At 48.1% G+C, this 52,486-nt stretch overlaps 1 protein-coding gene and 2 pseudogenes across 5 annotated transcripts; all 3 read left to right on the top strand.

Annotated features, from left to right (window-relative positions):
* The first annotated feature begins 12,622 nt into the window (after positions 1 to 12,622).
* LOC134417229 (lactosylceramide 4-alpha-galactosyltransferase-like) lies at positions 12,623 to 31,647 on the top strand. 5 transcript variants are annotated; one of them, XM_063154217.1, is made up of 3 exons: positions 12,623 to 12,704; positions 22,746 to 22,862; positions 28,574 to 31,647. In XM_063154217.1, exon 3 carries the CDS (start codon positions 28,610 to 28,612, stop codon positions 29,699 to 29,701), a length of 1,092 nt encoding a protein of 363 aa, XP_063010287.1. In that variant the 5' UTR covers positions 12,623 to 12,704; positions 22,746 to 22,862; positions 28,574 to 28,609; the 3' UTR covers positions 29,702 to 31,647. The 5 variants fall into 5 exon arrangements, with proteins under 5 accessions (XP_063010287.1, XP_063010286.1, XP_063010285.1 ...); XM_063154216.1 differs by lacking the exon at positions 12,623 to 12,704 and adding an exon at positions 12,708 to 12,785; XM_063154215.1 differs by lacking the exon at positions 12,623 to 12,704 and adding an exon at positions 12,908 to 13,033.
* A 3,430-nt stretch (positions 31,648 to 35,077) lies between these two features.
* LOC134417991 (lactosylceramide 4-alpha-galactosyltransferase-like) lies at positions 35,078 to 38,361 on the top strand (annotated as a pseudogene).
* Positions 38,362 to 51,721: 13,360 nt separating this feature from the next.
* LOC134417990 (lactosylceramide 4-alpha-galactosyltransferase-like) overlaps positions 51,722 to 52,486 on the top strand; it is a 2,327-nt pseudogene continuing 1,562 nt past the window's right edge.

The following is a 52,486-nucleotide window of genomic DNA, read 5'->3' as shown; positions in this document are numbered from 1 at the left end:
ATAAACTTTAGGTTTGCTGATAAATGAAATAAGACATTGAAAGATGAAAGAAACAATGAGGAAGAAAAACCCCTAAATTTCATATCAATTAAAAATTAAAAGGGAGGGTTATACCTTAGGGGGAAATCTTCAGTATCAGGTATCTGTATCAGGGAGTCTGTACCTCTCAAGTACCTCAGCCAATGGGGAAAGAGAGAAGGGAAATGCAGCCAGGAAATTAGGATAAAAAGGAGGCTGTGACCTCCAAAAGTTTGAGAGATCCCAGGGGAATGCCCCATGGCTGCTCTCTTTATTCAAATAAAGCCAAAAAAGGACTCCTCTGTCTCCTTTTTGGACATAAACCTCTGGTGTTTGTGGATTAATTTTCCTAACAAGGGAGTAAAAAGGAACACAAGAAGGACAAATAAAAAGACAGAGTGGTAAACACACAGGAAGGACAGAGGGATACAGAGACAAAGAGGGAAGCAAGGACAGAGAGAGAAAATGACCACAGCAGGTGAGTGTGGGGGGAAGGTGCAGCAGAGGGATGGAGAAAGAGAGGGATGGGCAGCAGGACAGAGGCTTATAAAGAGAAGAGTACAGTGAGGGAAAAGGACTGAGCAGCAGATGCAGACGGGTACAGGCAAAAGGACAGTGAGATGGACAAAGAAATACCATCACAGTGCAGGACAAAGGAAAAGAGAGGAGAAGGAAGAAGGAAAGATAAAGATGCGAGCCTCTCTCTGCTCCAGCTGTGAAACACAGCCTGGTGATTCCTGTGTATTATCCCAGGCCATCCTGGGAACTGCAGCCTGGTGTGTCAGCCTGGGCTAACCCAGCTTCACAGGACAGCATTTAATTTTTTTAGAGGGATTCAGAAAGAAAATCTACTCAGCACCATTCAAGTAAATCCATGTGATCTTGAGGTAAAAGCTGCATCTTTTCTTCTGTAGAAACTGACACACTCCTACAACTCTGATAACATGGATGCATTCTATATGTGCCCTACATGTGCAAGGAAATGCAGTTTTGCATGCTTTTTGTTTGTTTAAAAGGAAAAATTACCTGGAATTAAAGACTAAAATGCAGTATGATTCAAGAAGGTGGAAAAAATGACAGTGAAAAAGAGTTGTTTATTGACTGAGATGGTACCTATATGCTGAACAAATTAAGCATGCTAAATCCCAGTGGTAGAAGTTTACATTTCATAGAAACCAGCTGTTAAAAGCTAGGACTGAGAAGAACATTCCAATGACTGAAGTTCCAAAGAGCACTCCTGTCTAATAAAGTATATTTTGATACCATGCAGCCTGAAACACTGAAGTTCTGCAATAGGATTTTAAAAATCAGAGTAAACCTGATTGAACAGAACTAAACCATTTTTGTTACCTGGTTTGAAGAACTTGTAGGGGAAAAAACAGGCTAGATAAGGCAGAATACACTATTTTTAATTTTTAATGTATCTACCACACAGAAGACCTGTTTTGAAATGCACATGCTTTCAGATGGATAGGATTGCTGGAAACAAAGGCTAAAGTTTTTTACAAATGATAAGTATCAAAATTATTTACATAGTATCAGAAAGCCGTGTTTAATCATCATCAACATACATGAGTTTTTGCTTTTCCATCGATTTGGGGAATATGGGAAGAGCCTCCAGGGCCCAAAAGTTGGCAAGGCTGTGAGACCACAGCACACAAATGCCATGACCATACCCTGGTTCCCTAGGAGAAAGATGACTGGAGCTACAGGTGTGTTCCATGCTGGTTGTAGGGAAGGTGCTCCATTCTGGGACTGCAAGACTCAGAGAGAGAAGAGAAAAAGCTGGCATTCTGAGCAGACATTAAAATGCTTGAATTTGTGCCAAGCACATCCTGGAAGTGGTGGGATCTGATTTGAGGCTCTCTTTTGAAGGAGACAACAGCAGGACAAGCACTGAACACAATGGGTGACAGCTCTTCCCTGCTCCCCTGCATCTTCCTGCATCCATACATTGAGCCTGGACCAAGTTCATTTGCAGAGAAGCAGAAGATGGAACTTCATAGAAGATCCTGCTGAAAGAATCTTCTGTCATTTAGTCACCCAGCAGAAATACAAGGTGTTGGATGTTCCTATGGAAAGTCCAATGTTTTGCCAAACAGAACAAAGACTCCAGCTCCTTGAATCTGACACCTAACTACAGCAGAATGGAATGTGGATCCCAGGGAGATGGACTGGCTTTGTGCACTGGTCAGGCACTGGAATTGCTCATAATTACTTCTCCTCTCCCTAGCTGCAGACAACTGAACCCCAAGGAGTAAATCCTTTCTTCTCAGTTCCAACATCCTCCTTCTTTCAGTCCACAAGCTGCTGCACCTGAACAGTCAGCCCAAAGCACATGAAAGATGCAGGCCTGGTTTTAGAAGAGGAGGTAATAACAGCTATTTTGTTATTCTCCAGTTGGAGGTACTGCCCTGTATTGTAAAGGCAGGCAACCCCAGCAAGGGGAGAGAATGATGCATTTGACTTTATCTTATCAGAAGGCTAATTTATTACTTTATTATACTATATTATATTTAAGAATACCATACTATACTATACTATACTAAAGAATACAGAAAAGATACTTACTGAATGCTAAAAAGATAATAATGAAAACTCGTGACTCTTTCCAGAGTTCTGACACAGCTTGGCCCCAACTGGCCAATGAGTCAAAACTCACACCAGAGTCTAATCAGGCTATCACTTTGGGGTAAACAATCTCTAAACACATTTCACATGAGCACAGCACAGGAGAAGCAAATGAGATAAGAATTGTTTTTATTTTTTCTGGGGCTTCTCACTGCCTTTCAGCTTCCCAGGAGAAAAATCCTTGGCTAAGGATACATGTTCAGGGAATGTGAATGCCACAGCCCTACTCTGGAAGAGCAGTACAAAATACAGGGCATAAAAAAACCCAAACCAAAACACAAACATGAGGTCATCCATATTACAGAACTCTGATGCTTGCTTAAACTTCAAAACTGTCAGGGAACATTTCTCCCACCTCTCCTCTCTGCTACCTGCTTTATGTCCCCCAGCATGGGGGTCATCACTGTTTCTCTGTCATTTGCAAAGGGCCGCATCCCAAGGGCCCCAAACCCAATACCTCCCTCCCTCAACTGGACTTGATGATCCATATGGGTCCCTTCCAGCTGGGAATATTCTGTTCTGTGATTCCAGCACAGGTCCAGTGGACAAGAAGAGGCTGTGTTGAAACAGGATTTCCTTCACTTCTGGGAATGGTGAGATAAACCTCCAATGGAAAGGAAACACAGGCTAAACCAGGTGCTTGGTATTCTACACACTTCCTTTGGGAAGACAGAACTGAGCTGGGAAAGGTCAGCCACATGCTCTTCATTTCGTTTCCTTGACCATAATAACATGGAGCCACACTAGGTAGTGCTGCAAAGGGAATTTTATCCATTAGTTTACAAACTGAGAGCCTGAAACCACTTTGGAGACATACATATGTACCTATCTGCCTACCTAAAGAAAATATTTAATTTTCCATGAATAAATTTAGGAAGCCTGTAATGAGAGCTGGCCTGAACTTGCTCAATGGATTTTCCTTTCTAAAGGCAAAGGCAGTGTTTTGTTCAGTGGGTTGGATCCAAACAGTGGATAATAACCTGAACTGCTCAGCTGAGGGGAAGGGTTTCACTTCTTGTGAGAAACTCCTTTGAAATTACCCTATTTTGTGTCAAAAATATACAGCCTTTTGAGCATTACATGGTTTTATGGAGTAGATTTGGGCAAGGGACTTAGAGGGAGCTGGTCCTGTGAGGGCCTGGTTCAATTGCTCCCACCTGCTCTCCAAAACTGGCTGAATTTGGAAGGATCATGGAATCATAGAATGATTTGGGTTGGAAGGGACTTAAAAGATCCCAGCTGGGCCCTCCTTGGGCAAAGCCAAGCACAGAGATGGGGGAGGAAACACTCCACTGCCTTGCAGCCTCCCTTATTTGTTTGGATTGTGACAACATTATTTACTTTATCTATAAATATCCCTCTGGCACAGGGAATAAATAATGCACTGGATGATATTTTCCAGACGGTCTCATAGTCCTGGGTGAGGTGATCCCCTGGCATCATTTGGAGAGGGAAGAAAATGGGATCTGCAGGCCCACACATAATTGTGACCATAAAATAATTCTCTGTCTCTCTGCTCTCAGGACAAAGCAGGAAGAGTCCATTCCCTGCATTCTGTTGTGATTCTCAGGTTGAGACACAGCACCCCTCAAAATCCACATCCTGCAAAAAAACTCTCAGGCACACAGGTATCAGTGGCTTCTCTTTTCTGCTTTTTTGCCCCTCAGCCTTTCCTTAATTTTTCTTCACAAAAAATGTTTTTTCTTTTAAGTGGGGGAGGGATTTGAGGATTAAGAAATTGAAAACTTTGCTTCTGTTCCTTATTATGTTAGGGTTCTTTTTGGTTTTTTTTAATTTCTCACACCTGTTTCACCACGAAGAGCTGTGCAAGGCAGGCATTTGAAGTCACCACTGCTGTTCCAAACACCTGGGGTTTTTCCAAGGCCTTTGGAAGGGGCGGCCTGACCAGGTAGCCAGTGGACCATGCCATGATTAGCTGCCATTAAGTTGTGCAGGTGAAGTGATCTGCCTGCTGTGGCAGGACAGGCAGGATCACCTGGGCTGTTCCATGGAACTCCTTGGCTGTGTTCCCCAGGAGCCCCGTGACATTCCTGCAGGGTGGGACAGAGGGGACAGCCGGAGCTGCACAGCTGGGAGCTCTAGGAAGGGCTGAGGGGCAGTGTCCTGTGCAGGACCAAGATGTGTGCAATCCTGTCCCTGCACCTGGGATACCCTCTGGACACACAGGGACGCTGAGGAGGTGCTCTTGCAGGGGTCAGCAGGTACAGAGCAACCGGATCCACTCCCTAGGCAGACTCCTGTGGGTGATGTTACCCCACAGAATCGTGTTGGAGCAGGGAGGACAGCTGGGTTCTGGAGTGGAAAAGAACAAGCAGAATTAGTCAGGTGCACTGTGCATGTGTGCAGTAGCTCTGTTTTCACCACAGGAACTCAGGGCACACTGGCCAAACCCTGGCCAGATTATTCAAATACATTGTGCAAATCCAAACATATATTCTTTCGTACTGTAATAATCCTATTGATTGATTCATTCATTGTGGGGAAAAACAGAAGGTGAGTCAATAGAGGGAAACAAATAAATGCCTCTGGGTGGCTCAGATCACACCTCTTGACCTCCAGCTGGAACAAAAGCCTGCATCCAGTACTGAGCCATCGGTGCCTGAGAGAAATCCTTAATGTCCAAAATTTGAAGCTAACAGCTGGGAACTGAAGATGCCCCTGTGCCTGAAATGTCTCAGGTGTCCTCAGGGCCCCAGGAGGGCAGGAGGGGTCTCCACTGTTAGTTTTACAGATTAGTGGAGCATGTAAGGGCACTTCTGGGCTCAGTGACCATGACAGCTGAGAGCACCGGCTCCTGCTCCTGACATGCTGGCAGCCACTCCAGGGAGAGCACTGGGAAGCCCCTTTGGAGCTGTCATGGTTCACAGTCTGGCATGTTGAGAGGCTGCCCCAGGTCAGCTCCTGTTTGCTTTAATTCCCTGCTCTTTTGGGAGCAGGTCCCTGCAGGGCAAACAGAAGTGGCTGGCAGCAGGTAAGCTGTGTGTGAGGGCAGCTGCTGGGGGCAGCTCCCAGACCCTGCACCCTGCCCTCAGCAAAGCCTCGCTCCCCTGCAGGTCTCTGTGCCATTTTTTATCCCAGTGCTCCCGTGGTTACCTGTGCAGCAGCAGCACCGTGGTTTTTGGATGGTTCTCCCTCCCCAGGGGTGCTGGCAGGGCCATTTCCAGCTGTGGGAGCAGTGGGGTGGCTGTGCCCTGGGCAGGAGCACCAGCCCTGAGCAGCAAGCAGTGCCTGGCCACAGCACTGGGCCTGGAGCTGAACAAAGAAGGGCTGTAAAACACAGGGGGGGCTTTGCCCATGCCAGTGGTGTTCGTGGTTGGAGAAGAGCTGCCCTGGAAGTGTTTAGGGAGCAGGGAGGACAGGGAGAGGATGCACTGAGAGAGACCAGCCTGGCCATGCTGCAGCTGCCTGCTATCCACACCAGGAGTATTCCCAGCTCAGCCACACTTGGAAGGAGCTGGAGCTCCTTTTGTAGGTGCCTTTCATCACAGAGTACAAGGGCTGGAAAGAGGCTGGCTCAGGGGCTCTGCCCTCAGCAGGGATAGCTCCAGGCAGGAGATCTGGGCTGTCAGTGCTGATGCACTGCAGGGAAGTCCCCACTGTCGCTGCTCCCAGCGCCAGGTGCTGCATCAGAGACAAAATTGGAGCTGTGGCCCCTGCTCATCCTGGCATTTGCCACCTTAGAGTCATTTGATGGAAACCTGGGGAGGGCGTGAGTTTCTGTGCTTCCCTTGGAAATGGAAACCGCAGCTTGGGGATGATCCTCTGGACTTCACTTGTGCACAACACTCACGGGAGTGGCCTGTCCCGCTGACCACCCCCAAAACACCACTACCACTGTGCACACCTCTGCTGCCTTTAGCTTCACTTAGTTTTAGCTTCATTTTATTTTGGTTCACCTACTCCAGATTGGCTGTTGGTTCCAGATTTTCTCTCTGGAACCAGAGAAAGCAAAGCTGCAGCGCTGATGGAGGCTCCCGACTGCCGCAGCTCTCGGAGGAGCCACCTGCAGTGGCCGAGCCCTGAGCAGCTTCAGGGAGAACACGGTCACTGCAGTGTCACAGGGCAGGGCACAGCCACGGGTCCCCTCAGCAGGAGCCTCCTGACCAGCCCGAAGGCTGCACCTGCTCCGGGCTCTTCAGCCGGGAAAACGAAGTGCCTGTCTTCACTGTTTGCACTTCCCAGTAACGGCAATGGGATTAATCCTTAATCCTACCCTGCTGCTGTAGGCAAAGGTGTTTTCCCTCCTCCTGTGGGCTTAAGGCAGCCCTGCCTGCTGGCAGGTGAACACAGCAGTGCCTTACACACTGGCCAGGGCTGAGAGCCCCGCCGTGTTTATCGACTCCATGGCTACTACGGAAAACCGCTCCGGTTTCCCTGCCCGCTCCTCCTTCCTTATCAGTCCAGGGGTGGCTAAGGATGAATGATTAGAGGTAACGGCAAATATTACACCCCTGGTACTAATTCTGCTTTTCAAATGGAAATCAAACAACATTTAACCTGACACCATGCCCGGGAAGGACGTTAGGGTTGTTGAAAGACCATTAAGCTTTAGGGGGAGGATGAGCTGCAGAAAATGTTCCGTAACTAACTCAGCCACCCACAGCCTGGTGGAAACCCGGAAAACCTCAGTAAACATCGGCAGTTCTGAGTATGAACAAAAGAACTATTTCACATTTAAATACTCACTCTAAACTCGGTAAGTGCTGTGTGCTGGCATTGGTTGTCTCAGGGGGAGTGAAAATCTTCCGTGGACCTGTTTTTCCCTGGTGTTTTGGTGGGTTTGTTGATCCTGCTCTCATGCCCCATCCCAGAGCAGAATAAATTTCCCTGGGGATGAGTAGTTTCTGCTTTGCATAAGTGTTGTGGGATTTTTGGCTCATAAAGCACCTCTAGCACCAGGCAAGGTCAGTGCTTAAGCATCTGCTAATCCTTGAGATTTGGGCTCTGGCCTCTGGCTCCGCAGTCTGGAGCTCTGCCCAGCCAGACCAGTGCAGACCTAAGCAGGACTAAGGAGGGATGCCACCAGCAGGAAAACCAGACAGGTCTGGAATTCAGGCAGACAAACACAAAACCTCTTGCAACACACAAAGTAAGAAAAAACCTCTGTTAAATGATTGCTGTGATGCGGCTGACGAGCACACAATGTACCCAGGCCTATTCCTCTACCTGAGGATTTCTGCCTGTTTCACAAACTAGTTTTGGTGGCTCAGAAATCTCAGACAGACACACTGTCTTGGTTTGAAAAGACAGGTGAATGCTAGGGAAGGCAGGAGCCTCCCCTGAACTGGAAAATGCAAACCCCTTCCTCTGAATTGTTATAAATTTGAAATTAAAGGGGCTCTCAGGTAAAGATATGGGAGCAGGGATAACAGTTCTTTATTAGGGAAGAACATAAAAATAAAATAAATAATGCAGCAATACAAAACAACACTAACAGAGTCAGAATAAAACCTGGCACCCTGTGGGTCAGGGTGATGGTAGCAGTCCCATTAAATGGTGGCTCCTGCAGTGACAGGTGTGGTTCTGTTGGAGCAGGGATCCTGTAGAAGTGTGTCATTTTCCTCTGAAGATCCAGTGGTGGTGTAGATGGGCCTGGTTTTCCTCTGAGAATCCAGTAGCAAAGGTTGTCCTCATGTGGATGTCCTGATGCCCCAAAAATCTCAGACTATATCCAGTTAGGAATGCTTGGCTCTTCTCTTTGGGCAGAGCATCTCCCAATGGGATGCTGTAATTTTATCAGTCATGCAGTAACAATCAATGGCCCATTAACAGAAGATATCTCCCTGGAGGAAGGATTGGTTTGTGGAAGAGATAAGGAAAACCACCCAGTTAACAGAAGATAACTGCCACATCTCTAACAGATTGCAATAGATAACACACATTGCCTTGCAATCTCGGGGACACACACTGCTTTCAGACTGGTACAGGTTTCATACCAAAACGGCTCACCCCTTCAAGAGGAAACTTTTAAACATAACATGTCCAACTCCACAAAGCTCCAGCGCTCAGACTAGACCATCTTCTATCTTGCATTAGTACCATGGAAGAGCAACCCTGCATCAATAATGAGCCAGGCATGTTTTCTGAAAATGGACTTTTACATCTGTTTATACTCCTAAAAGTATTTTACTTCCAAATGGCCTCTGACTAAAGAGTGATTCACATCTGAAGAGTCATGAAGTGCTGTAATAGAGCAAATATCCTTAAGGACCAAGGGAAGAAAGAAAGGCTTAAAATTACCTTTATTTACATAGAATACAGCGTCCAGGTGGGTTTGGGGTGTCCTTGCTGCCTTATTTACCTCCACACCCCACAGTGGGTTTAAGTGTGGAGCACAGAGGATTTTGTCTCATGCTGCAGCAGATCTGGGAAATGCTGCAGTTGCTTCCCTTTCTTCAGGGAAACTTCACTTTATAGCCGTGAATGGTAACATCAGGCTGACAAGAAACAAATGTTTGCGAGTGAATGTAAGCAGAGGGGTGGGGGGCAGTCAAACGCTGGGTGTTTGTAACTTGATCTCAGTACCGGCATCAGAACCGCCTGAGTGATGGGAACTGGCAGCTCTGGCTGAGCACAGCGTTACAGGTCTGGGTTCTTATTAGTAGCTATAAAATTTGTCCATTGCTGTAATTGGTGGAGTTACTTTGGGGTTTTTCCAGTGATTCGGGGCTTTCGGGTATTTCTTTCAAACTGGGGTTCTGGCAGGAAGAAGTGACTTTTAATTAGTATTGAAACTAAAAGGAAATATGGTGAGGTGAATTAAAAATACACAAAAAATTTACAAAATTGACATTTTCTATGCAAACATTTCCCCTCCGACTCAAAAACAAATACTCATTTTGAAATGGCATTTGAATTCTGAATATGGCTAAATCTATTTAAATGTGATAGAAATTAAAATTATTTTGTACAATCAGCATGACACATTACAATATGATCCAACCAATTTGGCAGTGATGATTAATTCAGTACTCTCTAACTTTGGGCTTGGGCCAGGGAAAGCTTTTGCAATCTCAGGTTCCTACAGAAAGGGACAAACAAGTACTTCATTTCCATGTACTCAAATGTTTCCAGGTCTCCCTGCTGCCGGCTGTAGTTACAGGGGAGCTGCCCTTAGGGATTCTTGGAATGGGGAGAAAGCTGAAGCAGAGACCTGCTATGCCATTATTGTGCAGAGCAGGGGGCTGCTGGCCTTTTGTCTGTGGTAGAACACCTCACTTTGGGTTTAAATTATGTAACAGTCATCCTGCCTTCTCTCCAAAGGTTCCATGCCATTCCAATTTCTCTCAGTGCTCCATTGACTCTCACATCACATCTCCATTATTAATCCACTTGCTGGACATGATGTTTATTATCATTCTTGACTCAACTGGCAAAATGTATCAGAGTGCATAAACCAGGGTTGGTGCACACTGATCAATAAATATTATAATGTCCTAATGCCTCTAAAAGGATTTCTCTGTTTCTGCCAGCTTCATTAAAAAAAAAAAAAAAAAAAAAAAAAAAAGACAAAAAACTCTTATTAGAGGCTCAGGAACTTCATTCCAAGCTGTGAGTGTCTGTGAGCAAAGCCACTCAGTAGTTTTATTCTTCTTTCCTCTCACAGAAACTTGATCAAAAAAACCTGGGAATGGGAACACACTCCAGTGTCAATCCCATTGAGGCTGATTGGGAATACCATGGCACAAAAAATGCAGGTGTTTTAAGGGTCTCAGTCTGCAATCTGGCTCCTGGCCAGACAAGGGCTGCTCGCAGCATCACAAGAGGGTTTGATCTGCTTTTCCAAAGGAAAAATTTCTGTTTGGCTAAAAGCAAAGTCACAAGAGACCGCAAGACAGCTGAGGCTGAAGAGCATGAGGGAGGAGAGGAGGTGTGAGTGTCCTTCAGCCCAGCCACAGTCACCACCTGCAGCACCCCAGGATGAGCTGCTGGATGGAAAGGCAGGAGCAGGGCTGCACCAGACCCGCTGTGCCTGCAGGAGACTACTGCCCTCAGGCAGGAACAAACAGCCCCAAGGGCAAGATCGTGCCCTTGCTTATCCCCATTTACCACACTGGCAAATGCGCAGCTCTGTGACCCTCTGGGCTCAACCTGTCCTCCAAGGAAATGGTATGTAAAACATCTGGGAGACTGATCCTGCGAGGGCTGAGCACGTGTAACATCTGGGAGACCCTGCTGGCTGCCTGCCTGCCTTCCATCCCCTGGGCGGTGTGCCGGCAGCCCGTGGCATGTCCCCCCTGCCCTGCCCTGCCGTGTCCCTCTCTCCCGTGGCAGGATCGCTGGGTGCCAGCCACGCCGCGCCCTTCCCCTTCCCCCTCCCGCCTTCCCGAGCCCTCCCTCGTGCCGGCCTGGGGGAGCCGAGCCGTGCCTTCGCTGCTTTCACAGCCCTGAATCCTGTGGGAGCTCTTTCCAGCCGCGGGCTCAGCCCTGGCCAGCAGCTCGCTGGCTGACTTGAGGCAGGGACGAGGACGAGCCGCCTGTATTGTCACAGCAACCCCTCCGCAGCGGCTGTCCCCTCCCGGGTCACACGGGAGTCGCCTCAGCGGCTGAGAGATGACATAGGAACTGCTCATCAAACCAAAACCGGACCCAAAGCTTGGAAACTATTTCATGCCGGCGATTTGCAGCTGTCGAGCTAGCTCCGAGGTGATGATGCTACTGCTCTGCTTTGGGAGAGTGATTTACACCTTGTTATGCTCTCCACGGAGACTTGGGGTAGATTATTTGCTTCCCACGCCCCGACTTGGTTCCCTGAGACCCCGCATACTCCAGCCCAGACCTGTGAGTGGTGTGGATGGCATCCTTGGAGTACTGCCCTGCTTCAAGCTTCAGGAACTGCTGGTGAAACAGCCCTGAGGCACACGGGTGGTCTGAATTCTGCTGGTTGGGTACATCGCCATGTCCAGAAACTTTTACCATCCCTGCTGTAGTAACCCTAGGGGACACAAATGCTGGCTCTGGAACTCTTATGGAGAGAGATCTAGCCTCCAGACCCTCCTTCCCTCCTTTGTCACCTTCCCTCGGGGTGTCTGTGTGTGGCAGCCCCCTCGATCCATCTGCCGGCTCCTGAACGCTCCCATGGGCTTCACAAATCCCATCCTGCCTCCCTCTGCATCCGAGGGCTGCTCCCACCCAGGGACCAGGCAAGGAATGGCATCCAAGCAGGATGCTCCAAGAAGGATGAGCACTGACACCTTCAGGAGCAGCAACTCTCTCATTAATTTAAATTCTGCTCAGCCACCCAGACGAAAGTATCTTGAAATCTCTTTTAACTTAAATTTTGATTAAGACCTGTTCTGATAAAAGTAATAACGCATTATTGGTGGGGATATGCAATTTCAGATTACTTGTTTGCGGCGAAAGCGTTTCTGTTTGCAGCAATGTGATTATTTATGTGGTGGAAAGGTTTGTCACAGGTACAACATTTGTAACACCTTAGTAACACATAAATATCGTGGAAATTAGAACACGGGGCTGGAAAGCATCTCTAAAGAGCTCGTGTTCAACTCTTGCTACAGGTAGAATATCTGTCTAAACCATTCTCGATTTTATCACCTAACCTGCTTCGCAAAATCTCTGGTGACCGTCCAATGCAATTTACTCCACCCTACAGCAGCCTAGCACTCAACAGCACTCTTCTAAATGAAAGCCCAAATTTCCCTTCTTTGTTCATGCTCATTAAGAACTTGTTAAGCAATCATTGCCAGGAATTTAATAGAAAAGTTCCTCCTGCTTGAGGGCATGTTTGAAACTTGCTTAGCAACAGGTCAGTAGCTCAGGTACGGGCTGCTTGCTTTTTTTTTTTTTTTTTTTTTTTTTTTTTTTTTTTTTTTTTTTTTTTTTTTTTAACTACAATTTTCAGTTTCCCATTTTTAGTGACTGTATAAGATCTCTTTCGGCGCCCACAGGTGTGAGAAGTTTCCGCCTTCCCCTGCTCCTCCTCCAGTCCGTAATTAGCGGCTCCCGATGGCGGAATGTCTCTGGCCAGGGTGGGTCACCCTGTCACGCACCGCCACTCGAGCGAGACAGCGCAGGTACAACTGCGCTGGGACGGCTCGGGTTCCGTGCCTGCGGGGTACAGCGCAAACTCCTGCAAGTGAGAAAGAGAGAGCGAGGTGGGGGAAAAAGTCCTTAGGACAATTTTAAGTGGTACAGTGGGAATTAAAAGTCCCAGAGCGCCCGGCCGAAAGCGGCAGCGCCGGGGGTGGAGCCCTTCCGCGGGGCGCTGCCGCCGCTCCGGGGCTCGGGTCCATGCCGAGGGGTCTCCCTGACCCGAGCTGAGCCGAGCTGAGCTGAGGGGCGGCCCCGGAGGGACATCTCGGTCCCGTCCGGCGCTGCGGGACGGAGCCGCGCTCTCGGCGAGGTGAGCCCGGGGCTGCGGGGCTGGGCTGGACCGGGCCGGGCGGCTCGGCCCTCGGGGAAAGGGGAGGTTTTGCTCGGGGGCGGCGCGGGTCGGAGCGGCAGCGGGACCCCGCAGCGCCGGGCCGGCTCCGTGCGGGGCTCTGGGGCAGCCCCCAGCGCTCCCTGCGGGGCCGGGCGGTGCGGGCAGCGCCTCTCGGGCTCCCCGCGCCGCTGTGAGGGGCGTGTGGCCAAGGGGAGGGCGAGGGCGGCAGCTCGCCCGCCGTGCCCGCCCGCGCCGCAGGCTGCGAGGGCTCCATCCCGCCCCAGCCCCGCTGGTGGGACGCTGGAAAGTCTGGGAGGATGAAGAGGAGGGGGTCAGCTGGGAGGAAGAAAAGCGGAGTTCCGCTCTGCCAGCGGTGACTAAGAGGTCGGGCTTGGCTGAGAGGGTGGAAAGACATCAGAACTGGTGAGCGGGGAGGGTGCAGCTGGCTGCCGTGCTCCCGGGCAGACGTGCTCTGGAAAACGTCGGAGTCTGGACAGGGGTAAGGTCTGAGGAAGAAAGATGGAGATTCTCAATAGTACTGTAGGAGGGGGAGAAGAGAGCACCTCCACCTTTTTGTGCACTAAAGAGCCATTAAAAAAAATAGAGAACTTTTGTAACTGTAGTAACCTAAAACTATTAATGCTGCTGAAAGAAGACGAGTTTAGAAGCTTTGGCTAAAAATGAACCATCCTGGTAAAGTGAACATGTTGCCTTCTAATGCATGAGAGGTTTCTCAGAATAGACTGGATGTTTCTTAACTCTGAAGAAACTGGTGGTTTTGCACTGTTATCCACGGGGTTTGTTGCAATGGAAACCAGAGAAGGAACTCTCAAGAAACTCAAATACCCCTGTGTCTGGGTTTTGTAGCAATCCCAGCAGCATCTCGAGACAGTGGCTCTGTAGGAAGAAACACTGGCTGGTGAGGCACATGTGAATGCCCTTCTCTTGTTCGTGTGCCCTGTTTGGCAACACACAAACGGTCATTACCGTTGAGGGCAGGAGTGTGTGGAGTTGAGTGAGAAGCTGTCTGCCTCCAGGTTTAGCTTTGGGTTTGGGTGTGCAGTTCAGGGAGCAGCTCTCCCTGTGCCTCAAGGTTTCCTTCCTATGGGATTTCTACTGACCCTCGAGGCATTTGCTCTCTCCATCCAAGCTCTATGGCTCTAATGAAGTTTTTTTTTTTAATGTGGGTCTAATGAAGTTTTTCCTGTTTAGAGGCATCATTGTGCCAAGTTACCATGCGCTGAAGTTCAGTGACACCAGAGGGATGCAGCCTCCTGGATGCCTGCCATAGAATCTTTTTGTACCAATATTTGTCTGTGCCACAAGAAAGAACATTCAAACCTGCAGCAGAAGCAACCTTTTGCTGATTTAGCTTTAGCAAGGCTGGTCACAGCAGATTCAGAGGAGCACCGAGGGAGGGAGTGGGGCCACTTCCTTTAGCAGCAATCAGCCCTCACCTTGGCTTTGTCATCAGCAGATATTTTGGCACAAGGTGCTTATGAGTAATTCTTCAATCTTGCTTTCATTTCATTTGGTCTCTAGTATGGAGAGAAGCCTTTGTGCCAGTCACAGTCCCCACAAGCAGCCACGCAGGCGTGCCTGTTCCCTGTGTAGAGGGGAGACCAGAGGAGCAGGGCACCCATGTGCTGGATGTGCCTTGCTGTCAGTGCCCTGGGGGTTTGGCCCAAGCTACAGTATGTGATGGCAGGAGAGACTGGCTCACCCCTCTTGTCTCCACTGGCAGCCTCCCAGTCAATCACTGTGGCAGTGCTATTATTCAGCTCCCTAAGTGTTGTGCTTCCCAGGTTTGTTAAAAATTTGGACCATGTCTTCTGGATTGCTGGTTCCTTTCTCTGCTCTTATCAGGAGGGTGTGTTTTACTCCTGATCAAATTAACACTAAAACACCTAAAGTTGCTGAGTTGTTCAGGTTCCAGAACAGATTCACAGATCTTCTTTTGGGTGGTGTTTTCACTGGGAAACAGGTGATACGCTACCAACTCACTTCTTGTAACTCACTTTTTCCTGTCTTCACTGACTTTAATTATTAATCTTAAATTGGGGCTGAGAACTCCACCCAACAGTTTAAATGAGGTCTAGTGGAATTGAGATTATGGCATTGTGAACCAACCACTCCCCTGTCAGCGAATGATTAAGTCATATTTATTTAGATTTTTCTTATAGAAACATTTACTCTTTTTTGTACAATTGCATAACACCTCTTGTCTATGCAAGGTTAATTGTCTCCCAATATTAAATAAGTTCAGCCTTGCAGTTGTGGTGTCACATAAGAAAGTACTTCCTCAATACTCATAGGAGGGAAGTTGTGAGACAAAAAACAACCCCTGAGATCCTTGAAGAAATGTAGACATTTACTTCTGTATAATTTCAAATCAGAGGTGATACTTCCTGCTTCGGTTCTAAGTGATCTGCTCCTTGATCTGTAAGAAACCTGTTCCAGAGCACCAAAATAAACAGAGGTACCCTAAATCCATGTGTAGTCTGCTGTTAGACCATCTTTCCTTGTAGTTAACAGTGATTCTGTGAATTAACAGAGTTTTCTCACTTCCTGATCAGGTGGAGTTCTGGCTTCTGTGCTCTTATGGTCTCCTCAGATGTGCCACCAAAGGGCAGCTCCTTTTCCAGCCATGTGCCAGTATTCTCTTGAGCTGTGAGGGTTAAGACAGTGTTTAGTCTTAAATTTTATGCCCCAGCACACAAGAGCCTGCATGACTTCCTACAGAAGCACAGTAACAGGAAACTACTGTTTGGAAGCCGTTGGTGGCATGGAGCTGTATCAGTTTCCCAGCTCGCCCACTGCTCGCATCTGTCCTTTTGTCTCTTTGCCCTTTCCAGCAGCTTTACACAGCCAAATTCTGCCATCCCTTTCATTTTAAGTATTGATGAGGGGCTTATGTAGCTGCTTTCTGAAAACTAAAAGCTGTGAGGTACAAAGCTGCTCCTTTCAGTTAAAGAAGACCCAAAAAATGGTCTACAAAAAAAGGTGTTGGGAAACTTTTCTTGACAGGGTGCTGAGAATTATTGTCCTGTGTTCTTTGGGTGGAAAGTGAAATACCAGAGCTTTCTCTCCTGTTGTGCAATTCCATATTTCCAGCCTCCCAGCTCAGGGTCTGTGGGTTGGTGGCCACCTCTGATTCCTGAAGCCATCCCACGACAGCTGCTGTTCCCCATTGTCCTGTGCTGGGCTCAAGGGCTCTGGCAGCGTGGGGAGGAAGGTGTTGAGCAGAACAGCGTTGGGGAACTGTGCAACTGCCATGAGGAAGTGAGGAGGCCGCAGCCCATCCTGAAGGGGGTGGATGAAGGTTCAGAAAAAAGAAAATGGGGGGTGGGCTCCAGGTTGCTGCAGGCCTTTTTGGGCTGGGAGGCAGGTTACATCTCCCACATCACTGGCATGCTGTGTTCTGCAGCAGGGAGGCCTGGCTGGCTGGGCAGCACCTGCTGCTGGGGCTTTGCTGCTCTGCTCTTGTGTCTGTCTGGTACAAGTAAATCTTACCTCTCCACTTATGAAATAGGCACACAAGTCTGAGGAAGACATCAAGCCATGGTGTTTTGATTGTGTTTATGAACCTTCACTTAAGAAACAATCAAGATTATATAAAATCCTTGCAAGGACATGCAGAATCTTGTATTTCAATAAGTGGTCTTAAGACTAGCAACAGCATTTTGTAAAGTTAAGAAAATTAATCTTCCTGGGGCTTTTTGGGTAATCCCAAGTATCCCTCAATAGTGAGAAGCAGATGTCACCAGAGGGTCCTACTGCCCCACACCTTGGTGGTCTGGCCCCAGAGGGGGCAGCTCATACCTGCACAGCTCTCTGGAGAGATTTGGGAAAGCTGCAGGGCAGAAATGACATTTTCCTGCCAGCCCTCTGTTTGAGTAGAATCACAGAATAAGCTGAGTTGGAAGGAGCACAAAAGGATCACTGAGTCCAACCCCTGGGCCTGGACAAGACACCCCAACAATCCTGCCCTGGGCTGAGAGCGTTGTCCAAATGCTCCTTGAACTCTCTCAGGCTTGTGCTGTGACCAGATTCCTGGGCAGACTGTTCAGTGCCCCAGCACTCTCTGGGTGAAAAACCTTTTCCCAAAATCCACCCTAACCCTGCCGTGGTATGTGGGATCTCAGCACCTCAGGACTGTGGTGCAGAGAGACCGAGACCACCCTTGGGGGGCTCGGGAGTCCTGGAATGTTGCCAGAAGTGTCTGGTGGCAGGACTTTGATCCTACACAGGAGATGACACCTGTATGAGGACTGGGAGGATTTTACTGGGGTGAATGGTGAAGGGATAAGTTAATTAAGGTGTAGAACACAGGGTTTAGGATTTCTGTACAGGGGGGTCTAGAGAAGTAAGATGGAGGAATTGGGGCGTGTCCTGTCCTTCTTCTTCTTCTTCTTGGCCTCCATCTTCTGTGGTGATGGTGGCACTTTGGGATTGGTCTTTACTAGAAGTGCACCGGTTAATAAGAGTAGAAGGTATTGGAGAAAAATCATAAATATTGTACACGTAACTTTGGGTATAAAGATAAGTGACCGCCCCAGGGGTTGCGGAGTGTGCCCATGGCTGACTTGCTGTGCAGACCTCTGTCGGGCTGAAAGAAAATCTTTTAGATAAACAATTAATAAACACTGAGACCGAAACAAGATCAGAAGTTTCTCCTCGTCCTTTGAAGCGTGGGCTGTCCAAGGCCACTCTGGGCCTTTCCAGGTCTTTGAAACAGCCGAGAAACTGAGCAAGTGGCATCCCTGAGCTATCTCCGAACATAAAACAGCCGGGAGAAACAGAAAACCGACAAACATAAATCAGCCTAAATCAGCAAAAAGCAACAAAGAAATCTACAGTGGTACAGCTCCAGCTGTTCCCTCCAATAGTTTAGCCCTGTGTTCATTTGAGCAGGCAGTCACAATTTCAGTGTTAGAAATCTCTGCTCTTGATCAGCAGGTGAATTCTCTGTGTAAGTGCCACATGGAGCACAAACAGTATGGAATTTTCAAAGGATGCATTCAGGGACGTCACCAGTGATCCTGATATGCCCTGTTTGAGCTAAGTGCAAATGGGATATTCTTCTGGAGTGTGCAGAAGTGAACAGAACCAATTGCATTAGCTCTTGATCTTCCTTATGTATTGGCATCAGGCTATCAGTATCGGTATTCCATGTTCCACAGGTTTGGGTATTCCTCAATGAGCAGGAGACTATAACTTAGGTGCAGGCTGTGTAAAAATCAAGGCATTTGAAATGTGGCAAGGACAGTGTGTGGTGCAGCCTTGGGAAAGGCCCGGTGATTCCCCCTTAGGCTGTGATTGTGGCAATGGTTTCACACAGCCTGACGTGCAGCCTCTCCCAGGCAGTCTGCAACACTGGGACAGGAGCAGAGGAGCACAGATCCAAACGTGGGTCCTGAGCCATCTCTCTGCTGCACACTGCCTCATTCCAAGTATTCCTAGAGAACAGCCTGGGCCACAGCTCTCCACAGCCTGAGGTAGCAATTCAGAGTTTCTGCTTGTGGCAAACATGCTGTACTGGAAAGAGCAAAGGGGTAGAAGCAGAAGGCGCAGCGCAGGGCACTTTTGTCTGTGTCCTTTGGAAGGAAAGAACCCAGAAGTTTGCTTTGATAATCTGTGCAGTCTGCAGTTCTAGGAGGGTTTTTTTCTAATTTGTTTTTGATGAAAACTTTGCAGTCTTGAATTTTCCATTGTGCTCAAAAGGAAGAAACTGCCGGTCTCTAGCTACTCTGAAACACAGTAACTGGGAGCTGATTTATGTAAACTTTTAGCAGCCTTTTTATTTTTTTTTTAAATTTCACTTAAGGGTGCCTTAACACCAAATGTATTTGTTAGGGATTACACCCACTGGTTATTTCTAAATTGCCTTAGCTCTAGATCCAAGATTAGTATGTTTAATTTTGGTGTACCAAATGTTATTTAAAAGTCTGCCTTGACAATTATGCTTTGAATCTAGTTTGAGCTTTTAAGATTTTGTTTGTTTTCTTGTGATTTAATGTTTCCATTGGCCTTTAAAGGAAAAGCTTAAAAAAGAAAAAATCTTGGCCTTCTGGGAAAAACAAAAGCAAGGGCGAAACCTGTTGGCAGGTAGGAATGGAATCATGGATTTGACCTTCTCCATGAAGCAGCAGCAAAAATACTCTGGATCTTTTCTAATGGTCATCTGAGAAAATATCCTGGACTCAATATCATGGACCGTATTTAACAAAGCATTTAAACCCAGTGTTCCTCCTGACCTGTGTGGAAATGCTCTAAACTTGTCTTATATCACCTGGGGTGGGTTGCAGCCCTGTCTGCCCCTGGAAACTCTGGGATGGGTGTTCTGTGCCTTGCTCAGCCAACCGCACATTGCTGCAGCCGTGGGTGACCAGCCACTGGGGCTGGAGCGGGATGGGGCTCTGGCAGTGCGGGAGCTGCGTTGTGCCTGTTGGGATTGCTGCTGCCATGTGGCACACGGTCCTGCACAGCAACTGCCACACGAAAGGGACTGCGAAAAACCAAACAGGTTTATTCCTTGCTCTGGGTGCCACAGGAAAAGCACTCAACAGGTCAGTCCCTGGCCCTGTGGGAAGCGCAGCCTGGTTTCAGTGAGGGAGGACCTGGCTCTTGTCTTCGGCTGCTGTGATACCTCTTTGTTCCCAAGTCCTCTCTGTGTTGTCCCAGCTAAGTCCTAAAGTGCCTCTTTCTGACAGGACCGGGAGATTTATTAATGTTTGCTTTGCTTTTTAGGCAGTCACAAAGCACCGCTAAGGTAAAAACAGGAGTGAATTTCAGGCAAACACAGCTGCGTGTTTGCATTGGTGTGGCAGTCATTCCTGGGGTTGTGGTCTTTCCTCTTGCTTTATTTTCTCCACTGAAACTGCTAGGTGGTACCTCAGGGGTGCATCACCATCAGCTGTTGTGTAGCTTCTGATGAGACTTCATCAGATGTGATGGGAAGAAATGGAGCTTTTCCTCTGGCTTCAGGGGTGTTTGCAGTGCCACCGAGGACTCTGTGGTTTCTCTGCTGCTTTCACAGCTGTTGCTGAAACAGCTGTTGGAATCTGCTGCACCTCTTTACTGCCTGACGTATTTTTGTCTTTCTCTTCTGTTAAGCTGTAGAGAGTCTTTTATAAAAACCAAACCAGATCATCGCTATTTCCTTGCTGTTTATGAGGGAGAAGTGCTGAAGGAAAGCTAGTGCTCTTAACTTCTCCCTCTCACAGCTGTGCTTCACTCAAGCTGTTCTGTGGAAAGAAATGCTCAGGAAAGCTTCGTATTTATTCTGTAGGCAAAGTTTTCTGCCTCAGATTACTGAGGTGATCTCCCCTTTGTTGGCAACTTCTCCTTAAGCTGGTTCAGTTGTGACACAAAGCTTTGCTTTCTGGGAAGTCTTCACAGGTGTGTGGCAGTGCTGGGATGTCTCTATCTTCCTGTTTAACTGGTAGAGAACCCTTTGGTACATGCTTAAGAGCTGCTTGGGATAAGCTCTTGATGGGTTTAAGCAAATAATAAAATAGGGAATGGGAAGCTATCAATAAATAAATTGTTGGCAAGTCCTTTGCATTCAAGTTGGTAAATGATGACATGGCACTTGGGATCATTCATCTTCCTTCTTTAAAGAATTTCTAAAGAACTGGACAGGTAATTTTTGGAAATCGATGTTACCACAAAGGGAAGGGAAATAAATATATGAGTAGCTCAGGAAGTCAGTAACCCTCACCATCTAATTTCTTTTTTAAGCAGTTTTGTTTGCACTAGGTAATGAAGAGCAGCTCACCAGCTGGTAATCCAACATTGAAATCCAAGTTTCATCCTTACAGGAAATAAAAAAAACCCTAGGGACTTCTCTGTATTTGAACACTGCAAAGTACTCTGTATGAGGCAGAACTGGCAGGGGTTGGGGAGCCAGGGCTGCAGGGCTCACCTGTGTGGAACGGGGCTGTGATTCCAGCTGGTTCCAACAAGCTCCAAACTAGACAAACCCAGCCCATTGCACACCAAAACCACAGCTGGTCAGAGCAGCACACTGCCTCTGCTTGAACGTTTCTAAGAAAGGCTGGAAGCTGATTAGGGACAGGATGGTGGGGTCTTGCTGTTTCCTGCAGCTGTATGACAGAAAATGTGTGTTACCCTTTCAGGGTCCCAAGGAAAGCAGAGGGTCTGGAGGGAAGGGCAGCTGACTGGGAGGTGGCTGCTCCCTGGGCTGCTGGCCAGGTGATGTGTCAGGTAGTGTAGAAACATTCCAAAGTGGCCAGTCTGAGAAGCTGAAGGTGTCTTGGGAAATTCATAGAACAATAAGGCTTTTGTTCAATAGAGGAGGAAAGAAAATGAGAGAGAAAAAAATTTAATCAGGGAGTTTTTGTCTTGTTTTCAACTGAAGAGCGATTAATCTGAAATGGAAAATTCTGTTATCAAGCTGACCAATAGCTTTCTTTAGGAGGCATTATATAGTTCTCCATTACATTATGCACATTTCTGGTTTGTCTGAGAACATCTGTTTTTACTGTTGAATTGTATTGATTTTATTTCTTTTAAATTATGGAAGCCTTTACCAAAAGACAAACAGGGATTAAAGCAGAGGAGACACTGAAATGTTCTGCATCTTTCAGACAACTTTTTTATCTCTTTCTTCAAAGAGTATATTCCTTGTGAAATTTTTCTCGGTTTTTAACTTTATTAAGAGCCAGGCACTTCTGAGAAAAGCATTGCCACACTGATGATGGTGCCCTTCAAGAAACTGTGTGTTTATACAGCTTAATTAATGCCATGACTGCTGTCCTTGGGCTCATGGAGGTTAGCTGGGACATGGGTGCTGTACCTCAAGGGGGAAACTAAGGGTGGGGCTGGAGATGCAGAACTGGCCAGTACAGCAGAAGAGGAGCATGGAAGGATCAGGAAGGTAATTCTGGACCCAGTTTCCTGGGCAGTGACTGAAGGATGACTATTTTCTCTGCTGCCTGAGAGCTCTCCTGTGCCAGGAGCTCTTGTGTTGGGGGCATCCAGGACACACAGTAAGGAGTAATGCTCTGTAGGGCTCTTTCCCCCCTTTTTATTCTCCTCTTTGTTTTATCTCCTTCCTCCCAAAATGTGCAGTCTTGGAAGGCCATAGTGCAAAGTAGATTCTTGTGAGAAAGTGCCGTTACCTGTCTTAATGTGATACATGCTGGGGACTGAGCTCTGCCTAGGGCTGGTGTGTCCTCAGCAGGAGAGAAGAGGGGAATCAAAGCTCTCCCCATGCTCTCTTTGGATATGCCATTTATGAACATCACCCCTTTATTCTTTCATAGATACTGCAGGATTATCTCTCTCAAGTGATTGTAACCATTCCCTTGTTCACTTGGCTCTTGGTCTCTGTTTTTGCTTTATAACCATTCCTGGAAATCAGATGAACAGGCAGAAGAAGAGAGAACTGCAGAAGGAAGTCACTCAGCTGCACCCTGCCATTACAGCCCAAGCTGAGGTCTTGACATTTAAATTTGTGTATAATGATGAAACCAAACAGCATCCTGTAATATGCTGGCAGAGGTACAAGAAGTATAAAGCACTCTTCAAAATGGCACCTATCACCAGAGGGAAAATTAAGTCTGGCAAGTTAAATATGGCAACACCATGAGACTATAGAAAACACTGCTTGAAAACAATTTCCAAAAGATAGTAAAGCTACCACTATTATTAATATTTTTTCCAGTTGCAGAAGGAATGTGAAGTCTGCTAGAGGGACAGAAGGTCGGTAGGGAAGGAGCTGGAAGGGAGTTCAGAGATCACTTTGAGACAACCCAGAATTAATTTCTGCATCTGGCTACAGGTAAGAGGAACCTTGGGGGTGCTGGGCCCTGCTATTTGTGAACAGAGAAAGGCTGGTGGGAGATGTGGTGGTTGGAGTCTGTCTTGGGCACAGTGGTCTTGAAATGAGTTTTCAATTCTTGAAGAAGTATGGAATGGAGTCACAAAACTTCTACCTTGGATTTCCAGACTTTGGCCTGCTCAGGGCTGAGGTAGTTCCTTGGGAGGCAGTCCCAAGGGACACTGGACATTCTCCAAGAAGAACCTCTGAAAGGCACAGGAACAGACCAGCCCAATGTGCCATAAGACAAGCCAGCGGTGAAGAAAACTGGCCTGGATGAACAGGGAGCTTTTGATTGAACTCAAGGGGAAAAAATATATTTACAGCTTAGAAGAAGGAACAAGTGATTCAGGAAGATTACAAGGGTGTCATTAGGTTATGCAGGGAGAAAATCAGAAAGGCCAAAGGCCCAGCTAGAACTTAATTTGGCATATGCCACAAGAGATAGCACTTTTTTTTTCCAAATGCATTAATAACAGAGAGCCAAGGAGACTCTCCATCCTTTGTTACTTGTGAGGGCATTACATGTGACTCTCCAGCCTTTATTACATTGCCACCAAGGATGAGGAAAAGGCTGAGGTACTTGATGCTTTCTTTGCTTCCGTCTTTAACTGAAAGACCAGTTATTATCAAGGTGTCAAGCCCCCTGAGCTGGGAGATAGGGACAGGATAACACCTCTGTAATCCAGGAGGAAACAGTGACCTGCTCTTCCACTTAAAATTGCACAATCTGTGGGGCCAGGTGGGATCCACTCAAGGGAACTGAGGGAGCTGATGGACAAGCTCATGGAGCTGCTCTCCATCATTTACTGGCAGCCCAGGTCAACTGGGGAAGTCCCAGAAGACTGAGGGCTAGCCAGTGTGACACTCATCTACAAGAAGGCTGAAAGGAGGATCTTTAGAGCCACAAGCCCATGAGCCTGCCCTCGATGCCAAGGAAGGCTTTGGAACAGATCGTACTGAGCGTGACCAGCCAGGGGGCCAGGCCCAGCCAGCACACATCCATCAGAGGCAGGTCCTGCTTAACAAACCTGATCCTGCAAATTTCTGACTCTCTAAATGTACTGACCATTTCCCTTCATCTTGGGCTACTGCTTCTTGTATTCAGGGAGGCTGATTGAAATGTGATGATGTTGCCATGTCTGGCTATCTGATATTCTGTTTGTGGCCTTTGCCTATAAACAGCATCATTGATACTCTCTGTTGCAAATAACAGACTCTGTAGACACTTTTTCTGGACAGCTTCAGTGAGATACCATCATATCTGTGGCTGCTTTGTGTGCAGTGATCTGGGAACCAGCAGCTATCAAAACTGCCATATCATTTCTTCCCACAATCTGGTTGTTTGGGGTTTTTTTTGGTAGAAAGTTGCTAATCTCATCCTCTGACTCTTTGCTCTGACTTGCTTCTTAATGCATCTTATCCCACAGAGTGTCTATCCAGCATTTCATTACAGCTATACAAGAGGGTGTGTACACTTCTTTCTTTTATTTCAGGAGAAAACATAGTTGTAAACCCACTCTAAGAGAATTGGAGATTGCAGGATTCATTCTGGAAAGGTGAAGTCATGATAAATACAGAAGATGTAGTTAAGAGACAGGTGCCTTAAATATTCTCTGCCTTCAGCTATAGTATTTTATTGGTCTAATATACTACATTTACAAGAATTGCTCTGCTCTTACCTCAAACATTCACACGTGCTTAGTCTGCCATCCTCTCTGGGTTCAGGAGGAGGGACTCTAAAGCTGTTGGTAAAATGCTAAAAACTACTTCCCCTAAATACTAGGGGAATTTGCTGATGGATGCATCCCTGTTGGGCATCACTCTGTGTTTCCATGCCTAGCAGCCTGATTAGTTACCTACTGAATGCTGTTATTGTCCAATCTCACCTCTTCTACCCTCATTAGTAATGTAAATCTGGAGAAAATTGAGATCTTCAGCTGTTTTCTGGTGGGTCCCCAAAATACTTCTATCAGGCTCCTTGTGATGGCTGGTATTTATTGTTCCAGACTCTTAGCAGCTATCTAGGTATGCAAAGGTTTGCTGGACCTTTTTCCTCTCCTCTCAGTTTTTTCCAAGGCTAACGAAGCTGTGTTGCTCTGTTTGTGCTGGAGGTACATTTAAATATAGCTTTTATAGTTTAATCCCATAAAGTAGTTGACAAAAATACACAAGAACAAGCAGTAATAAAACAAAGAAAGAAGTGAAGCTATACCACAGTGTACTTTCATTTAGCCCATGAAGACTGGATGTTCATGACAAATTCTGGCTGATCTCTACCAGATCCTCCAGCCAGCCTCAGGCTAGACTCCTCCAGTGCTGGGTCCCTTGCTGCAAGAGCTGCCACTCTCTGCTTTGCTAACCCAGCAGTACTTTCCCAAAGTCCAGAAGATATTTTTAGTGCCCAGAACTGCAGGAATGACAGTTGACATGGCTACAAGAGGGCCCAGCTATTGCTTGAAATGTTGGGATCAACATAAGCATCTTGCCCAAGATGCAAAACCATCTCTAACCAGTTTCTCTGCATGTTCTGAGGTACAACAAAGAATTACACTGCAAATCCATTTTAGTTAATAGTATATTATGTAACTATAGATACACATATATTTGCTACTAGTTAAATCATCTCTTTACACCCTCTTTCCTGTAATTTTCTGTTAATTTGCAGGCCTATACAGCTTCATAGGCTAAATCTCCTAATTATCTAGGTATAAGCTGTATCAATTAAATCCTAGATGAGAAACAATAGCAAAGTCCTTATTAAAATCCTCCATTTATACTCTGTTCTTGAAACAACACTTGCACTTCTGCAATATGGACAACTCTAGTTTTCCTGTAATCAGCTGATCACCTCTGGCTAAAACACTTGGTTTTACTTGGTATAGTAAGATTGAGGCCTGGAGGTTTTGAGAACTTTTGCAGAACTCATACTCTGAGAATTACACAGTTCTAATGTAATCATATAAAAACAATCCTAATTGCTTTCAGTGCAAAGTGAGAATGTAACATTTTGTTCTCTGACATCACAAATGCATGCCCTTTAACCATTTTTACAGGTAATTTCTTTCATTTGTTATGGAAGAATTTGTCTACTTCAACTGTTATATGGATCATATGACTTTTTATAAGACTATCACTGAGTAATGAAGTTTTTTTCTTATTAGGATTTATTTGCCAGGTTTCAGGGACTTCTGAATATCTGCTGTTACAATTTTAAAAGTTAAGGATCACAGGAATGCAGGATGCTTTTTTGGCTTCATGTGAGTTGGCTTCATGCACCATGCATGTTGTACCATCAGTCAATCTTAAAATTATCATCTAAATTGGGTTGCTATCCTTTTTTGCTGTCTGTGATTTTGCTAACAAGGAAATATCAGTGAAGAACTGTTAGTCATATAGGGCAGGAAATCACTCTCCTCAGGGCAGGGTGGACTAAAAGTAGGCATGAGCATGTGCAAATCCATAACCAGCAGACTGGTGGCAGTCTTTGTATGGTGAAGTTACAAAATAATCTGAGGTGGCAGCCCTGTGTCTGTTTCCTTTGTTTTATCCATTTTGTGCTTGGAACAAGGGATCCTTGATGATTTTCTTATATCAGAGTTTACATTGTGCATTGAGATGTCTCTATGCATTTTGCAATTTTTATATGGACACATTTTTGTTTGCATATTTCAAAACCTGTATTGATTAACTTGGCTTTTAAATTTAATAAGCAAGGCCGTGAAAAATTATAGCAGCATTTGATGGAAAGCACCTGGGCAGAAAAGGGTCTGGTCGTCGTCTGGACCACCAAGCTAACCAAGAGAGAGGAGATGTCCTCACAGCCTGTGGAGCATGGCCTGCAAGGTCATGGGGAGTGATCCTTGCCCACCACTCAGCACTGGTGGGACACACCTGGAGGGCTGGTTCAGGAATCCCAGGATGAGGGAGGCCCGTCCGTACTGGAGCAAATCTGGCAAAGGGCCACCAAGGTGAGAAGGGGCCTGGAGCACACATTGCATGAGGAGAGGCTGGGAGAGCTCTGCTGACTTGTCTTGGACTAGAGCAGGCTGGGCTGAGTGTTCAGGGTGTGAAACACCTGGCTGAAGGTGGGCAGGTGGGTGGGTGAAGGACACAAGTGAGACTCTCCTCTGTTCAATGCAGAGATGGCAGGAGACACAATGGGCACACCTTGTGGTGTGGCACATTAGAATGAAAGGATGGCTGGTGAATCACTGGATCAGGTAGCTCAGAGTGGTTGTGGAGTCCCTGGGCTGGGACGAGAGTTGTTGTGAGTCCATCCATGGTGCTGCCGTGCATGGAAGGATTTGGGGAGAGGAGAGAGGTTTGGGACACTACCGAGCAATATTTGTTTCAGGCAGCTGAAGAGGAACTGCAGCAGACCCTGAATTTAGTGGCTGTATTGATAAAGGAGGGATTTTATTAATGTGCCAGCAAGTCTCATGCAAGGGAAGGTGAGCCTCCCTTGATCACAGGGTCAAGGGGGAGCTGTCACAGAATGAGGGACACCTGAATTTGGCCAAGTCCTTCCCTGACATCCCTGCCATATGAGGATGCACTCCCTAATGAACAAGTAAAGTATTTGGTGAAAAGAGTGTGTTTGCAAGGGGGCATCCTGTACTTGGGGCTTGGGGTGGGAGCAGGCAGCTCTGTGGAAGGCTCAGCTCAGTAATTGTGGCAGCCCCAGCAGCATCGTGAGCACTGGGAAATTTTAGCAAAAGAGGAGAAAACAAATGAAGCCATTTCCCAGCAGTCTAAAGCTCAAAGTGTAGCAACAGTGGGTTTTCAATTTCCTCCTTTTTCTTTAATTACTTTTTAACTAACTTGTTTGTTCCCGGTGCATTTTTGTGACCTTTGTATCAGCTACTCATTATGGATGAACGACGTCACATCCTACTCTTTTTTTCTACATGTATTCACCATTGATTTTCATAAAAAGCAAGTGACCATAGAGTAGTGGTCATCCTTACAGACTTTAATTTTTTAAACATCCTTTCAGCTGAGCAGGGAATTCTGTGGTATCCTGAAAGCAGGGACAGGTGAGTTTTGTGCCTTCTCTACAGCACCGGCTCTGTCCCACCAAGTCGGTGCGTTTTTGTCTTCAACTGTTCAAAAAAATTATTTACAGGATTAACCCAGCTGTGGTGTGGAGGGTGGAGAGTGTAAAGGGGTCTGTATAAGGCAGGGTGGGTGGGATTTTGCTGCCTGTAGCACTGGCAGGATATGGTGGCATTTCTGTGTGGGAGGAGAAAATTTTCTGGGGATCCAGAGCTGATCATTCGTGTATTGGCTGTGTCTCCTCTATCCCCCAAGTCCCAGTGCCTTACCTTAGGATACCACCCAGTGCATCTAAGAAGCCTTTTTCTGGGCACATGACAACTTCCATATGTGACCCAGTCCCAGTGATCAAGGGAGATATAACAAACGCAACTCTGCGACCTGAGTTCTCTGTCCTCTTCGCAGCTTGTTTGGTTTCCTCCTCCCAGAATTTTCTGCATATGTGTCTCATGTTCAGAATGACCTGAAGGCCTAAACCATGACAGATGAGTTCTCTAATGGTGTTCCCAGAGTTTGTTGTTGCACTGCTATGAAGGTGGAACACACACACTTGTGAAGGAAGGCTCATACTCTGCTGCCTTGTCTGTCAGGTTGTTTTCTTTCTTTCCCTTCAGGCTGTCTCGGGAGAGCAGGCTCTGGCTGGAGAGAGAATGCTCAGGACGTCCAGCTGCATCCTAAAGCTGACCAGGGTGGTGCTGAGCCACAAGCCCTGTGCCCTTTTTACCCTCATCTTTGTGTTTGTAGCCCTTGCCTACCACAAGCTGTACTGGGGCATTGGGGAGGACCCAAAGAGCAGCGTCCCCACCTCTGGCTTGTCTGCTGAGATGAGCTGTGCTCACTATGTGCCTTCTGCCCTCAACATGGCTGGTGGGCCCTCTCCTTCCACAGGAAATGTGTTTTTTGTGGAGACCTCGGAGCAAACTGCCCCAAGTTACCTGTTCTCGTGCTCTGTGGAGTCAGCAGCCAGGACACACCCTGCATCAAGAGTCGTGGTGCTCATGAAAGGCTTGGCCAAAGAGAATGTCCGCTTGCCCAAGCACTGGGCTTTCTCCTTGCTCAGCTGCTTCCCCAACGTGGAAATCCTGCCTCTGGACCTCAAAGAACTCTTTTCTGGAACACCTCTGAAAAGATGGTACTTATGGCCTCTACGGCAGTGGGAGCCTCATTTTCTACCCAACCTCTCTGACGCCTGCAGAATTGTCCTCATGTGGAAATTTGGTGGCATCTACCTGGATACAGACTTCATTGTGCTTAAGAACTTACAGAACCTCACCAATGCCCTTGGCATTCAGGATGACCATGAACTGAATGGAGCCTTTCTGTCCTTTGAGGCCAAGCACAAATTCATGGAGCTTTGCATGCAGGACTTTGTGCAGAATTACAATGGCTGGGTCTGGGGGCACCAAGGCCCAGAGCTCCTAACTCGTGTCTTCAAGAAGTGGTGCTCCCTCGGGACTATCAAGAGCATGAGCTGCAAAGGTGTGAGTGCTCTTGCCCAAGAAGTTGTTTATCCTATTCCCTGGCAGGACTGGGAGCAGTTGTTTGAGGCAGTCAGTGCCTTGGAGCTTCAGAAACTCCTTAAGAACACCTATGCAGTGCACATATGGAACAAACTGAGCCACGGGACCAAGTTAGAGATCCCCTCCCAGGCTCTGCTGGCTCAGCTCTATTCCCAGTTCTGCCCTGCCACCTACGCAAAGATGAAGCAGGACTCTGAAGAGTTGTCAAGGCGTGCAGTGTGACCTGGGGGCCCTTGGCTGCAGGGACATTTCCCCAGTCCTGTGGGAAACCGAGTGCCTTTGACCTTCCCCAGAGTGGCTTTCTACGCCCCAGAGCAGCTGTGTGACTGCTCTGTGGTTCTGTACCTGACATTGCTGATATCTGCCTCTGATCCCCTGTGTTTCAAATTTACAGCAGAACCTGACTGCAGCCTCTCTTGCTGTCCTATACAAGACCTGTTGCTGCAGGGAAGGTTGTACTCCCTCAGCAGCATCTCTTAGCTGGTCCATTCTTGGTGTTCCCCAGTGGCTCCTCCTGTGAATCCCAGCCTGAGCAGCCCCTGGTGATGTTTCCACAGCTGTCGGGATCATTGGCTTGCTCTCTGTAGCATTTCTGACTTTGTGAATCACTGCCAGTCAGTGACAGAGGTCACAGACTGCTGGGGCTCAGATCAGAATTCCCTGGTTGGCAAAGATCCTTAACATGTGGGAAAATAGATGAAGTGCCTATGAAATTTGCTTTAAGAAGCAGATAACTGTTTCGATCCGTGTGTGGCTCACTGTGAAGTTGTTCTAAACTTCTGTAGTGAGAGAAGTTCAAATTATGCTTCCTACAGTTTCTAAATCCACAGCAGTGGCATGACTTGTCTGGGACTCCTCAGGAAACAAAAGAGACAAAAGCTGTTCTTCAAGGAGCAGAAATTATGAACGTCCTTACTCTGCTGAAGTAGCTCTTGTGGATACCAACATCTAAGCAGCCATTGTCACACTCTGAAGGGGCTCAGCACTTCTTGTTTCTGCAGTGCTGTGAGGAGGATTACATCCCTTTCATTGGAATACTGAGCCCCATGTGGAAGTCTAGAGGATGACATTTCTCCATCAACAGAGGGACCAAGTGCTGACCTTCGAGCATCGCCTCCAGGGACAAAAACAAAAACTGTGAAGCACATGACGGTTGGATAAACCTCCAAGATCAGGGAGTGCAACCTTCAATTCACTATCACCATACCCACAAACCTGTACCCCAAAGTGCCATGTGTTCTCATTTTTTGGAGCACTTCCAGGGATGCTAACTCCTCCACTTCCCTGGGGAGCCTGTGGCACCCGGTGCTTAAGCTTTCTGGATTTTTTCCTCATGGCCAAGCTGAACCTACTGTGGTGCACAGAGTGCTGCAGCCAGCTCTGGGATCCCAGCACAGGAAGGACAGGGTGCTGTTGGAGCCAGTGCACAGCAGAGACACCGAGGAGATCAGAGGGATGGAGCAGCTCTGCTGGGAGGAAAGGCTGAGGGAAGAGGGAATGTTCTGCCTGGAGCAGAGAAGGCTTTGGGGTGACCTAATCATGGCCCTCCACTGCCTGAAGGGAGCTTAAAGGAAAGATGCAGACTGACTCCTTGCAAAGGCCTGCAGTGACAGGACAAGGGAGAATGGCTTCACAGTGACAGAGAGCAGGTTTAGGTTGGATATAAGGGAGACATTCTTCCCTCTGAGGGTGCTGAGGCTGTGGCACAGGGTGGCCACAGCAACTGTGGCTGCCCCTGCATCCCTGGAAGTGTCCAAGACCAGATTGAATGGGGCTCCTAGCAACCTGGGATAGTGGGAACTGTCCCTCTCCTTGGCAGAAGGAGTAAAACAAGATGATCTTTAGTGTCCCTTCCATTCCAGACCATTCTATTCATTTCCCCTCATCCTGTCCCTTGTTCCCTGGGAGCAGAGCCTGGCCCCCAGCTGGCTGCACCCTCCTGTCAGGGAGGTGTGAAGAGCAATACAGCTCCCCTGAGCCTCCTCTTCCTCCAGGTTAAACACCCCCAGCTCCCTCAGCCGCTCCTCATCAGACTTGTGCTCCAGCCCCTTGCCCAGCTCCGTTCCCCCCTCTGGACACGCTCCGGCCCCTCAGTGTCCATCCTGCAGTGCCAGGCCCAGCACTGGACACAGCCCTTGGGGTGAGGCCTCCCCAGTGCCCACATGTGGCAGGGACACAGTCACTGCCCTGCTCCTGCTGGCCACACCATTGCTGGCCCGGCCCAGCAGCCATTGGCCTTCTCGCACACCCGGGCATGCACTGTGGGCCGGCAGGCCCAGGCCCTTTCCTGCTGGGCTCTTCCGCAGCCTGGAGCTGCTGGGGCTTGTGACCCAGGGGCAGGACCTGGCACTTCAGATCTTGTTCAGCCTCAAGGACATGAAAGGGGACTGGCTCTGTCAGTGGGCCCTGGGGCACAGCACCAGTGACCCACGGCCAGCTGCATTAATTCCACTGCCACCCTCTGGTCCCAGCCATCCAAGCACTTCATTCCCAGCCAACAGGGAACCTGTTAAATCCATGGGCTGAGAGGACAATGCTCTCCAGGAGAGCGCTGTGGGAGCAGTGGTCAAAGGCTTTAGAAGGCCCCGGTACACAACATCCACAGCCTTTCCCCATCCATTGGCTGCTCATAGAAGGAGGTTGGGTCAGTCAAGCAGGACCTGCCTGAACTTGTGCTGGCTGGGCCTGACGCCCCAGTGGTGCAGCACACAGGGTGCCATTGCACTCCAGGTAATCTGGTCCATACCCTTCCCAGGCAACGAGGTCAGGCTGACAGGCCTCTGGTTCCCCCAGGCGTCCTTCCAAGCCTTCTCCAAGAGGGATGTCACATTGGACAACCTCCAGTCACCCAGGAGCTCTCCAGTTCACCGGGACTGCTGATAAATGATGGAGACTGGAGCTTTGTGGGCTGCTTCACCAGCTCCAAGCAGAAGGATGGCATCTGCCTAGACTTGTGCATGTCTGGGCAGCACAGCAGCTCACTGACAACTTCCTCCTGCAGAGTGGGGACATTGTTCTGCTCCATGTTTCTGTCTTCTCCCTCATGGGGATTTGATATGCGGAGGCTAACTGGGCTTTTGGTTAAAGGCTGACGTCAAGAATGCATTGAGTGCCTCAGCCTTTCCCTCAACCCTGGAAGTTATGTTATGTTCCCACCCCAGTGTGCAATAAAGGATGGAGAATCTCCTTGGCCTCTTTTTGGTATTAATGCATTTGGAAAAGCATTTCTTTCTTAACTTTTTTGCTGGTGGCCAGATTGACTTCTAGCTGAACTTTTACCTTTCTAGTTCTTCTCTCTGATTAACTTCCTGACATCCTTGTAGTCTTCCTGAGTTGTCTGACTCTTTTTCCAGAGCTGTTAAACTCTCTGTTCTTCCCTGAGCCCCAGTGGTAGCTTGCTGTTCAACCAAGCCATTCTTCTCTGAACCAGTTTCCAGCACATTGCAATTGGCTCCTTCTCCACCTCTATGACCTCCTTCCTGAGGAACCTCCATCTTCCTGGGCTCCCTGGCCCCTCAGGACTGCCTCCCAAGGGATTCTTTCATCCCCTGGTCCAAACAGACCAAAGCCTGTCCTCCACAAATCCAAGGCAGTTGTTTTGCTGACACCCTTCCTCCGTCTACCCTCCCTTCACCAAGAACTGATATCAAATCATGTCATGGTCACTGTACCCAAGATGGCCTCAGGCACCCTCACCTCCCCCCAGTGCTCCTCAGTTTGCAAACAGCAGATCCTCTGGGACACCTTCCCTGGTGGGCTCACCTGCCACCTGTGTCAGCAAGTTCTCTTCCACGTGCTCCAGGAACCTCCTGGAGTGTCTCCTGTCTGCTGGGTGGGATTCCAGCAGACCCCTGGTCAGTTGTAGATGCCACTGAGGTTGTAGGCAGTCGATGATGTGGGGTCATCCATCTCCCCCTAATGCAAATCCTCGCCCACCACTCAGCACTGCTGGGACACACCTGGAGGGCGGGTTCAGGAATCCCAGGATGAGGGAGGCCCGTCCGTACTGGAGCAAATCTGGCAAAGGGCCACCAAGGTGAGAAGGGGCCTGGAGCACACATTGCATGAGGAGAGGCTGGGAGAGCTCTGCTGACTTGTCTTGGACTAGAGCAGGCTGGGCTGAGTGTTCAGGGTGTGAAACACCTGGCTGAAGGTGGGCAGGTGGGTGGGTGAAGGACACAAGCGAGACTCTCCTCTGTTCAATGCAGAGATGGCAGGAGACACAATGGGCACACCTTGAAGTGTGGCAAGCTAGAATGAAAGGAAGGCTGGTGAATCACTGGATCAGGTAGCCCAGAGTGGTTGTGGAGTCCCTGTGCTGGGACGAGAGTTGTGAGTGCATCCATTGTGCTTCCGTGCATGGAAGGATTTGGGGAGAGGAGAGGAGGTCTGGGACACTACAGAGCAGTATTTGTTTCAGGCCACTGAGGAGGAACTGCAGCAGACCCTGAATTTAGTGGCTGTACTGATAAAAGAGGGATTTTATGAATGTGCCCGCAAGTCTTATGGAAAGGCAGGTGAGCCTCCCTTGATCACAGGGTCAAGGGGGAGCTGTCACAGAATGAGGGACACCTGAATTTGGCCAAGTTCTTCCCTGACGTCCCTGCCATATGAGGGTGCAATCCCTAATGAATGATTAAAGTATTTGGTGAAAAGAGTGTGTTTGCAAGGGGGCATCCTGTACTTGGGGCTTGGGGTGGGAGCAGGCAGCTCTGTGGAAGGCTCAGCTCAGTAATTGTGGCAGCCCCAGCATCAGAGTGAGCACTGGGAAATTTTAGCAAAAGAGGAGAAAACAAATGAAGCCGTTTTCCCAGCAGTCTAAAGCTCAAAGTATTCCAACAGTGTGCTTTCAATTTCCATATTTCCTTTTTTTTTTAATTACTTTTTTAATATCTGGTTTATTCAAAGTCAATCTGTGCGACCTTACCATCTGATTGTTACTGGTTCCAAAAAGATGTTGCAGTCTCCCCCTTTCTTTTCAACTTCTGTTCCGACTCCATCTCCCATCAGTAATTTTCCGAAGGAGAGAGAGCTGTCGGACCGTAAATTTCTGATCACCCTCTCAGATTTTAATTTAAAAAATATCTTTTCCTGCTGAAGAGGGAACTCTGTGGTATCCCTGAAAGCAGGGACAGGTGAGTTTTGTGCCTTCTATACAACATGGACTCTGTTCTAACCTAGTCTGTGCCTCTTTGCCTTCTACAGCTAAAGAACTTTTTCAAAGGGTTAACCCAGCAGTAGTGTGTGGAGGGTGGGAATGTTGAGGGGTCTGTATAAGGCAGGGTGGGCTGGCTTTGTCTGCCTGTAGCACTGGCAGCACATGCTGGCATTTCTGTGTGGGAGGTGAAAACTTTCTGGGGATCCAGAGCTCATCATTTGTGTCTCCTCTGTCCCCCTGTGCCTGGTGCAGAGTGGTGGCTCCATGCTCTGACATTTGGATTCCTCCCAGTGTGGCTGACAAGTCCCTTCTGGCCACAGGGGAAGCTCCGTATGTGAGCCCGGCACAGTGATCAAGGAGCAATGACAAATGGGACCGTGCCACCTGGGTGCTCTGTCGTGTTCCCTGCCACTTTGGTTACAGCTGTTGGACTAAAGCTTTTCCCGTTTCCTGAACCTTCCTGTCCTGCAGGGTAGGGCTCTGGAGATGGAGCTCAGGGAGGCAGGAGAAATGATGGAATGCTTTAGGGTGGAAGAGATCTTTGACTGCCTGCGTCCAACCTCAAAACCCGCTCTGCCAAGACCACCACTAAACCCAGTTCCTAAGTGCCACACCTATGTGTCTGTTAAATACCTCCAGGGACAGTGGCTCCACTGCTTTCTTGGGCAGCTTGTGCCAATGCCTGGGAACTCTTCCAGGGAGTAAAATTCTGAGTAATGTCCACTCTAACCTCCCTTGGACCCACTTGAGACCATTTCCATGGTCCTAAAAGCCACAGCCTTCCTCACAGCTTCTTCATGTGCTCTTGCCTGTTGACCTTTGGGGCCCTGTGGTGGGCACAGGAGGTGCTGCTTCTGCTGCACCTCGATTTCAGGAGAGGAAAGGGCAGCAATGATGATGCTAATGCTGAGGATGGAGCTAGACTGTCTTACCTGTTTGTTGCTGCCTTGTTAAAAATCTCTTCCACTCCAACCCTCCCTTTTGCCAGAAGAAGCAAGGAAGGTAAGGGCAGGAGAGCGGAGGGAATGTCTGTCCACCAGCAGGATCCAGAGAGAGAACTGAGCAGAGCAGAGCCAGTGTGACCTGTGCAGGTTTGGGAAGCAGCCTTGGAACTCCCTTTCCAAAGGCACTTCTTGACCTTATTGTCTGCATCTGCCTCCTGAGCTGCCCTGCATCCATTCCTTTCCCACTCTCCATCCGTCCTGCCAGGCTATGCTGCCATGGACAATGGGCCAGGCTCTCTGCAGGGGCAGCTGGTTGGTTTGCAAAGGCAGCAAGTGCCAGCTCAACAACTGGAAGGCTGAGACTTCTGTTTGGTTTGGGGGAAGGGCACGTTGTGTCAGGAGAAAACAACTCCCTTGTGATAACCAGCTGTCAGTGGGCAGCAGTTCCACACAGTGTCTGCTGACAGGGCTCTAGGAATGGTCACAAGGAACATTGCTATTTCCTCCTGCCAGGGCTTTGCCTACGTGTCTCATGTCTCGTGTTGACAGTGACTTGAAGTTCTAGAGGGTGACAGATGAATTCTCTAATGGTGTTCCCAGAGTTTGTTGTTGCACTGCCATGAAGGTGGGACACACATGCTTGTGAAGGAAGGCTCATACTCTGCTGCCTCATCTGTCAGGTTTTTCTCTTTTTTCCTTCCCTTCAGATCATGACGGCTGCCTCGGGAGAGCAGGCTCTGGCTGGAGAGAGAAAGCTCAGGATGCCCAGCTGCATCCTAAACCTGAGCAGGGTGGTGCTGAGCCACAAGCCCTGTGCCCTTTTTACCCTCATCTTTGTGTTCGTAGCCCTTGCCTACCACAATCTGTACTGGGGCATCGGGGAGGACCCAAAGAGCAGCGTCCCCACCTCCGGCTTGTCTGCTGAGAGGGGCTGTGCTCACTATGTGCCTTCTGCCCTCGACATGGCTGGTGGGCCCTCTCCTTCCACAGGAAATGTGTTTTTTGTGGAGACCTCGGAGCAAACTGCCCCAAGTTACCTGTTCTCGTGCTCTGTGGAGTCAGCAGCCAGGACACACCCTGCATCAAGAGTCGTGGTGCTCATGAAAGGCTTGGCCAAAGAGAATGGCTCCTTGCCCAAGCACTGGGCTTTCTCCTTGCTCAGCTGCTTCCCCAACGTGGAAATCCTGCCCCTGGACTTGACAGAGCTCTTTTCTGGAACACCTCTGGCACAGTGGTTTCTGCAGCCTCAGCGGCAACAGGAGCCTCATTTTGTAGCTGTACTCTCTGATGCCTGCAGGATTGTCCTCATGTGGAAATTTGGTGGCATCTACCTGGATACAGACTTCATCGTGCTTAAGAACTTACAGAACCTCACTAATGCCCTTGGCATTCAGGGTGACAGTGTACTGAATGGAGCCTTTCTGTCCTTTGAGGCCAAGCACAAGTTCATAGAGATTTGCATGCAGGACTTTGTGCAGAATTACAATGGCTGGGTCTGGGGGCACCAAGGCCCAGAGCTCCTAACTCGTGTCTTCAAGAAGTGGTGCTCCCTCGGGACTATCAAGAGCATGAGCTGCAAAGGTGTGAGTGCTCTTGCCCAAGAAGTTGTTTATCCTATTCCCTGGCAGGACTGGGAGCAGTTGTTTGAGGCAGTGAGTGCCTTGGAGCTTCAGAAACTCCTTAAGAACACCTATGCAGTGCACATATGGAACAAACTGAGCCACGGGACCAAGTTAGAGATCCCCTCCCAGGCTCTGCTGGCTCAGCTCTATTCCCAGTTCTGCCCTGCCACCTACGCAAAGATGAAGCAGGACTCTGAAGAGTTGTCAAGGCGTGCAGTGTGACATGGGGGCCCATTGGCTACAGGGACATTCCCCAGCCTGAGGGAAACCCAGTGCCTTTGACTGGGCCCAGAGTGGCTTTGACTGCCCAGAGTGGCTTTCTACGCCCCAGAGCAGCTGTGTGACTGCTCTGTAGTTCTGTACCTGACATTGCTGATATCTGCCTCTGATCCCCTGTGTTTCAAATTTACAGCAGAACCTGACTGCAGCCTCTCTTGCTGTCCTATACAAGACCTGTTGCTGCAGGGAAGGTTGTACTCCTTCAGCAGCATCTCTTAGCTGGTCCATTCTTGGTGTTCCCCAGTGGCTCCTCCTGTGAATCCCAGCCTGAGCAGCCCCTGGTGATGTTTCCACAGCTGTAGGGACCCTTGGCTTGCTCTCTGTAGCACTTTTGACTTTGTGAATCACTGCCAGTCAGTGACAGAGGTCACAGACTGCTGGGGCTCAGATCAGAATTCCCTGGTTGGCAAAGATCCTTAACATGTGGGAAAATAGATGAAGTGACTATGAAATTTGCTTTAAGAAGCAGAAAACTGTTTCGATCCGTGTGTGGCTCACTGTGAAGTTGTTCTAAACTTCTGTAGTGAGAGAAGTTCAAATTATGCTTCCTACAGTTTCTAAATCCACAGCAGTGGCATGACTTGTCTGGGACTCCTCAGGAAACAAAAGAGACAAAAGCAGATCTTTGAGGAGCAGAAATTATGAACGTCCTTACTCTGCTGAAGTAGCTCTTGTGGATACCAACATCTAAGCAGCCATTGTCACACTCTGAAGGGGCTCAGCATTTCTTGTTTCTGCAGTGCTGTGAGGAGGATTACATCCCTTTCATTGGAATACTGAGCCCCATGTGGAAGTCCAGAGGATGACATTTCCCCATCAACAGAAGGACCCAGTGCAGGGCTCTGAGCATCGTCTCCAGGGACAACAATGAAAACTGTGAAGCACATGAAGGTTGGAAAAGACCTCCAAGATCAGGGAGTGCAACCTTCAACTCACTATCACCATACCCACAAACCTGTACCCCAAAGTGCCATGTGTTCTCATTTTTTGGAGCACTTCCAGGGATGCTAACTCCTCCACTTTCCTGGGGAGCCTGTGGCACCCGGTGCTTAAGCACTCTGGATTTTTTCCTCATGGCCAAGCTGAACCTACTGTGGTGCACAGAGTGCTGCAGCCAGCTCTGGGATCCCAGCACAGGAAGGACAGGATGCTGCTGGAGCCTGTGCACAGCAGGGACACCGAGGAGATCAGAGGGATGGAGCAGCTCTGCTGGGAGGAAAGGCTGAAGAAGAGGGAATGTTCTGCCTGGAGCAGTGAGACAGAGTAGAGATCCATTCTGAATTAGGTGAAGTGTCTAAGAGAGGTGAAAAGTTTGTGAGGCCAAAGCTGAAGGAAAAGTCAGATGCCAGAGACAGCAAGACGACAGAGAAAGAAAAACAGAAATGACCACAAGGTCAATTTGCCCACGACCTAAGAATTCCTTTGATAAAGGAGAACTGGCGATAAATGTCCCACGGAATGAATATGTATGAACCTATTGTGAAGCTGTATGCATATGCATTTGGAAGGGGGGATAAAAGGAGACCTGAGATCTTCAGGGGCACGCATGCCTTTTGAGGAGAATTTTCTCCGTATGCGTCCGTCGCCGTAAATAAACATACTGGGCTTTACAACTTTTATAAAGTTGTGCGGTTTCTTCTTTTCTCCGCAAAACATTGTGGCGAGCCATGCAGGAGTTCTCTGTGCCCGCAGGGGCAGGGGGGATAGACGGACCTCCAAGGCGCGCCCTAGGATTTTTTTTCCTGGTGGGGCTCCGCTCGTCTCACTTGCCACCTGCGGAGACAGACAAGGACCTGCTGGCCTGCGGAGGAAGATACGGTATGTACTGAGGGGCCCCCGGGGGAGGGAAAGGAGAGCAAGGGAGTAAACCACCCAGAGACGTCTGGGTTCAGCTGATGGAGCAGCTGTATTAGAGATGGGGTTCATCGTTCTGATAGAGCAGAACTGCTAGTGGCTCTGGGGGTGAGCCGGGTGAACCCGTGTATGTGTGTTGGGGGTTCATAGTTCTGATAGAGCAGAGCTGCTGAGCCCGTGTGTGTTTTGTTTGTGTGTGTGTGTGATGTCCGGACACTGTGTTGCTGTATGGTTAATGTGTGCATTGTGTGGTTGGTGCACTGGGTTTGTAATCGTGCAAGTGATAAGTGTATGGTGTATAAAAGAGAGTTACAGTGCCCTACAGTGCGGGGGGGTCAGTACTGCCCGTGTTTGAAGCAGCCGAGTGAGGCCTGAGGCACCGGCTGCAGCAGGCTGTGGGGGCAGGGAGAGAAGTGCCCTGTGGAGAAGCGAGTGGAAGAATGTCAGTAATGGTATTTATCGTGTTTAAATGTAGTGATTTGTGTAGATTTGGTACATTTTAACCGTGAGTATAAGCTCAGAGAGTTCCTTTGCCTTGGATGTTTGGACTTGATCTCTAGACTGTATGCTGGTATTTTGATTGTGTCCAGGAAAAATTGATGTGAGTAAATGCCGAATTATGGTATGCTTTGTTGTGTTGAGAAAAGTGAGCACTTTGAGAAATATGCCCTTTCCCAGTGATTTTGTGTGGTGATTTTCTTCCGCTGCATTGTGGTAATTTGATTCTCAGATTGTATGGTAGTGTTTGTGGAGATTTTAAGATTTTGTTGCAACAAGAGTAGCATTTTACACAGGAGAACTATAGTATGGTGATTTATGCTTAACTACGATAAAGCGAGTTAAAGGAATTCCAAGAATTCTCCCCCTCACAGCAATTCAAGCCTTGGCTCTAGTGAATTTGAGGTAAAGGGGGGGGTGCATGTGTCTGTGGGCATATCAGAGTTTCGGCTGTGACTAGCACAGCCTTTTTGCAAAGCAGTAAAACAAGTGTAAGTAGACACAGTGCTTAATTAGATTGTGCAAGAAGAGAACTAGAAAAGACTGATATTTTGTAAAACAGAGTTTATATAGAAGAGATGAATGAGATGAATTAGTTAATGAGACTTATGAGATTTATGAGACTTCAGCTGGTACTGCAGTAAGTCTGGACTGGAAACAATCTGCTGTAGGGATTTAAAAGTTCTCTGTAACAAACAGAAGAGCCTGCCTTTGTGGGCAATTTCAGGGAGCCTTTGGTGCATCACGAGGCTAGCATGCTGTGTGAGGTGACAGTGGCTGTCCCCTGGGCACTGGGACAGCTCTGGCTGCCTCGTTTCCCCAGGGAACACGGGAATGGCCTGTGGGCAAAAGCTGGATGTGCAGGTATTATTGCAGTGCGGTGTTTATGAGAAACACTGGTATTGCTGTTTTGCTGTTCTAATAAGTGTCAGGGCACATGCCCCGAGTGTAAATTAGAGGTTTCTGGTCAAGCGGATTCAGAACCTAAGCTCTTAGAGCTTGTGTGTGGGAATCACATCTGATACCTGCCACCTGGAGCTGTGTGTGTAGGAGGAAAATTGAGAAACTACTGTGAAGGTCTGTAAAAAGGTTTGAGTGGAAGCGAGATAGGGCAAGGAGAAATAAATAATGAGAACTGACCAGAGCAAAGAGGTTCCTAAATTAGCCCCTTTTGGGAGGGGCTCACTGGGAGGAGGTTGCCAGTAAGAGCAGCTCAGAAAATAAAAAGATTTATAATACTTCATTGCTGTTAGTACTGTTTTATAATAGGAAGATAAATGGGATAGAGTTTTTGTATGCTGAAATGTCTTTTTGTTTTAAGGAATCACCCAGAATGGCAAAGAGACTGTAAGATCAGACTGCCCTCTGGTCTTGGCCCTTGAAAAGGAAAATAAGGCAAAGAGAAAGCAAATCAAACATGTTGTTCAGCATGCAGCATAAGATAGCAACGTATGAAATCAGGCAAGGACTGTCATGCTGAAATGCAAAGCAATCACAGTTCACAAAATGAGTACATATGATTTGCTAAAGGCTCCTCCCAAGGTAAGGGAGGAAGGGTAAAGATGACCTCCCCAAAAGGGAAGAATTTTAGTCAACACAAGGGTCATATATTCAGTTTTAAATAAAGCTTTAGTAACTGTGGAGAATGTTTATGTTGTAGTGTGGGGAATGAACAACTGGCCAGTCTGAGAAGGCATACTTGCGCAAACCTTTAAAGTAATATGTGTACTATGTGTACCTAAAAGCTTTTGTACAATTCGCTCAATTTGCTAAACATTCTCAAATGAGAAAGGTTACTCTGGAGGCAAATAATATAAAGATGTTAGGCTTAACATTAACAGACACTGAAATTAAGAAAGACATTAGTAAGGAGATATTAGAATAAGTAAATAAGTGTTTTCAAGGGTATGGGCCTCTGCTGTACCAGGGAGAGTGAAAGATGCTCCCCCATGAGCATCAAGCTTAAGGAAAGAACACAACTAGTGAGAACTGAGTAGTACCCTCAAAAGGAAGATAAGGAAGGAATCAGCCCAATAACTGATAGTACTGGATTAAGGGCTGTCAATAAGATAACACAGAATTTATACCCTGTAGTAGCAAATCCATATACTTTACTAACTTGTTTAACACCTGAGGTAACCTGGTTCACTGTTTTAGGCCTAAGAGATGCCTTCTTTTGCCTCCCTATCCACGAAGCCAGCCAGAAAATTTTTGCATTCAAACACAGCTCACATAGTCCATGTGCCTGAAGGCTTCAAAATTCCCCACTCCGATTGGAGAACAGCTTGCAAAGACCCAGAGTCCCGGGAAGCTCCACAAGAGGAAAGGAGGCTGTTGCAGTACGTCGACGATCTTGTAGTAGCCACTCGGACAAGGGAAGTGAGAGAAGCCTGGACGGTAAGCCTTTTGAATTTCCTAGGACTCCAAGGATGCAGAGTCTCAAAGAAAAAGGCACAGGTAGTGAAACAGAAGGTAATCTACCTGGGGTAAGAAGTGAGTGCTGAGCAGCAGACTTTAAGGCAGGGAAGCCATATGCCAAACCTTGAAACCCCAGACAACGAAGGAACTCTGAACCTTCTTAGGCGTGGCAGGGTGGTGCCAGCTGTGAGTTTATAATTATGGACTGTTCGCCAGACCCCTCTATGCTCTTGTTGCCAATGGAAACAGAGATCTCCAGTGGACAAAAGACGCCACACGGGCCTTTCGCCAGCTAGAGAGTGCCCTCATGTCGGCTCCAGCTCTGAAACTTCCAGATGTAAGTAAACCATTCTTTCTATTTTTCCACGCAAGGAATTGCCCAGGGAATATTGGCTCAGGACTTGGACCCTTACTGAAGGGCAGTTGCTTACTTCTCTAAGCAACTAGATGCAACAGCCAAGGGCTGGCCAGGTTGCCTCAGAGCTGTAGCAGCAGTTGTGCTGAATATTCAAGAGGCACGCAAGTTTACCCTGGGACAAAAAATGACTGTGCTAGTGTCCCATACAGTGTCCACAGTACTGGAAGTAAAGGGTGGCCACTGGCTCTCACTGCAGAGGTTTCTGAAATACCAGGCCATCATGGTAGAGCAAGATGATGTAGAGATAGTGGTGACTAATATTGTCAACCCAGCTTCCTTTCTCAGCGGAAATCAAGGAGAAGCAGTACACCACGATTGCCTAGAGACCATTGAAGCTACCTACTCCAGCAGCCCAGACTTAAAGGACACTCCTCTGGACGATGCAGAGACCTGGTTCACTGACGGGAGCAGCTACGTTGCCAATGGGAAGCGACATGCTAGGTATGCAGTGACCACCTACAGAGAGGTAATCGAGTCTGGACCCTTACCAACAGGTACCTCTGCGCAGAAGGCTGAGATAATTGCCCTGACCCGTGCTCTGGAAAGGGCACAAGGGAGGAGAATAACCATCTACAACACAGACTCGAGGTATGCATTTGGAGTCATACATGCACATGGAGCCATCTGGAAGGAGAGGGGACTGCTGACCTCACAGGGAAAGAAGAGACAATCCAGCTGCTGGAAGCAGTTCAGCCACCTGAAAAGGCATATTAAGGCACACCAGAGAGTGAGTTTAAAATTGGAGGAAAGAAATGAGCTGGCGGATGGAGAGGCAAAGAAAGCAGCAAGGGGTGAGGTACAGATCTTCCTCGAAGGTAAGCCATAATACAATAATACTAATCAAAAGAGACGTACAACTGCAAGGGGTGGGCTACCATTGAAAGAGAGCTAGTAATCCCTTCCTATTTTCGTGATTACTAGTGAAGGAAGTGCACTAGAAAACACACTAGGGCCTAACTACTTAAAAGCCTTTTATAGAGCGTGGCTCCTTTCTCTAGATGACCAAGGCTGCGAGTGATACAGAGTGCATTGAAATGAAGTGTTGACTTTGAAGTAGTAATTTCCACAGGCTTTCTAGAACACACATCTGATTGAAAGAATCGTTGTATCGTTGTCAGGAATTTATATGCCACTATCACTCAGGTGAGCTGACAATGCGATCCTTGCCTCCAGACTAACCTCAAAATACCCCCCCGGCCAAAACTCGGTCAGACTGGGAGAGGCCATGGGCCTGTACAGCAGTGGCAAATCAACTTTTCAGAACTCCCAAGGAAAGGGGGGTATCAGTATTTACTGGTATTAATAGATACATTTTCAGGGTGGCCAGAAACATTCCCCACCAGAACTGTCAAAGCTCAAGAGGTGACCAGATTATTTTTACAAGAAATAATACCACGCTTCAGAGTTCCAGCCACAATATCCTCAGATAAATAATCACATTTCATTTCCAAAATAGTGCAACAGATTAGTAGCCATCTGGAGCAGGGAGTTAGATAGCCTGGGGATGATGTATATGTTAAGTCTCTTACAGAGAAGACTTCGGAACCACAGTGGGAGAGACCACTGCAAGTACTTCTCACCCCCTTCACTGCAATCAAAATCAAGGAGCAGAATGCCTGGATCCATCACTCTCGGGTGAAGAAGGCCCAGAGGTCCCTTCAGGAGTGACACCAGGAGACAATGAACTGAGACTAAAACTTACTCGGGCAAAATGAGTATATTGCGGTCGGGAGTAGTTCATACTTTAGTTTACAGGATTGTTTTGTATGGAATTATAACTGAAGTTTTAGAACTAGAGAGTACCTCTACCCAAAGCAATGCTGAATGGCCTTGGTCCCTGGCATTTAATCAGTATACTGGATCCATGGGAAAACCTTCTGAGATAAAAGATTTAAACATATCTACTATAGTAATTCACGAGAATCAGGTATGTGAGGAGCAAGAATGGCAGGAACAGGAACTGTGGGCACTTCAAGGAATCAGAGGAGAAGAAATCAAAGTAGGGTGCCAGGTCATCAATAGGGTAGCTTATGAGAGACCAGATGTAATTAGTGTCTGAACCTCCCCTGGTGTATATGAACACGAGGAAGTCTGTGATAACCTAATCAGTTTCCTTAGGTCATTTTCCAAGCTGGTTGGCTGAATACCCAGGCAATGGCTGGTAAAGGGTGCTGAACTGCAGGTGGTGAATTAACCCAAGCAAGGAAGGTGATTTTCTTTATTTATAGCTATCCCTTTTCCTACTGAGATTTGGATCAGTGATTGTCCCAGTCTGAGGCAGTTGGATTCTGCTTAAAAGAGGTAGAGAGAGACCCCCCCCTCAGAGCTCAGCAGCAGGCTGTAGGATTTTGAGCATCACTTTTGTGCTGAGTGTTTCAAGTAGCAGAAACCTGATCCCAGTTTCTTCTGAGGCACTGCAATGAATTTAGGCTCTTCTCTCAGATTTCCCCTTCATTATTTACTTGAGGCTTGGACCTGAAATCTTTCTACCCAAATCCCATATGTTCCAGCCAGTTTTATTCTCATCTGTTTGACAAATACTGTTATCTTCTGCCCCAAACACAGTCCACAGCTTGATCTTAGCTAGGGGCAAGGTGGGTGAGGTTTTGTAGACCAGGAGAGACAATCCTGCTTGCCACACATCTGGGAAATCAGGTGCTTTGGAGGGGGAAGGAGAGGTTAGATTCCCTGAGGTCTCTACATTTCAGAACAAACATCTGCCTCAAGTATGACCTAAACCTCTGTCAGATACGCTTGTGAAGTGTGTCTGAATTTGCAGTGTGAGCCCAGCACATCCCTCTGGCAGGGAGGGATGGTCATGGACGGAAAGCAGTTCCTGTTCCCCATAACAAACATCTAACTGGCATATTAGGGACAAGATTAGGAGTTTTAAATGGAATTGATTCAGAAATACTGATGAATAAACTGGCCACTGCAGCAGGTAGCCTAACAAAATTGAAGCAGCCTTTATAGTAATCTCTATTGGCATTAGGAACTAGCCAGTGACAGATTTCAAAAGTACTGCCAAAGTAAGGAAGCATGAAAAGGCCGGGGACCAAAACCACAAGTTAATAGTAGAAACACTTAGTACAGTTCAAGATAATGTGTCTTTAGCTTTCAGTTGTATACAAGCACAGTTATGGATGCAGGCAACAGCAGCTCTGATCATACGGGAAGGGGGTGAAGGTAATTTTCCAGCTGAAATTCAGAAAATTGTGTGGGATAATGCAATTGATTTTGAAAGGAAGTTTCAATCCTGGTGGACTATGGTGAATTTCACCTATGATCCTGTTTCTAATGTGGCCACTGCCTTTGTGCTTACCATACATAATGCTACTGTTTATGTTATCCATCCCATCGTTGCCCTAGGATTAAACCATGAAAAAACAATACTCTATCCTTCAGAACATAGAGTGTGTGCATGAAGAGATGAACGAAAAGTGGCAGACAGTAAACTGATGTGTTTGGACACTGAACAGAGTATTTGCCACTTTGAAATTCATCCAGTCACTGACCAGAAAACTGTGCTCGTATATACTGGAAAAGGGTGTATATGTCTGAGAGCTGCCTGTGCTCCTGTGCTGCTGTAAAAATTGATAGCAATGGTTTTATTCTGTCTAGTAGAAATCATTCTAATTTCTGTATTTGTAATTTTGTTAAGATTATCGGGTGTGATTTTTTGTACTTGGCCCCAGTGACATCCCACCAGCTGATTAGAGCTAACTACACGATGTATCACAGACTACCACCTACTCCTATTGGGATGAACCCTACATTAGTAAAACCATTAATTAAGCACCAAGGCCCATTGGAGATCTTAAAAGAAAATCCAAGAAAGTAGAAAGAAAACCTTAATTACTATCCAACATGATACAAAGGAGATAACCAGAGTTCTACAAAGAATAAAACAAAATATGGATCATCGCTGATGGGATGTGATCTTTGGGTGGACACCAACTACAAATGGAATCTTTAATAAGTTGTGCCACCCCATTGTAGTTTTACTATTATTAGTTGGGATAAGATTAGGATTATCTATTATATTGTTAATTTGGGACTGGAGAATACACCAATGAATAGCTGTATTAACCTATTTATCAAACGTACATGGTGGAGCATTAAAAGACACTTATTGTCATGAGAGTTTTCATTAAGTAAAAGAATTTATTATTTCCTAGGAAAGGGGGGAATGAGACAGAGTAGAGATCCATTCTGAATTAGGTGAAGTGTCTAAGAGAGGTGAAAAGTTTGTGAGGCCAAAGCTGAAGGAAAAGTCAGATGCCAGAGACAGCAAGATGACAGAGAAAGAAAAACAGAAATGACCACAAGGTCAATTTGCCCACGACCTAAGAATTCCTTTGATAAAGGAGAACTGGCGATAAATGTCCCACGGAATGAATATGTATGAACCTATTGTGAAGCTGTATGCATATGCATTTGGAAGGGGGGATAAAAGGAGACCTGAGATCTTCAGGGGCACGCATGCCTTTTGAGGAGAATTTTCTCCGTATGCGTCCGTCGCCGTAAATAAACATACTGGGCTTTACAACTTTTATAAAGTTGTGCGGTTTCTTCTTTTCTCCGCAAAACAGCAGAGAAGGCTTTGGGGTGACCTAATCATGGCCCTCCACTGCCTGAAGGGAGCTTAAAGGAAAGATGCAGACTGACTCTTTGCAAAGGCCTGCAGTGACAGGACAAGGGGGAATGGCTTCCCCCTTGTGACAGTGACAGAGAGCAGGTTTAGGTTGGATATAAGGGAGAAATTCTTCCCTCTGAGGGTGCTGAGGCCGTGACACAGGGTGCCCAGAGCAGCTGTGGCTGCCCTTGCGTCCCTGGAAGTGTCCAAGACCAGGTTGAATGGGGGTCCGAGCAACCTGGGATAGTGGGAACTGTCCCTCTCCTTGGCAGAAGGAGTAAAACAAGAAGATCTTTAGCGTCCTGTCCATTCCAGACCATTCTATTCATTTCCCCTCATCCTGTCCCTTGTTCCCTGGGAGCAGAGCCTGGCCCCCAGCTGGCTGCACCCTCCTGTCAGGGAGGTGTGAAGAGCAATACAGCTCCCCTGAGCCTCCTCTTCCTCCAGGTTAAACAACCCCAGCTCCCTCAGCCGCTCCTCATCAGACCTGTGCTCCAGCCCCTTGCCCAGCTCAGTTCCCCCCTCTGGACAGGCTCCGGCCCCTCAGTGTCCCTCCTGCAGTGCCAGGCCCAGCACTGGACACAGCCCTTGGGGTGAGGCCTCCCCAGTGCCCACATGTGGCAGGGGCACAGTCACTGCCCTGCTCCTGCTGGCCACACCATTGCTGGCCCGGCCCAGCAGCCATTGGCCTTCTTGCACACCCGGGCACGCACTGTGGGCCGGCAGGCCCAGGCCCTTTCCTGCTGGGCTCTTCCCCAGCCTGGAGCTGCTGGGGCTTGTGACCCAGGGGCAGGACCTGGCACTTCAGATCTTGTTCAGCCTCAAGAACATGAAAGGGGACTGGCTCTGACAGTGGGCCCTGGGGCACAGCACCAGTGACCCACGGCCAGCTGCATTAATTCCACTGCCACCCTCTGGTCCCAGCCATCCAAGCACTTCATTCCCAGCCAACAGGGAACCTGTTAAATCCATGGGCTGAGAGGACAATGCTCTCCAGGAGAGCGCTGTGGGAGCAGTGGTCAAAGGCTTTAGAAGGCCCCGGTACACAACATCCACAGCCTTTCCCCATCCATTGGCTGCTCATAGAAGGAGGTTGGGTCAGTCAAGCAGGACCTGCCTGAACTTGTGCCGGCTGGGCCTGATGCCCCAGTGGTGCAGCACACAGGGTGCCATTGCACTCCAGGTAATCTGGTCCATACCCTTCCCAGGCAACGAGGTCAGGCTGACAGGCCTCTGGTTCCCCCAGGTGTCCTTCCAAGCCTTCTCCAAGAGGGATGTCACATTGGACAACCTCCAGTCACCCAGGAGCTCTCCAGTTCACTGGGACTGCTGATAAACAATGGAGACTGGAGCATTGTGGGTTGCTTCACCAGCTCCCAGCAGAAGGGTGGCATCTGCCTAGACTTGTGCATGTCTGGGCAGCACAGCAGCTCACTGACAACTTCCTCCTGCAGAGTGGGGACATTGTTCAGCTCCCTGTTTCTGTCTTCTCCCTCATGGGGATTTGATATGCGGAGGCTAACTGGGCTTTTGGTTAAAGGCTGACGTCAAGAATGCATTGAGTGCCTCAGCCTTTTCCTCATCCTTGGAGGTTATGTTATGTTATGTTATGTTCCCACCCCAGCATGCAATAAAGGATGGAGAATCTCCTTGGCCTCTTTTTGGTATTAATGCATTTGGAAAAGCATTTCTTTCTTAACTTTTATGCTGGTGGCCAGATTGACTTCTAGCTGAACTTTTACCTTTCTAGTTCTTCTCTCTGATTAACTTCCTGACATCCTTGTAGTCTTCCTGAGTTGCCTGACCCTTCTTCCAGAGCTGCTAAACTCTCTGTTCTTCCGTGAGCCCCAGTGGAAGCTTGCTGTTCACCCAAGCCAGTCTTCCCTGAACCAGCTTCCAGCACATTGCAATTGGCTCCTTCTCTACCTCTATGACCTCCTTCCTGAGGAACCTCCATCTTCCTGGGCTCCCTGGCCCCTCAGGACTGCCTCCCAAGGGATTCTTTCATCCCATGGTCCAAACAGACCAAAGCCTGTCCTCCACAAATCCAAGGCAGTTGTTTTGCTGACCCCCTTCCTCCATCTACCCTCCCTTCACCGAGAACTGAAATCAAATCATGCCATGGTCACTGTACCCAAGATGGCCTCAGGCAACCTCACCTCCCCCCAGTGCTCCTCTGTTTGCAAACAGCAGATCCTCTGGGACACCTTCCCTGGTGGGCTCACCTGCCACCTGTGTCAGCAAGTTCTCTTCCACGTGCTCCAGGAACCTCCTGGAGTGTCTCCTGTCTGCTGGGTGGGATTCCAGCAGACCCCTGGTCAGTTGTAGATGCCACTGAGGTTGTAGGCAGTCGATGATGTGGGGTTATCAATCTCCCCCTAATGCAAATCCTCGCCCACCACTCACCACTGATGGGACACACCTGGAGGGCTGGTTCAGGAATCCCAGGATGAGGGAGGCCCATCCGTACTGGAGCAAATCTGGCAAAGGGCCACCAAGGTGAGAAGGGGCCTGGAGCACACATTGCATGAGGAGAGGCTGGGAGGGCTCTGCTGACTTGTCTTGGACTAGAGCAGGCTGGGCTGAGTGTTCAGGGTGTGAAACACCTGGCTGAAGGTGGGTGGGTGGGTGGGTGAAGGACACAAGTAAGACTGTCCTCTGTTCAATGCAGAGATGGCAGGAGACACAATGGGCACACCTTGAAGTGTGGCAAGCTAGAATGAAAGGATGACTGGTGAAACACTGGATCAGGTAGCCCAGAGTGGTTGTGGAGTCCCTGTGCTGGGACGAGAGTTGTTGTGAGTCCATCCATGGTGCTGCCGTGCATGGAAGGATTTGGGGAGAGGAGAGGAGAGAGGTCTGGGACACTACAGAGCAGTATTTGTTTCAGGCAGCTGAGGAGGAACTGCAGCAGACCCTGAATTTAGTGGCTCTACTGATAAAGGAGGGATTTTATTAATGTGCCTGCAAGTCTCATGCAAGGGCAGGTGAGCCTCCCTTGATCACAGGGTCAAGGGGGAGCTGTCACAGAATGAGGGACACCTGAATTTGGCCAAGTCCTTCCCTGAAGTCCCTGGCATATGAGAGTGCACTCCCTAATGAATGATTAAAGCATTTGGTGAAAAGAGTGTGTTTGCAAGGGGGCATGCTGTACTTGGGGCTTGGGGTGGGAGCAGGCAGCTCTGTGGAAGGCTCAGCTCAGTAATTGTGGCAGCCCCAGCAGCAGCGTGAGCACTGGGAAATTTTAGCAAAGGATGAGAAAACAAATGAAGCCATTTTCTCAGCACTCTAAAGCTCAAAGTGTAGCAACTGTGGGTTTTCACTTTCCTCCTTTTTCTTTAATTACTTTTTAACTACCTTGTTTGTTCACAGTGCATCTGTGTGACATTTGCTTCTGTCCCTGGTCCCATAAATGTTATTGCACACTCCCCAGTTTTTTTCCCCTGATGTTTGGACTCCATATGTCATCGTTCCTACTCAGAAGAAGGAGGTGGCAGGCCACAGAGGAGTAGTCATCTCTCAGATTTTAATTTCATAAATAACTTTTCCTGTTGAAGAGAGAATTCTGTGGTATCCTGAAAGCAGGGACAGGTGAGTTTTGTGCCTTCTCTACAGCACGGGCTCTGTTCTAACCTGGTCTGTACCTCTTTGCTTTCAACAGCCTAAAAAATTATTTACAGAGTTAAGCCAGCTGTTGTGTGGAGCGTGGGGAATGTAGAGGGGTCTGTATAAGGCAGGGTGGGCTGGCTTTGGCTGCCTGTAGCACTGGCAGCACATGCTGGCATTTCTGTGTGGGAGGAGAAAACTTTCTGGGAATCCAGAGCTCATCATTTGTGTATTGGCTGTGTCTCCTCTGTCCCACTGTGCCTGGTGCAGAGTGGTGGCTCCATGCTCTGACATTTGGATGCCTCCCAGTGTGGCTGACAAGTCCCTTCTGGCCACAGGGGAAGATGTGAGCCAGGCACAGTGATCAAGGAGCAATGACAAATGGGACCGTGCCACCTGGGTGCTCTGTCGTGTTGCCTGCCACTTTGGTTACAGCTGTTGGACTAAAGCTTTTCCCGTTTCCTGAACCTTCCTGTCCTGCAGGGTAGGGCTCTGGAGATGGAGCTCAGGGAGGCAGGAGAAATGATGGAATGCTTTAGGATGGAAGAGGTCTTTGACTGCCTGCGTCCAACCTCAAAACCCGCTCTGCCAAGTCCACCACTAAACCCAGTTCCTAAGTGCCACACCTACGTGTCTGTTAAATACCTCCAGGGACAGTGGCTCCACTGCTTTCTTGGGCAGTTTGTTCCACTGCCTGGGAACTCTTCCAGGGAGTAAAATTCTGAGTAATGTCCACTCTAACCTCCCTTGGACCCACTTGAGACCATTTCCATGGTCCTAAAAGCCACAGCCTGCCTCACAGCTTCTTCATGTGCTCTTGCCCGTTGACTTTGGGGCCCTGTGGTGGGCACAGGAGGTGCTGCTTCTGCTGTGCCTCGATTTCAGGAGAGGCAAGGGCAGCAATGATGATGCTAATGCTGAGGATGGAGCTAGACTGTCTTACCTGTTTGTTGCTGCCTTGTTAAAAATCTCTTCCACTCCAACCCTCCCTTTTGCCAGAAGAAGCAAGGAAGGTAAGGGCAGGAGAGCGGACGGAATGTCTGTCCACCAGCAGGATCCAGAGAGAGAACTGAGCAGGGCAGAGCCACTGTGACCTGTGCAGGGTTGGGAAGCAGCCTTGGAACTCCCTTTCCAAAGGCACATCTTGACCTTATTGTCTGCATCTGCCTCCTGAGCTGCCCTGCATCCATTCCTTTCCCACTCTCCATCCATCCTGCCAGGCTATGCTGCCATGGACAATGGGCCAGGCTCTCTGCAGGGGCAGCTGGTTGGTTTGCAAAGGCAGCAAGTGCCAGCTCAGCAACTGGAAGGATGAGACTTCTGTTTGGTTTGGGGGAAGGACACGTTGTGTGTCAGGAGAAAACAACTCCCCTTGTGATAACCAGCTGTCAGTGGGCAGCAATTCCACACAGTGTCTGTTGAGAGGGCTCCAGGAATGGTCACAAGGAACATTGCTATTTCCTCCTGCCAGGGCTTTGCGTACGAGTCTCATGTCTCGTGTTGTCAGTGACCTGAAGTTCTAGAGGGTGACAGATGGGTTCTCTAATGGTGTTCCCAGAGTTTGCTGTGCACTG

The sequence above is a fragment of the Melospiza melodia genome, chromosome 4 (assembly GCF_035770615.1).
Source record: "Melospiza melodia melodia isolate bMelMel2 chromosome 4, bMelMel2.pri, whole genome shotgun sequence".
NCBI lineage: Eukaryota > Metazoa > Chordata > Aves > Passeriformes > Passerellidae > Melospiza > Melospiza melodia.
The sequence above is the reverse complement of the archived record's forward strand: the minus strand, read 5'-3'. Positions and strand labels throughout refer to the sequence as shown.

What these genes read in the sequence shown, in the direction of transcription:
- LOC134417229 (XM_063154217.1), top strand. Translation starts at nt 28,610, where the DNA reads ATGCTCAGGACGTCCAGCTGCATCCTAAAGCTGACCAGGGTGGTGCTG.